Below are 72,089 nucleotides of genomic sequence, written 5' to 3' on the forward strand. Positions count from 1 at the left end.
CTCAAAAACTAAGATTTTTTTGCCAATTCCTATGGAACATCACAAGGGGTGTGACATTGTTTTAAGAATGACTTAACATTTGCAAATATATATGTGGTTGCTGCAAGAGAATTAATGATTTCAAAAGTGCAGGTAGATTAAAAGATATCTATCAAAAACTTATCATCTTGTTACAAATGGCAACCCACAAAAATCATTGACAAGGCCACAGAAAATTATTCCAGATATTATAAGTGAAATACCAAAGTCATCCCAAAATTCCAAAATGAACTTACATACACAGGTAGGTCAGGTGACAATACCATCAACCATACCACGGGGGTCATGCCTTAGATCGTGTTTTTTTTAAATTTAGAGTACCCAATTATTTTTTTCCAATTAAGAGGCAATTTAGTGTGGCCAACCCACTTAATCTACACATCTTTGCGTTGCGGGGGTGAAACTTATGCCGCCCTCCTTAGATTGTGTTGTAACCCCTGCGAGGATGACCCGATTAATCTCCCCAACAGTGTCGTGGAGTACAAGCTCCCCTGCTGAGTATCATAAAAGTTGTAGCAGGTTGGAGCTGAGCTGCAGAGTAGTCCCAACTGGGACTGTTACTTGGAAATACATTCTTCTAGTAAATTAACCTTGTTTTTGACTCTCCTTTCCAGACTCCCCCATGACCACTAAATTGGCGACAAGGATAAAGTAGAACTACAGTTGGCGCTGCTGACCATTTGGAACACGACCACCTTGCTTCACGATGAAATAAGGTTTGCACCATTTTGAAAATGCTGCTCTTTGGTCGACTTAATGCATTCGATGTGGGTGTAGAGGACTGGACTCAGTCAGTGGAGCGTATGTGCTATTTTTTTAAGGCGACTCTATCGTTGGGGATGATCGCCAGGCGGTGATTCTTCTGACCACCTGTGGGATCCCACTTTCAGCGTCAGAAAGAGCCTAACATACCCCGTGGCCCCAGACTCCCAAAACATTTGAAGAGCACTTGTGGCAAACCGATATGACCCAACCCGTCAGTTATCCTAGAGGTATGCGTGGCAAACCACTATGACCCAAGCTGTCAGTTATCCTACAGTGGTACTTCTGGGGCCACCCGGTCCTCTTATGCACTGCTGGAGAAAGTCAAGAACAAAATCAACCGATTGGAAGGCCTCGGTATCATCCGACTGGTGGGGTTTGCTGATCGGGCAGTACCGGTGGTCCTGGTACTAAAAACTGACAAAACCATACACCGTAACTGTGCGGGATTATAAATTGACCGTAAACAATGCCTCACCTCTGGACAGGTATCCAATGCCATGGATAGAAGACCCATAAGCGAAGTTACCTGGCTGTCATTCCTTTTCCAAGCTTGACATGAGCCACGCCTATCTCCAGCTGAAGCTGGACGCCGATTCCAGGTGTTACATAACCATTAATACCCACAGAAGCCTCTATGAGTACACAAGATTGCCGTTTGGAGTATTGCTGTCTTGTTCAATATTTAAGCACATAATGGAAAACATCCTGAAAGGGCTGCCGCAAGTAGCGGTCTACCTGGATGAATTCCTGGTCACTGGAGCCACGGAAGGGGAACACCTGAGCAACATGGAGGAAATCCTCCTATGGTTTTCCGAGACGAATGTCCACCTCAAGAGGTGAAAGTGCGTTTTCTACAAAGTTACATACTTGGGCTATCGCATGATTCGGAGGGACTACATCTGGCCGAGGAGATGGTGTGGGTGATAAAACAAGCCCCCACATCGGAAAACGTGACAGAGTTACGGTTGCTCTTAGGTCTCGTAAACTAATACCCAGCGACCATCCTTCCACATTGCTAAAGAAGCACCAAGGTTGTGTGTGAAGAGCCCATCTGGAGGAGGCCTTTGCCAGGATGAAGCAGCAACTAACGTCATTGGAGTTATTGACACATTACAACCCTTCCAGGCCGGTGTTGGTGACATGCGATGCCTCGCTTTATGGAATCAAAGCGGTGTTGTCCCACCGACGGTAGGGTAAGGTCAATAGCATATGCATCAAGGGGTTTGGCACTGCAGAGCGCAATTATGCTCGCACTGAAAAAGCAGGATTGGTCGTCAAATTTGCGGTGATGAAATTTCATTAGTACATGTACGCCCGTTGATTCACCATTGTGATGGACCATAAACATTGCTAGGGCTTTTTAAAGAAGACTCGGCAATCCCTTCAATAGAGCCCGCCCAGTTTCAGCGACGAGCCCTGTTGCTAGCAGCTTACGAGTACGCCTTTAAGCATCGCCCAGGTTCGCACATTGCAAACGCGGATGAGCTGCGATGGCTCCTGCTGCTGACATGCCCTCCATCACCACCGAGGGCCAACAGTTATTCGACGCAACATCATGGACACATTGCCAGTTATCACCGCCCAGATTTTCGACTGGATGCAAAAAGACTCTGTGTTGGCAAAAGTACGCCACATCATCTTACATGGGAGCCAACAGGGAAGCTGCCCGAGGACTTACGGGTCTTTGGTGCCAACATGCAGGAGCTCAGTATGGAAGCTGGCATCCTCTTGTGGGGAGCTCGTGTTATGGTCCCAAGCCAGGACAGACAATGGGCACCCAGGGGTGTCGAAAATGAAACTGACCAGAAGGTATGTGTGGTGGCCAGGCCTGGATGGCATGATCAAATGACTGTCCCAACAATGCACCACATGCCAAGAGCAGCAGTAGCTCCGACCAGCCACTCCGCTCCATCCATGAGAATGCCCAGGCGCCTGCATGTCAATTTTGCTTGACCTTTCCAAGGGTAAATGCTTCTACTCAAGATAGATGCCCACTCCAAGTGGCTGGAAGTGCAATGGGTGTTGTCCACCACATCAAAGGCCATGGCTGAGAAGCTACGGTTTCTTTCAGCACCCATGGCATGCCAGAGGTGCTAGTCACAGACAATAGCAGCGGTGTTCATCAGTGGCAGGTTTGAATGCTTTATGAAGGCAAATGGGGTGCGGCACATTGCACAGCTCCATATCACCTTCCTCAAATGGGCAGGCCAAGGAGGCGGTGCAGACTGATGCATCAATTCACTCAAAACAAGAGTAAAGGGAAACCGTGGCTTTAATCATCTTAGAACAGTGCCTGCCTGCGACTGACACACTAATGTGTGCCGCCTACAGGTCGACTGCTCTTTATATCCCACCCTCAAGGGGAGGAGCCATGGGCGGAGCCCATACATGTCCCAACATGTTCTTCTATGGATGATGCCATACAATGGCCCATAGGTGGAGCCCACAAGGGCAACAACATAGCATAGAAGCAAATACAAAGGCAAAGCATGGTACTGTTACAGTGGTGGATTATTGGTATAATACATTCATCACACAGACCTTCAAGAGAGGCATGAAGAAACTGACCACGAGGTCTGTGGAGACGTGATTGACATGATTTTTGCTTAGTTACGGGACCACACTGTATGCTGCAACTGCATAGTGCCATCGGAACTGTTGATGGGCCAAAGATTCAGGACGTACCTCAGCTTCACGTTTCCCAATATCGGCGGGAAAGTACAGTATGGTCAGGACCAGCAGAGGCAAAGCCAAGGCAGGCAGCCGCAGACCAGGAGTTTAAAAATGGGTTTCTAAACTTCCGGTTTCGTACCTTGTGGAGACACAAAAGTTGATGCTGCGGAAGCACCTTGACCAGCTCAGGAACAGGGGGCCGATGTTAGGCCATGTCTCATCTGAAGAACCCTCTTCCAGCCACATTGTCTTGGCACCTGGAGGTCTAGGGGCATCTGCGAGAGGTAGTGGACTCAGACTGTGAGATGCAGACCCAGGCCTCCGAAGACAATCTTGCCAGGGATCAAGTACCGGCGGTACAGCACAGAAGGTCATCTCATAAATGACGTTCCCCGACATGGTATACATCCCTCGACCAGCCCTCAGCCACTGGAATGCAGCCGCAGAGCTCCTGCTCTCCCTTCTTCAGAAGGATTTACGGATTTCGGGATCCATGGGGACGACCCAATCAATCTCCCCGGGAGCCTCATGGAGTCTAAACTACCCCACTGAGAAGCGGAGGCCCATCAGTGAGCTAGTTAACTCAGTACCCTAAAAGCCAGCCTAGGTAGGAGCCGAGCTGCAGAGTAGTCCCGACTGAGACTGTTATTTGTAAATACTTTCTTCTTGTTTTTGAATCTACTTTCCGGACTCCTCCATGAAAGGTATTTAAATGAAATAATTCCCATTTTTAAAACTGGTTTTGTCAACTCGGCAAGCAATTGCACATGGGAAACACAGGCCTTTTATTTTTAAGTGCCTCTATACCCTGGGGAACAATGAATGATGGGGATCTGTGCACGGCCCTTGTGGGACCATTGCTAAGGCTGAAAACATGGAAATTCTGTGGCATGGTGATATCATTTCTCAATGATATTTTCATTGCTTTCATTTTTGGGATGGCATATTACACTTCTGGAATCAATTAATGGGAAATGCTGACTGGTGAAAAATGTGCTTGTCATGGTGTAGTGTAATGGAGATTCACATCAATATCTGATCCTGCATGGCCAAAATATGCCATTTTAAATTCAAAATCTTATTGGAATTTTAGCCACCTCCTCCTTTGCTGAGTACACTATTAAGTGTTGGGAGTAATTGTCATATTGTTTGTTTGCAATTGTAAATACTTGTCATTGTAAAGTTCACTTCTAAACATGCAATAATATTATAGTCTTCCGCACCTACAGCAACTGTGTTTTTCATTGCATGTTGTCTATCAAGCACATCATTTAAGTAATTGTTCCCAGTTTTCAGTATTTGTTTTATGATGGAGGTGATTGTGAACATGAATTAATATAATGCAATTATACAATAACATAAACCAGGGAATACACGAGAGTGAAACAAAGAGGGAGAGGTTATGTATTATGAGTAGTGGGGCCACAGGTGGAGCTGAGCTGAGGAGAGAGTGATGTGCAATCTGAGTTATGTATACAGGTTTCTGTTGCCAGGCTTATTAACACTTCCCTGCCCACCGTTAGAAGTCCTACCTTAGGAACTCTTGTGAAATGATTGAGTTATAGGCACGGTCTCTGTTCCCATTTGCCACTGTCACCCATCTCTCTGGTGATTCTTAGTCACCCTCCCAACAACCCCCACCTCCCCCTCTATTAATTTGGAAACTGGCCTGGAGCAATTTCTATTCCAGCATGTTTGCCTGAGTTCTTTTTTGGAATATAGCTTTGGTGTTTTGGCTTTTAAATGATATATTAAATTTGATATTTTTCAATAATTGACTATTGACTCCCTTCAAACACACATAGACTGTGTCATCTTCATCAACCTTACACCACAAGTTCTACTGCCTTGCCACTGATTCCATCCAGTTTTCTGGTCACAATCAGTGTGATGTGATGACAATCTAAGCATTTGGTTTTCGTCCTAATATCCTGTGTAGCACAAAGAGCACCAATTACCACTTCAGCCCATCTACTCTTAAACTCTTTGTTATCCAGACTTAATTATTCCAGTATTGTCCTGCCCCTCACCCACTCTGTAACTTTCAGGTCATGCAAAGTTCTGCTGTTCGTATCTGAATACAGCAGATCATCATCGGAATCTTGTTTTGAAATTTCTGCCTTGCAATCACTTCCACCTACCAATTGACAATGTGATATTCTTTAGTTTGCTGCTTGCATTCAACAAGCTATTCAAGCTTCCGGGTAGAGTGTGTGCTTACCTTAATTTAACCTAATTATTAATTTGGCTAACAAAGCTTGTCCCAAGGTGCAGTTCGCTTTTTCTTGACAATGGAGTATGTCTAAGCAACAAAAGCAATTCATTTTCAGTTTGTTTCTTAGCAGCTCCTGTGTTAAAGGTTGGCTTAATAGCACAATATGATCTCCATTGAACTGACAGCAAAATCCAATCACCTATGTAAACCCATTAGTGCATTTCCCAGCCAAATGATTCACTCATATGTAGTATAATGAAAAACCTAATTTTCATTTTATACAGGTGGGTGAAGAGGATTAACTGGTCCTCAATACTCCTAAATTCATTCTACACATTGCTCTAGGCAAGAAGATATCCATTAACACTTTGTTGTTTGTTTTACAATGAAAGGATATTTTTAAAAATTCTGCCAGAGGAAATTTTATTCAATCTTACTATTTGTGATTTTATATACATTTTACAATTCATATTCAGAACAAGTGATCTTGCTTTAACTGATTAATTACCAATGAAATTCTTTCCATTTTTAGTAGATTTCATAGAATATCCAGAATCTTGAAGTATACAAAGTATTGACATTTCTGATTCCTCAAAGTAATTAACCCTGACTATGAAACTTTATTAGCAAACAGCACCAATCAGCTCCACTCAATTAATAGTAACCTTCTGCTTGCAGACACTCAACAATCTATCGATTTTTAAAAAAGTGTTTTTATTGGTATTTTCCAGTTTTTACAGAGTAACGGCTCAAGTGTGTCTGATATTTACACTTGAAGTTGTTTCTTATTTACACGTTTTACATGTGGTTTCCCCTGTCTGCTTCCCCTCCTTTCTTCCTTTCTTGGTGACTTAGTGTCTATCTTAGTGATGCCTTCTGCCTTTGGCGCCACACACTGCATTCTGTTTCTTTCTATCGGGGTCTTTAATTTTTTGTTGTTGGGCACCACCCCCTTGTCTCCTTTTACCCCTGTGTTCCACTCTGGCCTCCTTGGTTCCCTTCTCCCCTTCCCCTCCTCCACCTCTTTTTCTCTTGTGTGTGTCTTCGCTTGTCTTCCTCCCTCTTCCCCCTCCCCCTCTCTTTCCCTAGTCGCTGTTGGCCTCGAACAGGTCTTGGAACATGCTGATGAACGGCCCCCACGGTTTGTGGAGCCCCCGTCCGACCCTTAGACGATGTACTTGATCTTCTCTAGGTGGAGAATTTCTGCGAGGTCTGCCAGCCAGTCTGCAGCCATGGGTGGTGCTGCCGATCACCATCCGAGCAGGATTCTCCGGTGTGCGATTAGGAAAGCAAAAGCTAGGGCGTCCACCTTCCTCCCCATATGTAGTTCTGGCTGGTCCGACACCCCGAAAACTGCCACTCTCGGGCACAGTTCCACCCTCACTCCCACAACTTGGACATCACCTTGAAGAAGGTTGTCCAGAACCCAACAAGTCTGGGGCAGGCCCAGAACATGTGGGAGTGGTTGGCCGGACCTCCCTGACACCATTCACATTTGTCCTCCACCTCCAGGAAGAACCTGCTTATTCGGGTTCTGGTTAGATGAGCTCTGTGCACCACTTTAAACTACATGAGGCATAGCCTGGCGCAGAAGGAGTTGGATTGGCCCTACTCAGTGCTTGGCTCTAGAGTCCCCAACCCAACAATCTATGTATTTAATGCAATACCTGGTCCATATGATCCCACTTTTATCAAGCCATTTACACAATAGTATATTGAATTATTTTTCCCATCTCCAATCGGAGAGCTTTTCAATGCTTGGAACTCCCCTGTATTATTCAAATAAGGCATAGCCTTTAAATTAAGCAGGATTAGATTAAACAGGGCAGCACGGTAGCCTTGTGGATAGCACAATTGCTTCACAGCTCCAGGGTCCCAGGTTCGATTCTGGCTTGGGTCACTGTCTGTGCGGAGTTTGCACATCCTCCCCGTGTGTGCGTGGGTTTCCTCCGGGTGCTCCGGTTTCCTCCCACAGTCCAAAGATGTGCGGGTTAGGTGGATTGGCCATGATAAATTGCCCTTAGTGTCCAAATTGCCCGTGGGGTTACTGGGTTATGGGGATAGGGTGGCGGTGTTGATCTTGGGTAGGGTGCTCTTTCCAAGAACCGGTGCAGACTCGATGGGCTGAATGGCCTCCTTCTGCTCTGTAAATTCTATGATAATGATCTATGAAATACCCTTCGGACAATAGTGTCACCCTGCCACAATTTCAATTGCAACTTTCACTCCAGGAAAATTCAGTCCTCAGTTTCTTAAAGCTATGATTGACAGAATTTGAGTTACTGTTAGTTTGTAATATGGGGCTGATTCTTCTGAATATTTTAAAAAACTTTTGTGTTTTGCTTTATAAATTTAAAGTACCCAATTTCTTTCCAATTAAAGGGCAATTTAGCGTGGCCAATCCACCTACCCTGCACATCTTTGGGTTGTGGGGGGTGAGAACCACTCAGACACAGGGAAAATGTACAAACTCCCCATGACAGTGACCAGGGGCCGGGATCGAACATTGCGCCATGAGGCAGCAATGCTAACCACTGTACCACCGTGCCATCCTAATTCTTCTGAATAGTGTCAATAACTATTGGACTGCTGTTCGTTCCTATTTTCTTGTCTTGCGCCAGAACACCACATTTCTCACCTGGACTTCAGAACTTGGCCTCTTCAGAAATGCCTGGGCGTCCTCCCTAGTAGTGCAGGATCATCATGGGAAGCCAATCTACACCTCTTTTAACAGCACTGGTTAGCATATTCCATTAAGTAGACAGATTAAAGATCCCAAAGCTGCTGAGATCTTATGGAGAGAGTAAATGTGTATGGTAAGTGGATGAGGGTGTGGGTGGCAGGTGAATGGATGAGAGGTAGGGTGTAGCTGGGTGGGTGAGAGGATAGAATGGCGGGTGAGAGATGGGGTAGGGTGGGGCGGGATGGCAGGTGAGAGATGGGGTAGGGTGGGGCGGGAGGAGGTTGGGCTGTAGTTGGATGGTTGGGGCATAGTTGAGTCGGGGAGGGTAGTCAGGCCAAGGAGGTATTTGTGTAGTCGGGGCTAATTGGCTCAAGGGGCCAGTGGTGGGTCAGGGAGTAGATGGATAAGGTGTTTGTCGGGGCGCTCCTCATGAGGCTTGTTGGGTGGTCTGTAGTAGTTGGATCATGGGGTTACTGTGAGTTAGGGGTGTGGTCAGGGAGGTAGTTGGGTTGGGGGCAGTGTTCAGGTGGTTGGGAATGTCAGGTTTCGGGGCAGCTGTTTAAGATAGGACGATGTTTAGGAGAGGTAGTCAGGTCAGGGGATTGTGGGGGGGGGTAGTCAGTTTGGAAAGTATTCAACAGTTGGGAAATGCTTCCTGGCACAGCCCCCTGGCAGTATCAACTTGGCAGTGCCACCTGGTGACACTGCCAGGGGGCTGTGCTGGGGACATGCCCTCTGGGGAGTCCCCTACTCTTCTGTGTGGGGTAGGGGTGTTGCCCTGTTACTAGTGAGGGTGTCACCCTGATATCTGTGCAAGAGGATTGGGGTCCCGATGATTGTGTGTGGGGGAGGGGGGGGGGGGGGGTGGGGAGGTCGCCTCGATGCATGTGTGGGGTGGGTCACCCCGATGCTTGTGAAAGTGTCCCCTATGTCCATAGTAATGTTGCACATGATGGCGCCTCAATCTTTGCGGAGCCACGTTGCCAACTCTATCAGGCTCCATCCTAGTAGAATGATGATAGAAGCCACACCCCCACAGTGCCAGAGAACCTGAAGAGTAAACTCAGTTGGAGAGCTATGCACCAGATTTCTCGCTGAAACCAACATCCTGCCATTATATTGGAAGATCCTCCCACTCTGTTTCCTGTCAGTTAGCCAGCCCTCTACCCATGCATATTACCTCCAACACCATAAACTCTTATCTTCTGCAGTAACCTTTTTATGTGGCAGTTTATCCTTTTGGAAATCCAAATACACTTCAACGATTAGTTCCCTTTTTTCCACCCTGCTTATTACATCCTCAAAGAGCTCTAATAAATTAGTCAAACCCAAATTATGCATATGGAAGAATGGGTCCAGTGCCAGAAAAAGTTAAATGACTGCATTGATCTGGAGAAATGAGTGCAAGTCTGATCAAAAGCTTCTTGATATTCAAACCCCAGCAGACACTCTGTCATGTGAGAGTACCTTTAAGAAATGGGTGTTTAAGAAATGGATGTTTATCAGTGATGTCAGAGTGTGGGTGGAGCTGGGCTGTCTGTTAGCTTTTTACTTTCGTTTTTGAGCAGGATGCTATAGAGTGAATTTTTGGTTTCGTTTTCAGTATTGGAGCTGAAGCCAGACAGGGCAGGTGTACTGTTGATCTCTCTGCCATGAAAAGACTATCTCTTGATCATTTGCTGAGTTCAGAATTATAAATGTTCTCAGTAGTGAATGTAAACCTAATGTGCTTCTGTTAAATGGTGTTTCTTTTGTCTTCTGGATGTTGTTTGGGAAGTTATTAAGGATGACCTAGTGTTGTATTCTTTGGGGGTTGTATTTGAATTGATGGTTGCTAAGACGTTCACTGTATGTTTTAAAAAGGTTAACTTGAGTTCATAGAATAAACATTGTTTTGCTTTAAAAAATACTTTTCCATTTCTGCTGTACCACACCTGTAGAGTGGGCCGTGTGCTCCCCATACCATAATCTATTAAAAGTTGTGGGTCAGGTGACCTCTGTGATACACCTTGGGGTTCTCTAAACCCTGGCCCATAACAACTCCAATTGAGGAGCCTGATGGCACATGCTCTTGAACATCGGAGTCGTGTGTGGCCCTGGTACTTACTGTTACCACTGATAGAAATAAATATGCATGACCGATTGCCATTGCAAAAACATGGTTGCAAGCTGAGCAAGGTTGGAACCTGAATATTGAAGCATATTTGACATTTCAAAAATGACAGGAAGCTAGGGAAAGGTGGTGGGATAGCTCTGTTAATATAAGGATGTCATTGGTAAGTAGTGAGAAATGACCTTGGCTTGAAAGAGAAAGGCATGGAATCAGTTTGGGTAGACACAAGGAATAGGAAAGGTCACTTGTGGGTGTAGTTTATAGGTCTTTAATATAGTTACAATATAAACAGAAATATAGGACAAAATAAATGGGGCATATCAGAAAGGTTCTGTGATAATCATGTATGACTTTAATCTTATGTAGTTTGGGAGAATCAGATTGGCAAGAGTAGCTTGGAAAATGAGTTCATCAAGTGTATTCAGAGAAATTTCTTAGAGCAGTATATTCTGGAACCAACAAGGGAACAGGCTCTTCTAGAGCTGGTAATGTCCAAAAGGTGGGATCAATCAACAACTTCATGGTAAAGGCTGTCGCCACCGACGTAAAATGGAGAACAGCAAAGGCTGCAGGGAAATTCAACCAGCACAGGCAGAAACTAGCAGGATAAGTTACTGTGTATTAAACTCTGCAAAAGCCCAGACAGCATCGATACAAGCAGCCATCTGCATAATAATGTAGCAGCCATATACATACTAATGAGTGATTCCCGGGAACAATCGAAACATTTGGGATAAATGAAGCCAAGTCAGACTCCCCGGCGCCAGCAGGAGCCAACACAAAAGAGGTTAACGGACACCTCAAGACCGCCCATCGATCAGGGAACCGCTCTAGTATTGGAGAAATCGAACCAAGCGATTGGAACAAAGTCCAATCACTTGGAACCAGGTACAGGGTCCGCCCCGAAAGGCGGGAAGCCCCTGGGGACTATAAAGTTAAGCCCCCAAGTTCAAATCGTTCTTCTTGACCAGGTCACTCAGCAACGCGAATCAACCCTTGACAGTGAACGGTGCAGCTGCCGCCGATATCCAGTGAGTCTTAAGTCAACACTTGCTACGAGATAGGCGCTCCTAGCTACCAATCCGTACCAACTTCGAATCCCGCAGACTCAGAACCCGAATGAAAGGCCATTTGTTCCCCTGACCTGGTGGGCCAGTCCGAAGCTAAGTATAGGCCTGTTAGTTGTAGAAGTAGCTTAGAAGTAGAATTTGTGCATGAGTAGCAATTACTGTGTACAATAAATGTGCTTTGATTTGAATCTTACTAATCGGTGTATTGAGTTATTGATCATTACTTGAACTTGAACCTCGTGGCGGTATCATAAAGATACCTGGTGACTCGAGAGCAAAGGTTATAAAACAGAGCCAATTGAACCAACCAAAAGTTAGCAACAAGGCTAGGTGACAATAATTATATCATGATAGATTGTTGAGTTTGAAGGGGAGATGTGTTGGTCCAAGATTAGTGCTTTAAACCGAAATAGACTTGCCAGCTGAAGTGAATTGGGAAACTAGATTGAAAGGTAGGACAGTGGTGATACAGTGGTAGACTTTTAAGGATATATTTTGTAACTCCTGAGCAAAGATTTATCCCAGAGAAGAAAGAATGACTTTTTAGAAAGGATCCATCATCTATGGCTAAATAAGAAAATAGGATAGCAACAAATTGAAAGAAACACTGTACAAATCTGCAAAGATTAGCAATAGATCAGAAGATCAATCAGATTTTAAAAATCGGCAAAGAATGAGTGAAAGATAAATAGAGATAGAAACCAGAGTATGCGAGAAAGCTAGTTAGTAATATAAAAACATACTAAAAGTTTGTATAGCTATTTGTATAGGAAAAGGGTAACTAAAGCAATTGTTGGTCCTCCAGAGAATGAATCTGGGAAATTGAGAATGAAAAACAAAGAAATGCCTGAACAGATATTTGGTGTCTGTCTTCATTGTAAATGACTTAGAAATCTTCCCAAAGATACTTGAAAATCAAGAGGTAAAAGGGAGGGAGGAAGGGCAGCACGGTGGCACAGTGGGTTAGCCCTGCAGCCTCATGGCGCCGAGGTCCCAGGTTCGATCCAGGCTCTGGGTTACTGTTGTGTGGAGTTTACACATTCTCCTCATGTTTGCGTGGGTTTCGCTCCCACAACCCAAAGATGTGCAGAGTAGGTGGATTGGCCACGCTAAATTGCCCCTTAATTGGAAAAAATGAATTAGGTATTCTAAATTTATTTTTAAAAAAGGGAGGGAGGAAAAAATGCTGGGAAAATTATAATGCATGTTAGGATACAGAGCGAGAAAACCCAACAATTTGCAATGTGTAGAAAGGATACTTCACCCAAGGAGTGATGAATCTGCCCAATAGGCGTCTTTTATGTTAAAACAAACTTTATTTTTAACTCCGTATTAACCCCATTAACATCCAAGAAATAGCGTTACAATTATCAATGAAACAGTTCTGAAGTAAAAGGGAAAACTTTAACTTATGCCCTACATCTTCGCTATGAGCATTCCAACAAAGCGACCCCAATATAGATCAAATGCCACTTATAAGTAAAGTTAACAAAACAGGTTTACTTGCTTATCTGTGCAGACCTTTGGAGAGAGACCCTTTCAGGAACAACCTGAAAATCCTTCTGCTCAAAATAACAGCATGTGACAAAACTGCAAACTGCTGACAGACCTGGCTCCTCCCATTAATTACATCAACTGTATCCCAATAAGGTGTCCCATGACCTGCCTAGCTGAGACTAAACATAATCCCTCAAATTATATCTCAGGGAACGATCCAAAATATAAACGTGTGCCCTTTATCTGTAATCAAGCAAGTGGTTGGAACGAATGATTACCTCATTCTTAAGGCACCTTAATTACAGCTTTAGCAGGCACACAGTATGGGTATCTTAACCTAGGTGCTTTAATAATACTTCTGCAACAAATATATACCTTAACCCAAACTTTTAATGATATTACTGCAACATAAAATAGAACATAGAACATAGAAAATACAGCACAGAACAGTCCCACGATGTTGTGCCGAACCTTTGTCCTCGATTAAGAACAAATTAATCTACACCCCATCATTCTACCGTAATCCATGTACCTATCCAATAGCCGCTTGAAGGTCCCTAATGTTTCGACTCAACTCCTTCCACAGGCAGTGCATTCCATGCCCCCACTACTCTCTGGGTAAAGAACCTACCTCTGACATCCCCCCTATATCTTCCACCATTCACCTTTAATTTATGTCCCCTTGTAATGGTTTGTTCTACCCGGGGAAAATGTCTGTGACTGTCTACTCTATCAATTCCCCTGATCATCTTATAAACCTCTAACGAGTCTCCCCTCATCCTTCTCCGTTCTAATGAGGAAAAAGCCTAGCACCCTCAACCTTTCCTCGTAAGACCTACTCTCCATTCCAGGCAACATCCTGGTAAATCTCCTTTGCACCTTTTCCAAAGCTTCCACATCCTTCCTAAAATGAGGCAACCAGAACTGCACACAGTACTCCAAATGTGGCCTTACCAAGGTTTTGTACAGCTGCATCATCACCTCATGGCTCTTAAATTCAATCCCTCTGTTAATGAACTCTAGCACACCACAGGCCTTCTTTACAGCCCTATCCACTTGAGTGGCAACTTTCAAAGATGTATGAACATAGACCCCAAGATCTCTCTGCTCCTCCACATTGCCAAGAACCCTACCGTTAACCCTGTATTCCGCATTCATATTTGTCCTTCCAAAATGGACAACCTCACACTTTTCAAGGTTAAACTCCATCTGCCACTTCTCAGCCCAGCTCTGCATCCTATCTATGTCTCTTTGCAGCCGACAACAGCCCTCCTCACTATCCACAACTCCACCAATCTTCGTATCATCTGCAAATTTACTGATCCAGCCTTCAACTCCCTCATCCAAGTCATTAATGAAATTCACAAACAGCAGAAAACCCAGAACTGATCCCTGCAGTACGCCACTGGTAACTGGGCTCCAGGCTGAATATTTGCCATCCACCACCACTCTCTGACTTCTATCGGTTAGCAAGTTTGTTATCCAACTGGCCAAATTTCCCACTATCCCATGCCTCCTTACTTTCTGCATAAGCCTACCATGGGAACCGTATACAATGCCTTACAAAAATCCATGTACATTACATCCACTGCTTTACCTTCATCCACGTGCTTGGTCACCCCCTCAAAGAATTCAATAAGACTTGTGAGGCAAGACCTACCCTTCACAAATCCGTGTCTTTCCAGATGCTCAGAAATCCTATCCCTCAGTACCCTTGCCATTATTTTGCCTACCATCGAAGTAAGACTAACTGGCCTGTAATTCCCAGGGTTATCCCTATTCCCTTTTTTGAACAGGGGCATGACATTCGCCACTCTCCAATCCCCTGGTACCACCCCTGTTGACAGTGCGGATGAAAAGATCATTGCCAACGGCTCTGCAATTTCATCTCTTTCTTCTCATAGAATCCTTGGGTATATCCCGTCAGGCCTGGGGGACTTGTCTATCCTCAAGTTTTTCAAAATGCCCAACACATCTTCCTTCCTAACAAGTATCTCCTCGAGCTTACCAGTCTGTTTCACACTGTCCTCTCCAACAATATGGCCCCTCTCATTCGTAAATACAGAAGAAAAGTACTCGTTCAAGACCTCTCCTATCTCTTCAGACTCAATACACAATCTCCCGCTACTGTCCTTGATCGGTCCTACCCTCGCTCTAGTCATTCTCCTATTTCTCACATATGTGTAAAAGGCCTTGGGATTTTTCTTGATCCACCCCGCCAAAGAGTTTTCATGCCCTCTCTTAGCTCTCCTAATCCCTTTCTTCAGTTTCCTCCTGGCTATCTTGCATCCCTCCAACGCCCTGTCTGAACCTTGTTTCCTCAGCCTTACATAAGTCTCCTTCTTTCTCTTGACAAGACATTCAACCTCTCTTTGTCAACCATGGTTCCCTCACTCAACCATCTCTTCCCTGCCTGACAGGGACATACATATCACGGTCACGTAGTATCTGTTCCTTGAATAAGTTTCACATTTCAATTGTGTCCTTCCCTGACAGCTTATGTTCCCAACTTATGCACTTCAGTTCTTGTCTGACAGTATCGTATTTACCCTTCCCCCAATTGTAAACCTTGCCCTGCTGCACGCACCTATCCCTCTCCATTACTAAAGCGACCGTCACAGAATTGTGGTCACTATCTCCAAAATGCTCCTCCACTAACAAATCTATCACTTGTCCTGGTTCATTACCAAGTACCAAATCCAATATGGCCTCCCCTCTGGTCGGACAATCTACATGCTGTCAAAGCATCCTGGACACACTGCACAAACACCACCCCATGCAAACTATTTGATCTAAACAGTTTCCACTAAATATTTGGGAAGTTGAAGTCACCCATGACTCCTACCCTGTGACTTCTGCACCCTTCCAAAATCTGTTTCCCAATCTGTTCCTCCACATCTCTGCTGCTATTGGGGGGGTCGATAGAAAACTCCCAACAAGGTGTTTGCTCCTTTCCGATTTCTGACTTCATAAGAACATAAGAACTAGGAGCAGGAGTAGACCATCTGGCCCCTCGAGCCTGCTCCACCATTCAATGAGATCATGGCTGATCTTTTGTAGACTCAGCTCCACTTTCCGGCCCGAACACCATAACCCTTAATCCCTTTATTCTTCAAAAAACTATCTATCTTTATCTTAAAATGATTTAATGAAGGAGCCTCTACTGCTTCACTGGGCAAGGAATTCCATAGATTCACAACCCTTTGGGTGAAGAAGTTCCTCCTAAACTCAGTCCTAAATCTACTTCCCCTTATTTTGAGGCTATGCCCCTAGTTCTGCTTTCACCCACCAGTGGAAACAACCTGCCCGCATCTATTCTATCTATTCTCTTCATAATCTTATATATTTCTATAAGATCCCCCCCTCATCCTTCTAAATTCCAACGAGTACAGTCCCAGTCTACTCAACCTCTCCTCGTAATCCAACCCCTTCAGCTCTGGGATTAACCTAGTGAATCTCCTCTGCACATCCTCCAGTGCCAGTACGTCCTTTCTCAAGTAAGGAGACCAAAACTGAACACAATACTCCAGGTGTGGCCTCACTAACACCTTTTACAATTGCAGCATAACCTCCCTAGTCTTAAACCCCATCCCTCTAGCAATGAAGGACAAAATTCCATTTGCCTTCTTAATCACTTGTTGCACCTGTAAACCAACTTTTTGCGACTCGTGCACTAGCACACCCAGGTCTCTCTGCACAGCAGCATGTTTTAATATTTTATCATTTAAATAATAATCCCTTTTGCTGTTATTCCTACCAAAATGGATAATCTCACATTTGCACACATGACTGCCGCACACATGAGTGCGGCCTCAACCGGGACCTGGGATTCATGTCGCATTACATTCATCCCCCACCATCTGGTCTGCGAAATCCTACCAACTGTCCTGGCTTGATACAGTTCACACCTCTTTAACCTGGGGTTACCCCATCTCTGGATCTGTAAAGATTTAATCACCTGCTAATGGTCGCATTCCAAGCATTGTTTGGCATCTTTGAATTTGTCTATATATGTGTTTCTGGAACATACCTCTTCATTCACCTGAGGAAGGAGCAGCGCTCCGAAAGCTAGTGACATCGAAACAAACTTGTTGGACTTTAACCTGGTGTTGTAAGACTTCGTACTGTGCTCACATTTGTCAACATTGTATTCCATCTGCCAGACCCTAGCCCATTCACTTAGCCTATCCAAATCCCTCTGCAGACTTCCAGTATCCTCTGCACTTTTTGCTTTACCACTTATCTTAGTGTCGTCTGCAAACTTGGACACGTTGCCCTTGGTCCCAACTCCAAATCATCTATGTAAATTGTGAACAGTTGTGGGCCCAACACTGATCCCTGAGGGACACCACTAGCTACTGATTGCCAACCAGAGAAACACCCATTAATCCCCACTCTTTGCTTTCTATTAATTAACCAGTCCTCTATCCATGCTACTACTTTTCCCTTAATGCCATGCATCTTTATCTTATGCAGTAACCTTTTGTGTGGCACCTTGTCAAAGGCTTTCTGGAAATCCAGATATACCACATCCATTGGCTCCCCGTTATCTACCGCACTGTTAATGTCCTCAAAAAATTCCACTAAATTAGTGAGGCACGACCTGCCCTTTATGAACCCATGCTGCATCTGCCCAATGGGACAATTTCCATCCAGATGCCTCGCTATTTCTTCCTTGATGATAGATTCCAGCATCTTCCCTAATACCGAAGTTAAGCTCACTGGCCTATAATTACCCGCTTTCTGCCTACCTCCTTTTTTAAACAGTGGTGTCACGTTTGCTAATTTTCAATCCGCCGGGACCACCCCAGAGTCTAGTGAATTTTGGTAAATTATCACTAGTGCATTTGCAATTTCCCTAGCCATCTCTTTTAGAACTCTGGGATGCATTCCATCAGGTCCAGGAGACTTGTCTACCTTTAGCCCCATTAGCTTGCCCATCACTACCTCCTTGGTGATAACAATCCTCTCAAGGTCCTCACCTGTCATAGCCTCATTTCCATCAGTCACTGGCATGTTATTTGTGTCTTCCACTGTGAAGACCGACCCAAAAAACCTGTTCAGTTCCTCAGCCATTTCCTCATCTCCCATTATTAAATCTCCCTTCTCATCCTCTAAAGGACCAATATTTACCTTAGCCACTCTTTTTTGTTTTATATATTTGTAGAAACTTTTACTATCTGTTTTTATATTCTGAGCAAGTTTACTCTCATAATCTATCTTACTCTTCTTTATAGCTTTTTTAGTAGCTTTCTGTTGCCCCCTAAAGATTTCCCAGTCCTCTAGTCTCCCACTGATCTTTGCTACTTTGTATGTTTTTTCCTTCAATTTGATACTCTCCCTTATTTCCTTAGATATCCACGGTCGATTTTCCCTCTTTTTACCGTCCTTCCTTTTTGTTGGTATAAACCTTTGCTGAGCACTGTGAAAAATCACTTGGAAGGTTCTCCACTGGTCCTCAACTGTTTCACCATAAAGTCTTTGCTCCCAGTCTACCGTAGCTAGTTCTTCTCTCATCCCATTGTAATCTACTTTGTTTAAGCACAAAACACTAGTGCTTGATTTTACCTTCTCACCCTCCATCTGTGTTTTAAATTCCACCTATTGTGATCGCTCCTTCTGAGAGGATCCCTAACTATGAGATCCTGAATCAATCCTGTCTCATTACACAGGACCAGATCTAGGACCGCTTGTTCCCTCGTAGGTTCCATTACATACTGTTCTAGGAAACTACCGCGGATACATTCTATAAACTCCTCCTCAAGGCTGCCTTGACCGACCTGGTTAAACCAATCAACATGTAGATTAAAATCCCCCATGATAACTGCTGTACCATTTCTACATGCATCAGTTATTTCTTTGTTTATTGCCTGCCCCACCATAATGTTACTATTTGGTGGCCTATAGACTACTCCTATCAGTGACTTTTTCGCCTTACTATTCCTTATTTCCACCCAAATGGATTCAACCTTATCCTCCATAGCACCGATGTCATCCCTTACTGTTGCCCGGATGTCATCCTTAAATAACAGAGCTACTAGCCCCAGACCGAGGACTTTGACTTTCAATGAGTTTATCATTGCCCTTTGGAGTGGATACTACACTGTCCCCCTTCTTGCCCATCCCACTTCATAAGTCTCGGTGTCACCCCGTCCTCTTTTGCGACACGATCACACACCTTCTCCTGTCCTATTCTAAAGTCTGTGTGCATCCACTCCCATTCATACATGAATCCCATCCAGCCCCTTGTTTGTCAGCATTTCAGTTTCCCTTGCTGGGCTCCAGCTTCCCACCCCTTGATCTCTCCTCTACCTGCCATGGTTCCCCTTCCTGCCCCTCTGCTGTCCAGACATGAAGGAGGCACACCAGAGGCTAGCAATGGAACTGGGGCACTATCGCAAAACATGTATTGTCACATCTTATTAGCACACCCTAGCCGGCACATCTTTGGGTGCTGCGGGGGAGACCCACACAGATACGGGGAGAATGTGCAAACTCCACACGGAAAGTGACCCGGGGCAGGGATCAAACCCAGGGAGAATGTGCACATGGAAAGTGACCCGGGGCAGGGATCGAACACAGGTCCTCAGTGCCGTGAAGCAGCAGTGCTAACCACTGCGCCACCGTGCCGCCCATAAGAAGCAATTTTAAACTAATCGCGAAGCCATTTTAAAAACTAAACCTGTTATTGCATAATTAGAATACAGCCAGATTAATTAGCCAGCCCTAATTGTGAGACAAAGAACAAGCAATTATCCATAAATCATAGAATTTACAGTGCAAAAGGAGGCCATTTGGTCCATCGAGTCCGCACCGGCCCTTGGAACGAGCACCCCACTCAAGCCCATGCCTTCACCCTATCCCCGTAACTCAGCAACCCCACCCAACCTTTTGGACACTAAGGGGCAATTTAGCATGGCCAGTCCACCTAACCTGCACATCTTTAGACTGTGGGCGGAAACCGGAGTACCCGGAGGAAACCCACTCAGACACGGGGAGAAAGTGCAAACTTCACACACAGTCACCCAAGGCTAGAATTGAACCCGGATCCCTACAGCTGTGAGGCAGCAGTGCAAACCACTGTGCCACCGTAAGACTAGCAAGATAATTTGCAACACAAACTTGTCATGGGAGTGTCCCTTTAAGAAATGTTTGTGTCTTATCACATGGCTTCAGTGATGTCATTGTGTGGGTGGAGCTGGGCTGTGGCTCTGGGAGTTGGTTTTACTTTTGCTTTGAGTTTGAACCGGTTTTTGTTCTGCACAGGTTGAAAGAAGGTTTTTTTCTCTATCTGCATTTTAAAAGCTGTTTCCAGACTGCTTGATAACTTGAAAAGAAATAACTGTTTTCTGGAAGAAATTCAAACCTGCTGTTTTGAAAAGGAAACAGGAGCATTCATACCAGGTCTTGAGTGCTACGTGCTGGCCCACAACCCTGAAAAGGGTTTTCTGGTTTACGGGATCTTGTTATTAAATTGGAACAGCTAAAGGGGGAATTTATTAAGGGTTATACATGGAGGACTGTAGCCGTGTGGGGTATTTATGTTGGTAGTTGATAAAAATGCTTACTGTGTGTTTTATACAAATGTTAACTAAATTCGTAGAATAAGACGGTGCTCCTTCTCCCGGCATACAAGCATAAAGTTAAGCGGGAGAATCCAGCTAAGATCGTGCAGTGCTGATCTGAGGAAACAGAAGAGCTCTACGTGATTGCCTGGAGACAGTGGACTGGTCCATATTTAAGAACTCAGCGACCAACTTAAATGAATATGCCACCACCGTCACAGACTTCATCAGCAAATGTGTGGACGACTGCGTGCCAAAGAAAGCAGTATGTATGATCCCCAACCGGAAACAATGGCTCAATCGCGAGATTGACACCCTACTGAAGGACAGGTCTGAAGCGTTCAAGTCAGACGACTCTGACCTATACAAGAAATCCAGGTACGACCTCCGCAAAGCCATCCGAGATGCCAAGAGACGCAAAGCCATCCGAGTGCCAAGAGAGAATATCAGACCAAGCTAGAGTCACAGACGAGCGTTACAGACTCTCGGCGGTTGTGGCAAGGCCTGAACAACGTATCGGGCTACAAAGCGAAGCCGAGCAGTATCTCTGGCAGCAGTGCATCCCTCCCCAATGAACTCGATGCATTCTATGCTCGGTTCGAGCAGGAAACCAACGATCCGATGTTGAGTGCCCAGCAGCCCATAACACACCCATACCCACCATCACAGCTTCCGAAGTCAGATCGGTTTTCCTGAAAGTGAACCCTCGGAAGGCAACGGGTCCGGATGGAATCCCTGGTCGTGCACTAAAAGCCTGCGCGGATCAGCTGGCAGATGTGTTCGCGGACATCTTTAACCTGTCCCTACTCCGCTTTGAGGACCCACCTGCTTCAAGAAGACCACACGGTGCCAAAGAAAAACCAGGCAATGTGCCTCAATGACTACCGTCTGGTGGCCCTGACTTCAGTCGTAATGAAGTGCTTTGAGAGGTTGGTAATGAAGCGTATCACCTCCATACTTCCAGAAAGCCTTGATCCACTGCAATTCGCATAGCGCCGCAACCGGTCCACGGCAGATGCCATCTCCCTGGCCCTACACTCATCCCTAGAGCATCTTGACAAGGACTCCTACATCAGACTCCTATTTATTAACTACAGCTCCGCCTTCAACACCATAATCCCAGCCAAGCTCATATCAAAGCTCCAAAACCTGGGACTTGGCTCCTCACTCTGCAACTGGATCATCGACTTTCTAACCCACAGACCACAATCAGTAAGAATAAACAACACCTCCTCCACAATGGTACTCAATACCGGAACCCCGCAAGGTAGCGTACTTAGCCCCCTACTATACTCCCTGTACACACACGACTGTGTGGCAGTATTTGGTTCCAACTCCATCTACAAGTTTGCTAACGATACGATCATAGTGGGCCAGATCTCGAGTCAGAATACAGGAGGGAGATTGAGAACCTAGTGGAGTGATGCAGCGACAACAATCTGTCCCTCAATGCCAGCAAAACTAAAGAGCTGGTCATTGACTTCAGAAAGCAAACTACTGTACACACCCCTGTCAGCATCAACGGAGCCGAGGTGGAGATGGTTAGCAGTTTCAAATTCCTAGGGGTACACATCTCCAAAAATCTGTCCTGGTCCACCCACGTCGACGCTACCGCCAAGAAAGCACAACAGCGCCTATACTTCCTCAGGAAACTGAGGAAATTCGGCATGTCCACATGAACTCTCACCAACTTTTACAGATGCACTATAGAAAGCATCCTATCTGGCCGCATCACAGCCTGGTATGGCAACTGCTCGGCCCAGGACCGCAATAAACGTCAGAGTCGTGAACACAGCCCAGTCCATCACACAAACCTGCCTCCCATCCATTGACTCCATCTACACCTCCCACTGCCTGGGGAAAGCGGGCAGCATAATCAAAGACCCCTCCCACCCGGCCTATTCACTCTTCCAACTTCTCCCATCGGGCAGGAGATACAAAAGTCTGAGAACACACACAAACAGACTCAAAAACAGCTTCTTCCCCACTGTCACCAGACTCCTAAATGACCCACTTATGGACTGCCTTCATTAACACTACACCATGTATGCTTCATCCGATGCCAGTGCTTATGTAGTTACATTGTATATGTTGTGTTGCCCTATTATGTATTTTCTTTTATTCTCTTTTCTTCTCATGTACTTAATGATCTGTTGAGCTGCTCGCAGAAAAATACTTTTCACTGTACCTCGGTACACGTGACAATAAACAAATCCAATCCAATCCAAATGCCTTGGCAACTACTACACATAACTTTGCTGGTCCAAATAAGGAGCACATGTTCACTGGCCTGAGGTGGTCCTGATGAAATTAACAATCACAGAACAAACCATTGAGAAACTTCATGAGATTTTTGTCAGATTTAGGAAACCAGCGAAAATCGTGAGTGACAACAGTCCACAGTTCACGGCTCAGGAGTTTGAAGACTACTTAGATGAGTGGTATTCAACATATAAAATTAGCAGGCGGCACGGTTGCACAGTGATTAGCACTGCTGCCAACAGCGCTGAGGACCCGGGTTTGATCCCACGCCCAAGTCACTGTGTGTGTGGAGTTTGCACATTCTCCCCGTGCCTGCGAGGGTTTCACCCCCACAACCCAAAGATGTGCAGTGTAGGTGGATTGGCCCGTTAATTGGGGAAAAAAATGAATTGGGTACTCTAAATCTATTTTATTAAAAAACAATATAAAATCAGCACCCTACCACCCATCCATGAATGCGTTAGCTGAAAGGTTTGTTCAGTCTTTGAAGCATGCACTGAAAGCTTCTAAGGACCAAGGTTCACTACATCGCAGCTTGAGCAATTTCTTGGCGATGTATCACAATACCACACTTGGATGACACCCAGTTCCCCATGGACTTCAACATTCCCCAATCGCTCACTATTTAAGAAATATTCTGCACCTCTGTTCCTCCCACCAAAACAGATAACCTCAAACTTATCCATAGTATATTCCATCTACCATGACCTTACCCATACTGAGACTACCCAAATCCTCTTGGAAGTCTTTGCATCCTCCTCCCAACTCACATTCACAGCTAGTTTTGTCTCATCCACAAATGTGGAAGTATTGTATTTGGTCACCACATCCAACTGATGTAAACTGTGAGCAGCTAAGGTCCAAGTGCTGGTCCTTGCAGTATCCCGGTACTGTTGGCCTGCAAAACTGAGAATGGACTATTTAATCCGACTTGTTTTCTGACTATTAACCAATCCTCAATCCACAGCAGTACATTACCCCTATCCCCCCCCCACCCTCTCCCTACACCGCCCCCCCCCCCGCCCCCCACCACCCTCTCCCTCCCCCCCCCCCCCCCCCCCCGATCCTACATTCTAATTTGCATTCACTCTTCTGACTGGGAAAATATCGGCATCCCTTAGCCATCACTGAAATGAAATGAAAGTCGCTTATTGTCACAAGTAGGCTTCAGATGAGGTTGCTGTGAAAGGCCCCTAGTCTCCACATTCCGGCGCCTGTTCGGGGAGGCTGGTACGGGAATTGAGCCATGCTGCTGGCCTGCCTTGGTCTGCTTTGAAAGCCAGCTCTTTAGCCCTGTGCTAAACCAGCCCCTCCAGTAAAGGAAGGTCACCTCCTTTACATTGCTTCGGTACCTACATCAAACAGACTGCAGTGGTTCAAGAAACTGACTCACCATCATCTGAAGGGCAATTAAGGATGAGCAATAAATGTTGATAGTGGCCCCATATCCCATAAGCAAGTAAAACTGTTTGTATCCTTAGTGTAAAAAAAATACCACACATGCGACTACTCAGTTCCTCAGCTTTATTATTATTAATGGAGAGGAAGCTTAGAAATACCTTTGATGTACTCTTATCACAGGAGATGTCGGAGATGGCAGAAAGCAATCAGCAGACACAGGTCATGACAAGAGAAGGTAATTCGAAAAATGCTTGTTTAAACAAGAGGGCAAGTGTTTATATGCAGGAAAACTACTAATAAGAAGTGGCTTCCTGCAACTGTATTGGCTCAAACTGGTCCAATTTCTTATACTATATAAACGGGAGATGAGTTAGTGTGGAGATGACACACAGAAGAGCTGTTATCTACACGTATGGATGTGCCAGTGCCATGTACTCAGAATTACATCAAGTGAAAACATCATCCACACAGCCAGATCATGTGATCACAGTAACTTCTGGTCAATCCACTGAAGCAGAGATTGCTGAACAATCCCTTGCTGCTACTAGTCTTCCTTCTGAAAAAGAGACTAATGTCTCCCAGGTGGGGAAATCCACAGACCAACCTCAGGATACTTCTAAGGTCAGGAACAATCAAGTCCCTGAAGTACACAGGCAACCAGTGCGGAATAGACGTCCACTAGATTGTCTTTCTTATTGACTGTATTACCTCTGTGTAATAATGGAAAGCTTGCCCTTGTATATATCTGTAAATGACTATGTAAAAATACTATAGTTATTTGTTGTGTTAGAACTTAGAAGTAAAAGGGGAGGGATGTTATATATTTATATATGTGGGTTGATATTGTTGTGCTGTTTAAGAGTTGAGTCATGTGGTAGTCCGTGACATCATCGGCTACTTTGTGGGCTTAGAGTCAGCTTAGACGTAGCCTTTTGTACAGTTAATAACCAGCTAATAAACCTTTGTTGATTATTCCATTCAACTCCTATGCTTCAGCAATTCCTTTCTTTTATTCTGCAAGTACAATACTCAACACCTCTCTCCCTGCAACCTCCATACATCAGATGGCACCTGTGTGCCAATGGCAAGTGACTCTCCCAGCCCACGTAATAGCATGGTGCACCCTGGGCTGGCAGTGGTGCTGTTTCCATGCACTGTACAAAATGTGTGCCTGTACCAAAATCCCAAACCTCCCCTTAACGAACTGACAATGAACTTGTTATTTACATTAATTGGCCTCATTCCTAATGGCTAGTTTTTCTGGTCCTAAATTTAGCGGAAACTGCAGCGGCAGGACTGACGATGGGGAAACTGGCATGCTGGCCATTGGTGCTATTTTTACCGTCCCCCCCCCCCCCCGCAACCCTGCACCTCTGTTTCTGCCCCATTAGGGATGTAAAATTCCTTCCTCTTGTACTAATGAAAAGGTATTCCCTGGGAATTCCACTTTCCATCAGTATGTTAGAAAATGACATTAAGTTTCAAACAATAGGATGGCAAAGATGGCAATATCAGAAGCAGCCTGATATCGCTCGGACATATCCAGGGAAACATCCATAGTTCTATAGAATCCCTACAGTGCAGGAGACTGTTATAACCTGCCTGCTTACCATTGGCTGGGGACTAATGACAATCCCACAATCCTGTGGGAGTATGAGCTTCCCCAATGAGGGGGGGCGGAGAAACCATCAGTAAACTCCATGTATAAATAAAGCTGGCCAGTTTGGAACTAGCAGGAAGGAGTGTGCAGCAAGGGAAGTTGCTGCTGCTGTTATATATATATGTTATTGTAAATAAATGTTATTACTTTGTATCCTTAAAACTCGTGCTGGATTCTTCGTGGCCCTTACAAAAGAAACCATTTGGGCAAAAGGTTTGCACCAACCCTCCGAAACACCATCCTATCTAGGCCCACTCACCCACCTTATCTACGTAAGCCCATTACCCCACCTAATCCGCACATCTTTCGACATTAAGGGGCAATTTAGCATGGCTGCTTCATCTACTTGCACATCTTTGGACTGTGGGACGAAACCGGAGCTTCCAGAGGAATCCCACTCAGACATGGGGAGAATGTGCAAGCTCAACACAGTCACCCAAGGCCGGAATCAAACCTGGGTCCCTGCTGCGAAGTGGCAGCAGTGCTAACTACTGTGCCACAGTCCCGCCCACCACAGTTACTTGATTCTGAGGAATTGATTTGTCCTGCTAAGTTCATAAGATATAGGAGCAGATTTAGGCTATTTGGCCCATCGAGTCTGCTCCACCATTCGATCATGGTCGATCTCATCCTGGCCTTAAATCCTCCGTCCTGCCCATTCCCCATAACCCTTCAACCCATTACCAATTAAAAATCTGTCTAACTCCGCCTTAAATTTACTCACTGTCCCTGCATCCACTGCACTCTGGAGTAGCGAATTCCACAGATCCACAACCCTTTGGGAGAAGTAGTTTCTCCTCAAATCTGTTTTAAATTTGCTACCTCTTATTCTAAGATTATGACCTCTAGTTTTAGAATGACCCACAAGAGGAAGCATCTGCACCACATCTACCTTATCCATACCTTTTAGCATCTTGTATACCTTGATTTAATCTCCCCTCATTCTTCTAAACTCTAGAGAGTGTAGGCCTAAACTGTTCAATCAACTCCTCATACGACAAACCCCTCATCTCTGGAATCAACCGAGTGAACCTCCTCTGAACTGCCTGCAATGCCACTACATCTTTCCTCAAATAAGGGGACCAAAACTGTGCCCAATACTCCTGATGTGATCTCACCAATGCCTTGTATAGTTGCAACAACACTTCCTTACCTTTTATACTGTATTATTTTAGCTATAAATGCCAATATTCCCTTTTCTTTCTTTATTATCTGCTGTACCTGCAAGCTAGTTTTCTGTGACTCATGAACGAGGACCCCCAGATCCCTCTGCATCGGAGCAGGACCCCCAGATCTCTCTGCATCGGAGCATTTAGATAAATGAGTTGCCTTTCCATTTTTTTGACCAAAATGCATGACCTCACACGTATCCACATTAAACTCCATCAGATGCTACAAATGTTCTTTCCATGTCTGCTTAAAAATCACCAGATTGTCGATGCATACCGCACAATTTGGTAATCCTGAAATGACTTTGTTAGTTAACCGTTGAAATGTGGCTGGGGCGTTTTTACTGACCCACCCTTTAGGCCCCTCCTCCAAGTCATTGATGAAAATCACAAATAGCAGAGGACCCAGCACTGATCCCTGTGTTACACCGCTGGTAACTGGTCTCCAGCCTGAAAAGTTTCCATCCACCACCACTCTTTGTCTTCTATGTGATCGGCAGTTACTTATCCAATTGGCCAAATTTCCCTCTATCCCACACCTCCTTACTTTCTTCATGAGCCGACCATGGGGAACCTTATCAAAAGCCTTACTAAAATCCATGTATACGACATCAACTGCTCTACCTTCATCTACACACCTAGTAACCTCCTCAAAGAATTCAATCAAATTTGTGAGGCAAGACTCCCTTCACAAATCCGTGTTGACTATCCCGGATTAAGCTACATCTTTCCAAATGGTCATAAATCCTATCCTTCAGGACCTTTTCCATTAACTTACCGACCACTGAAGCAAGACTAACCGGCCTATAATTACCAGGGTCATACCTATTCACTTTCTTGAACAGAGGAACAACATTTGCCGCTCTCCAGTCCTCTGGCACTATCCCCATGGACAATGAGGACCCAAAGATCAAAGCTAAAGGCTCTGCAATCTCATCCCTTGCCTCTCAAAGAATCCTAGGATATATCCCATCTGGCCCAGGGGACTTGTTGATCCTAAGGTTTTTCAAAATTGCTAATCCATCCGTCCTCAGAACATCTACCTCCTCCAGCCTACCCGCCTGTATGACACTCTCATCCTCAAAAACATGGCCCCTCTGCTTGGTGAACACTGAAGAAAAGTATTCATTCAACGCCTCTCCTATCTCTTCTGACTCCATGCACAAGTTCCCACTACTGTCCTTGACCGGCCTTAACCTCACCCTGGTCATTCTTTTATTTCTCACATAAGAGTAAAAAGCCTTGGGGTTTTCCTTGATCCGACCCGCCAAGGACTTCTCATGCCCCCTCCCAGCTCTCTAAGTCCTTTTTTTAGCTCATTCCTTGTTACCTTGTAACCCTCAAGCGACCCAACTGAACCTTGTTTTCTCACTCTTACATACGCTTCCTTTTTCCTCTTGACAAGACATTCAACCTCTTTTGTGAACCATGGTTCCCTCACGGTCATTTCCTCCCTGCCTGACAGGGGCATACCTATCAAGGACACGCAGTATTTGTTCCTTGAACAAGCTCCATTTTTCATTTGTGCCTTTCCCTGACAGTTTCTGTTCCCATCTTATGCTCCCTAATTCTTGCCTAATCGCATCATAATTACCCCTCCCCTAATTATAAACCTTGCCCTGCCGTATGGCCCTATCCCTCTCCATTGCAATAGTGAAAGACACCGAATTGTGGTCACTATCTCCAAAGTGCTCTCCCACAAACAAATCTAACACTTTCAGGTCAGTTTGTTTTCCCTCTAGAAAGTAACTCAATAATTTATCCAAATTTTTAGGAACATCCTCATCATCCAATTAAATTTGAGGAATTTCAAATTCAGAGTGATCTGGATTTGGTTCTTCACTTTTGAGTCATAATCAAAAATGACAATAAAAATGAAATGAAATGAAAACCATTAAAACCTCCTCCATTTGCTCTCCTTCCCTTTTAAAATACCTTTTAAGCATATTCACATGACACACGATGTTAAGTTTTCCTTCTATCTGACGTTTTTACCAAATAATTCACCTTACTCAATTTCCTTTCAATCTGATGAGATCTACAAAACCCTGTTTTTAAAGGTTCACCTACCACTGCAAAACGACAAACTTTTGCTTTCTTGTCCGCTTCCTGATTCATCATATGCTGTGCAACTTTTAAATGTTGTCTAGCCAATTCACCTGCTCTATTTAACCCTAAAATTTGACACGTAATCCAATAATACAGCTTCAGAAAGCTCACTCACCAATTTCTCCTCAGTCAATTTAAGTGGTCCTCTTACCTCATGACCATAAATCAGTTCAAAGGGACTGAATTGGTTGACTCATTATGTGCATCCCTAATTGCAAACAGTACAAATGGAATTCCTTTATCCCAATCCTCTGGATAATCTTGACAATAAACCCTCAACATTGTCTTTAACCAAAGTCCGGTGGGGGCTAGCCCTCCCAAACCTACAATTCTACCACTGGGCGGCGACAGCTGAAGCGACAGCCAAGCGAATAAGGGAATTGATCAAGGAGCCAGAAGCCGAGTGGATGCGCGCGGAGGAGGCCTCCTGCAAGGGGACCTCCCTCCGGGCCCTCGCCACGGCGGCACTCCCATCCCCACCCAAAAAACACGCCAGCAGCCCAGTGATGATAGCCATCCTCCAGTCCTGGAACCAACTACGGCAGCAATTTGGCCTGACCAAAATGTCGGACGAAGCTCGCATCTGCAACAACCATAGATTCACACCAGCGCTGACTGACGCCACCTTCAAAAAGTGGGGACAGGACGGAAGGACACTGACAGTCAGGGACCTATATACAGACGGCAGGATTGCAGCACTGGATGAACTGACGGAGAAATTCCAGCTAGCCAGGGGGAACGAGCAAGGTACCTGCAACTTAAAAACTTCCTACGAAAGGAGACAAGGCCGTACCCACAACCGCCACGACAGACATTACTGGAAGAATTACTGTATGCAAGCATCCTAGAAAAAGGGAACTGTAGCGACATGTATGAGCGTCTGGTAGAAAGGGCCAACACCGTACTGGATGCAATAAGAAAGAAATGGGAGGAAGACCTGGGGATTGAAATAGGGTGGAGACTCTGGAGTGAAGCACTGCATAGGGTCAACTCCACCTCCACGTGCGCAAGGCTCAACCTGACGCAACTAAAGGTGGTACATAGAGCCCACTTAACAAGAAGCCGAATAAGTAGGTTCTTCCCGGAGGTGGAGGATAGATGTGAATGATGCCAAGGAGGCCCGGTCAATCACGCCCACATGTTTTGGTCTTGCCCCAGACTTGCGGAGTACTGGACAGCCTTCTTTGAGGCAATGTCCAAAGTGGTGGGGATGAGGGTGGAGCCATGCCCGAAAGTGGTGCTCTTCGGGGCATCAGACCAACAAGATCTATTCCTGGAAATGATGGCGGACGCCCTTGCCTTTGCCTCCCTGATCGCCCGCTGCAAAATCCTGTTCAGTTGGCGGGAAGCAGCACCACTCAAGGCTGCAGGCTGGCTGTCCGATCTCTCAGAATCTCTCCAAGTGGAGAAAATCAAATTCGCCATCCAAGGGTTGGATGACGTCTTCCACAGAACGTGGGAGCCATTCACTCAACTGTTCCGGGGCCTGTTTGTGGCCAACAAACTAACAGAAGAATAGCCAGGTAGCCAAGAATCCGGGGAAAATAGGCAAGGTGTGAGAGGGAGGGATGGACCGGGAGTGGGGGAGGGGACAGCTAAAACTAAGAGAAAAGAAAGGCGAACCACAGGAGAAGGGGAGGGAGGAAGGGGGGAGGGGGGAAGAGGGAAGAGGGAGGAGACAGGGAACAATAGAGGGGAACCAGAGAGGGGGGTGGGGGGCAGGCAAGGGAATGATAGCCGGAAGGATAGCACAAGATAACAAACTTGGCAAACACAGGAACCGAGACCAAGGGAAACACGGGCGAAAGAAGGGAAGACCGGCCGAAGCGGAGGTGAACGCGAGATGACAACGGCAGCGAAAACTGTCCGGGAGAAGCAAGTAACAACACCAACACCAGATCCATGCTCATAGTGCCCTTTCTGTATTGGGCATTACTAATGTAATTGCTCTCTGGTAGCCAAATGTATACGCACCTCCCAGTTCCACCTCCCCCCCCCATAAACAGGTGCCTACATATGTGTTAAAAATATTTCTAACTGTACAGAGTTGCTGTTGTTGAACTAGTGCACAATATCCTACCAGTTTTTTTTATTAGTTCAGTTTTCTTTTCTTCTATTGTGTATATATATTTTATTCTGTGTACATAACTGTAAATATACTTTGTTCAAAAACCCAATTAAAATACATTTATAAACAAACATTATCTTTAACGTTTGATGCTCCCGTTCTAACGCTCCCTGCGATTCTGGATAGTACGCAGTTGATTCAAATTGTTTTACTCCTAAACTATCCATAACCTCCTTGAATAACTTCAAGGTAAAATTTGATCCTTGATCCGATTGCCGATTGTATTTCTGTGGGTAGTCCATATCTAGTAAAAAATTTAAGTAACTCCTCCACAATTTTTTTAGCTGTAATATTGCATAATGGAATGGCCTCTGAAAATCGAGTAGACACATCCATTATAGTCAAAAGATATTGATTCCCACTTTTTATTTTAGGAAGCGGTCCTACACAATCAATTAGGACCCTTGTAAAAGGTTCCCCTACACAATCAATTAGGACCCTTGTAAAAGGTTCCTCAAATGCTGGAATGGGTATTAAGAGCGCTGGATTTATCACCTTATGAGGTTTCCCTTTCACTTGACATGTGTGACATGATCGACAAAATTTAACTACATCTTTATGTCGTCCAGGCCAATAAAAATGTTTTTGTATTTTAGCTTGAGTTTTCCTTACTCCCAAATGACCTCCTACTAGTACCTCCTGTGCTACTCGCAACACCTCTTTTCTATAACCTACCGGCATATAATTTTTAAGGTAATAACATTCTGGTATACACTCGGATTCCTCTTCCCTGATTGCTTTCTGATACATCATTTTATTTCTATATTTTTCTGTTGTAACTCTGCCAACTTTCCTGAACTAAAAATATCCACCTCATCCTCCACCTGTTCTTGTTCTATTCCAACCATCTGATCAAAAATCATTTCTGATAATTGAACTTTAACTTTATCTTCACTCTTTGATTTCTCCTCTTGTCTTAACCTGTGACTTTGCGACCTTGTACTACACAATTAGGAAAAATCCCAGGATATTTGTCCATCAACAATTCCGTTGTTTGATATTCTACTAGTTTATCAACCACAGTAGGCATCACTCCCACCTGCGATCCAGCTATATCATTACCCAAGATAAACTGTATTCCTGGACAAGATAATTTCTCTATTACTCCGACTACCACTTCACCACTCTTCACTGGACTCTCCAACTTCACCTTATATAACGGAACACTACTCTTCTCACCCTGAATTCCACATGTTACCACCTTTTCTGGAAATATTACTCGCAAACTACATAACTCCTCATCTGTTACCATCAAAGATGGACTTGCTCCCGTATCGCTTAAAATTTTGACTTCTTTACCGACTCCTCCTGGTACACATGAGTAAACTTTACTCACACAAGTAAATTCTTCAAAGAGATCTGACACCTGCTGATCAATCATCTCTTGATCAGGCTGTACATTCTTTTGCACCTCCTTCGCTTCAATTGGGCTTTCCAGTACCACATTAACAAACCCCATTGGCTTATCCTGTTTTACCACATCAGCCTTCCCAGTGCTTTTCTTAAACTCCCAACACTGTGACTTTACATGGCGTAGTTTATTACAGTAAAAACATCTGAAAATTTTCATTTCACTTCCACCCTGCTGGATTTCTTTTTAAATCTGAGGTATACTATCCTTATTATCTCCCAGTAGATTTCATTTACCTTTACCACCTGAGTATTTCCCTTTTCCCCAGGCTGAAACTGATATCGGAGATCAAACTTTGATTTATGAACTAATTCATAATCATCTGCCATTTCTGCTGCTTTTTTTCACCTCCCAATACTTTCCAAATACCTTCTCTGATAGTGATGCAAACACTTCACTAGCTCTACCTACCAACTTTGTTTGAATCCGTAATACCCACATGTCCTGTGGCAATTTCATTTGTTTAGCCACCTTCTCAAATGAAACGAAAAAGTCTTCTACATCCTTCTCATCAAACCTTAGCAATGCTAGGACATATTTAAATAGATCCCATCAAGCCTTCAACTACAAAGTTCTTGCTCTTTGTCACTATCCTAAGACTGTACTTTTCTCTTTACCTCCGACATTCATTTTTCATGGCCAGCTTCCGAAGTTCAAGGTCTCTCTCTTTTTTTCCTTTCCAATCTCTGCTTTTCATTTTCCCTTTCCTCTCTCTTTTTGTTCTGCTTGGGCTATTCTTTCTTTTTCCTTCATTTCGAATTCAAGCTGCTTTAATTCTTTTTCATGTTCAAGCTGTTTCATTGGTAATTGAATTCTTGCCATTTCCAATGAGTTTGACTGTATCTCAGGCAATTTTAAATGTTCAGCTACCACCGCAATTACTTCTCCTTTCCGCACTCTTGTCAGGCAAAGTTAACTGTAATATTTTTGCCAAGTCTAAATGCTTTGGATTAGTCACCATTTGTAAGGTAATTTCCGTGACCTTCTCCACCCCCAAAAACTTTTGAGCCTCTGAAAGAGTCATTGTCCACAACACACTCCCTATTTAAACTTGAATACAACACCTGAAAAGCAAACAAATATGCTCACCCCTCACTGGCTTTGAATTCACTAATCCAATACAATCACAAAATATAGTGTTATGGGCCAGGGTTTAGAGAACCCCAAAGTGTATCATGGAGTTCACCTAACCCACAACTTTTAATAGATTGTGGTATGGGGAGCACACGGCCCACTCTACAGGTGTGGTGCAGCAGAAATGGAAAAGTATTTTTTAAAAGCAAAACAATGTTTATTCTATGAGCTCAAGTTAACCTTTTTAATACATACAGTGAACATCTTAGCAACCGTTAATTCAAATACAAGCCCCAAAGACTACAACACTAAGTAATCCATTAAGCTTTCCTTTTAACATCCATAAGACTTAAAAAACAAAACCTTTAACAGAAGCACCTCAGGTTTAACCTCACTACTGAGAACAGTTACCATGTTGAAATCAGCAAATGGACATTCATAAGCTTGCAGAGATTCACACACATCCTGCTGTGATTGCAGCTTCTCCAAAACTAAAATGAAACCAAACCCACCCTGCAGCAAAAAACCTACAGCAAAAGTAAAAAGCTGACAGACAGCCCAGCTCCACCCACTCTCTGACATCACTGAAGTAATAAACACCCATTTCTTAAAGGTACTCTCACTACAGATATTTATATACACACCCATTTATAAACACCCATTTCTTAAAGGTACTCTCACGTGACAATAGACTGTTATCCGATGAGCCCCCAATCTCTTATGGGCCAGGGCTCAGAAACCCCAAAGTGTATTATGAAGCTCACCTGACCTATAACTTTTATGTTGAATTTTGTTAGGATGAGCACAAGAGCCTTCACTTCAGGTGTGATTCATCAGACTTCCTAGGCGCTTTTATCAAAACAAAGTTTATTATAAGAATGTAGTTAACATATATAAAACACTTAGCAAGACTTTGTTATCAATTACAAACATTCCACTATCTGCCCATTCTGCCAATATGTCTATGTCTTTTTAAAGTTCTACACTGTCCTCTTCACAGTCCACAATGCTTCCAAGTTTTGTATCATCGACAAATTTTGAAATTGTGTCCCTGTACACCAAGGTCTCGGTCATTAACATATATATCAGGAAGAGCAGGGATCCTAACACTGACCCCTGGGGAACTCCAATACAAATCTTCCTCCAGTCTGAAAAACATACATTAACCATTGCTTTCAGTTTCCTGTCCCTCAGCTAATTTTATATGAATGTTGCTTACTGTTGCTTTCATTCCATGAGGTTCACCCATAAGTTTGTTTTGTGGTACTTTATCAAATTCCATCAACCTGAAAAATCCGGTTTTCATCCTCACCGAAAGAAACAATCACCACTCACTACAACAAGTCACCACCACATCAATTGGACCAACCAGGTGTGGTACAGCATTCATCAATGGAAGAAGTGCATGAAACCATGCTTACATCGAAATACAACCTCAAAACCACCATCAAGATCAAGAACCTCTAGAGCCTACCACTCTCACAACTGGACAGCAAACAGACCACTCTCCCAACTGGACAGCAAACGGACCACTCTCCCAACTGGACAGCAAACAAGACATGGCAGCAATGCAAGACCTCCAGACTGCCCAAATCTCCAATTGCAAAGGCTTAAAGGTGGAAAGATGGTGTAGTAAGAACATTGTTAATGCATGCTGTTAATGTTGTAATGTTAATCATGAATTAGTTTAAAATTAGAATATTTCATAATTGCAACAGTAAGCAAGTTAAGTTCACAAGACTTATAATGATATACAACTTGACACAAACTGTAAGTAAACTAATTTCAGTCTACATCTATAAGACCATAAGACATAGGAGCGGAAGTAAGGCCATTCGGCCCATCGAGTCCACTCCGCCATTCAATCATGGCTGATTTCAACTCCATTGACCCGATCTCTCTCCATAGCCCTTAATTCCTCGAGAAATCAAGAATTTATCAACTTCTGTCTTAAAGACACTCAACGTCCCGGCCTCCACCGCCCTCTGTGGCAATGAATTCCACAGACCCACCACTCTCTGGCTGAAGAAATTTCTCCTCATCTCTGTTCTAAAGTGACTCCCTTTTATTCTAAGGCTGTGCCCCCGTGTCCTAGTCTCCCCTGCTAATGGAAACAACTTCCCGACATCCACCCTATCTAAGCCATTCATTATCTTGTAAGTTTCTATTAGATCTCCCCTCAACCTCCTAAACTCCAATGAATATAATCCCAGGATCCGCAGACGTTCATCGTATTTTAGGCCTACCATTCCTGGGATCATCCGTGTGAATCTCCGCTGGACCCTCTCCAGTGCCAGTATGTCCTTCCTGAGGTGTGGGGCCCAAAATTGCTCACAGTATTCTAAATGGGGCCGAACTAATGCTTTATAAAGCTTCAGAAGTACATCCCTGCTTTTATATTCCAAGCCTCTTGAGATGAATGACAACATTGCATTTGCTTTCTTAATTACGGACTCAACCTGCAAGTTTACCTTTAGAGAATCCTGGACTAGGACTCCCAAGTCCCTTTGCACTTCAGCATTATGAATTTTGTCACCGTTTAGAAAATAGTCCATGCCTCTATTCTTTTTTCCAAAGTGCAAGACCTCGCACTTGCCCACGTTGAATTTCATCAGCCATTTCTTGGACCATTCTCCTAAACTGTCTAAATCTTTCTGCAGCCTCCCCACCTCCTCCATACTACCTGCCCCTCCACCTATCTTTGTATCATCGGCAAACTTAGCCAGAATGCCCCCAGTCCCGTCATCTAGATCGTTAATATATAAAGAGAACAGCTGTGGCCCCAACACTGAACCCTGCGGGACACCACTCATCACCGGTTGCCATTCCGAAAAAGAACCTTTTATCCCAACTCTCTGCCTTCTGCCTGACAGCCAATCGTCAATCCATGTTAGTACCTTGCCTCGAATACCATGGGCCCTTATTTTACTCAGCAGTCTCCCGTGAGGCACCTTATCAAAGGCCTTTTGGAAGTCAAGATAGATAACATCCATTGGCTCTCCTTGGTCTAACCTATTTGTTATCTCTTCAAAGAACTCTAACAGGTTTGTCAGGCACGACCTCCCCTTACTAAATCCATGCTGACTTGTCCTAATCTGACCCTGCACTTCCAAGAATTTAGAAATCTCATCCTTAACAATGGATTCTAGAATCTTGCCAACAACCGAGGTTAGGCTAATTGGCCTATAATTTTCCATCTTTTTCCTTGTTCCCTTCTTGAACAGGGGGGGTTACAACAGCGATTTTCCAATCCTCTGGGACTTTCCCGGACTCCAGTGACTTTTGAAAGATCATAACTAACGCCTCCACTATTTCTTCAGCTATCTCCTTTAGAACTCTAGGATGTAGTCCATCTGGGCCCGGAGATTTATCAATTTTTAGACCTCTTAGTTTCTCTAGCACTTTCTCCTTTGTGATGGCTACCATATTCAACTCTGCCCCATGACTCTCCGGAATTGTTGGGATATTACTCATGTCTTCTACTGTGAAGGCTGACGCAAAGTACTTATTTAGTTCCTCAGCTATTTCCTTGTCTCCCATCACAAAATTACCAGCGTCATTTTGGAGCGGCCCAATGTCATCTTTTGCCTCCCGTTTGTTTTTAATGTATTTAAAGAAACTTTTACTATCATTCCTAATGTTACTGGCTAGCCTACCTTCATATTTGCTCCTCTCTTTCCTTATTTCTCTCTTTGTTATCCTCTGTTTGTTTTTGTAGCCTTCCCAATCTTCTGACTTCCCACTACTCTTTGCCACATTATAGGCTTTCTCTTTTGCTTTGATGCATTCCCTAACTTCCTTTGTCAGCCATGGCTGCCTAATCCCCCCTCTGATAACCTTTCTTTTCTTTGGGATGAACCTCTGCACTGTGTCCTCAATTACTCCCAGGAACTCCTGCCATTGCTGTTCTACTGTCTTTCCCACTAGGCTCTGCTCCCAGTCGATTTTTGTCAGTTCCTCCCTCATGCCCCTGTAGTTACCTTTATTTAACTGTAACACCTTTACATCTGATTCTACCTTCTTTCTTTCAAATTGGAGATTGAATTCTACCATATTATGATCACTGCCTCCTAAGTGCTCCCTTACTTTAAGATCTTTAATCAAGTCTGGCTCATTACATAACACTAAGTCCAGAATGGCCTGTTCCCTCGTGGGCTCCATCACAAGCTGTTCCAAAAAGCCCTCCTGTAAACATTCAATGAATTCCCTTTCCTTGGGTCCACTGGCAGCATTATTTACCCAGTCCACCTGCATATTGAAGTCCCCCATGATCACTGTGACCTTGCCTTTCTGACATGCACTTTCTATTTCGTGGTGCATTTTGTGCCCCCGGTCCTGACCACTGTTAGGAGGCCTGTACATAACTCCCATTATGTTTTTTTTGCCTTTGTGGTTCCTCAACTCTACCCACACAGACTCCACATCATCTGACCCTATGTCATTTAGTGCTATTGATTTAATTTCATTCCTAATTAACAAGGCAACCCCGCCCCCTCTGCCCACCTCCCTGTCTTTTCGATAGGTTGTTAATCCCTGGATGTTTAAATGCCAGTCCTGAACCCCCTGCAACCATGTCTCTGTGATGCCTACCACATCATACCTGCCAGTCACAATCTGGGCCACAGGCTCATCTACCTTGTTCCGTACACTGCGCGCATTTAAATATAGCACCTTTAATTCACTATTGACCGTCCCTTTTTGTTTTCTTAGTGTGGTGGACCTTGGTTTACTGAGCCTTTCCATACACTGTGTCATATTTTGTGGGATGGGGACTATCGTAACCTCTCCTGAGTTTTGTCTTTTCGTGCTTTTTTGTATTCCTAAGCAGCTACGCTTCCCACTGATTACTTCACCTCTTGGTTCCCTGACTTTCCCTTCCCCCCCAATCTTTAGTTTAAAGTCCTATTGACCACCCTATTTATTCTTTTTGCCAGAACACTGGTCCCAGCTCGGTTCAGGTGGAGACCATCCCAACGGTATAGGTCCCCCCTGTCCCAAAACTGATGCCAGTGTCCCATGAAAAGGAACCCCTCTTTCCCACACCACTCTTTCAGCCACGTGTTAACTTCCCTTATTCTTGCCTCCCTATGCCAATTTGCACGTGGCTCGGGCAGTAATCCGGAGATTATGACCCTTGAGGACCTGTTTTTTAACTTGAATCCTAGCTCTTTATAATCTCTAAACAGGTCCTCTTTCCTAGACTTGCCTCTGTTGTTGGTACCGACATGGACCCCAACAACTGGATCCTCCCCCTCCCTCTCCAGTATCCTTTAAAGCCGGTCAGAGATGTCCCGCACCCTAGCACCGGGCAGGAAACATACCATGCGGGACTCTTTATCCTGCTCACAAAGGATACTATCTATCCCCCTGATAATAGAATCCCCTACAACTACAACTTGCCTATTTACTCCCTCCCCTTGAATGGCCTGCTGAACCATGGTGCCTTGGTCAGCTGACTCATCCTTCCTGCAGCCCTGTTCGCCATCCACACAGGGAGCAAGTGCCTCATACCTGTTGGACAGAGTCAAGGGCTGAGGCTCCTGAGTTCCTGACTGCTGGTTCCCTTTACCTGCCTGACTTGCAGTCACACCCTGCTGTCCCTGGCCACTGGCAGGATTTAAACTACTTACTCTGACAGGTGTGACTGCCTCCTGAAACAGTGTCCAGGTAAGTCTCCCCCTCCCGGATGTGCCTCAGTGTTTGAAGCTCACACTCCAGCTCATCAACTCTGAGCCGGAGCTCTTCGAGCAGCCAACACTTACTGCAGATGTGGTCGCTGCAGCTCGCAATGGGATCTGCCAGCTCCCACATCAAGCAGCTCAAGCACATCACCTGACCAGCCATCACTAATTAATTAATTAGTTTAATTTAAGTTTATGAATTTAGCATTGTTTTTTTTTTAAATTTGCGGCAGATTTGCTATCAACCACTCAGATCACAGCTTCCCTCTGACGTCACTTTTGGGAAAAAAACTGGAAAACAGGAAGTTTCCGTTAGGTTTTTATACTCACAGAGACTGCTCCTCCTTCTCCGAACGGCTCCCGAAATTAGGCCCGAAGAAAGAGAGAGAACCAAACAGTAGGGAAAAAGCACCTTCTCCCACTCTTCACCGAATTACCTCACTGCACCAAATTACCAAATTCTCACTCGGTCTGTATCTCTCTCACTCAGGCTGTGTCTCCTTGACCTGCGCAATGCTTACTAATGTGCGCTTTCTGTCTGTCTTTTATACAGACTTTAAGATGACTCACACTAAAACTTCAAAGAGAAGAAAACAATGTGTACCTTGGTGCCCCTTAACAGGCCTCAGGTGACTGCCAGATAACTGCCTCTCAGCAATTAGGGTGGGGGCAGCTTCAGCCAATCAGACACTAATCTACACTGCACTTTTAACTGAAAAACAGCAAAATTAGATGAACCACTTACCTTTCCTGGTTACCTCACTGCACCAAATTACCAAATTCTCACTCGGTCTGTATCTCTCTCACTCAGGCTGTGTCTCCTTGACCTGCGCAATGCTTACTAATGTGCACTTTCTGTCTGTCTTTTATACAGCCTTTAGGATGACTCACATCTAGGGTATAAAAATTTTGGGGGAGGTGTAGCAAAAAGGATTTGGTACCTAAAGCGATAACAAAGGACGGAGTACATACCACCTCCATGTAAGAACGCACAGACCTAGACCTAAGGTTAGCCTAAAGATAGATAGCAACATGTAAGTACCTAGCATGAGATTCCCCCCATATGCTTACCCTCTACTGTAAATATATAAATAGTTCAGTAATCTTAATAAAGATTGCTTCATGGTGTCCATGCACCCGTCCTGCGTGGTGTCCGGGGGGCAAGATGGCCGCCCGTGGGACACACGTGACCCTAGGAGGGGGGTGGCGGTGAGCGCTGGCCGGTCGGGGCCTGAAGGGGGGGTTACTGCGGCGGTCCGGAGTCGCTGGAGACCGCGGCCACGGCGCTGGCCTGGCAGACCCCCATGTGGTGGTATGTATTAGGGGTCATGTGGGACCTGTGAAGCCGAGATGCTATTGGCTGACAGATCCCGGGTCCTGGTTGGATCTGCCGACTTCTGGCTCCGCCCTGAAGGCGGAGTATAAGAGCCCGAGCTTCTCCCCGCAGCTTCATTCTGTTGCTGAGCTGCTGGGGACAAGCATCGCTTAATAAAGCCTGGGTTGACTTCATCACTTCTCGCCTCTCGTAAGTCATTGTGCGCTACAATTTATTAAGCGAGCTTAAAAGACGAGGGAGCTCCGGATCGCACCGGAATGCCTGCGGATCAGCCCCCACGCAGCGAACTCGGCAGCAGTATTCAAACACTGGCAAGCATGCTTTGAAGGCTACCTCCGAACAGCCCCCGGCCGGATCACAGAAGACCAGAAAGTGCAGGTCCTGCATTCGAGGGTAAGCCCGGAAATTTACCCTCTCATAGAAGACGCAGAGGATTTCCCGACGGCGCTCGCATTGCTGAAGGGCATCTATGTTCAGCCCGTTAACCAGGTCTACGCGCGCCACCAGCTCGCGACGAGACGGCAAAGTCCCGGAGAATCGGTAGAGGAATTCTACGCCGCGCTGCTAATTTTGGGACGAGGCTGCAGCTGCCCGCCGGTGAACGCGATCGAACACACGGACCTGCTAATTCGTGATGCATTTGTGGCAGGTATGAATGCTCCCCAAATCCGCCAAAGACTTTTGGAAAGAGAGTCGCTAGGACTCTCAGAGGCACGGGTCCTTGCAGCCTCCCTTGATGTGGCCTCGCAAAACACCCGCGCCTACGGCCCCGACCGCGCGGCAGCTCCTTGGGCTCCGTGGACCCCCGTCACGACAAACCCCCCCCCCTCGCAAGCTTGCGCGGTTAAAGCGCCAGACCATCCCGGGGGGGCCCGCTGCTATTTCTGCGGGCAAGCGAAACACCCCCGGCAGCGCTGCCCAGCCCACGCAGCTATTTGTAAAAGCTGCGGCAAAAAGGGCCATTACGCGGCAGTATGCCGGTCCCGGGGGGTCGCCGCAATCCCCGGAGAAGAACGAGCCCAGCACATGCCAAACACCCCCCAACCCCCCAAGCACCCCATGTGCGACCCGCGGGCGCCGTCATTTTGGGTCCCGGGCACCACGAGGGGAGGATGGGCGCCGCCATCTTGTGACCCCCCAGCCACGTGCGATTCATGGGGGTGGCCATTTTGTCCACCCCCGAACACGTGCGATCCATGGGGGCGGCCATTTTGTCCACCCCCGGCCGCGTGCGATTCATGGACACCACCGTCTTGGTTGACAACAAAGGACCCCAGCATCGACGGCTCCACGGGGTCCGAAGAAGACGCCGCGACACTACTACCACGACTGGCTTCGGTGACACTGGATCAATCGCGGCCCCGGACGCTCCAGACGATGACAACAACGGTGCTGGTCAACGGATACGAGGCGCCATGCCTGATCGACTCTGGGAGCACTGAAAGTTTTATTCATCCAGACACGGTAAGACGCTGTTTTCTGACCATCCATCCACGCATGCAAAAGATTTCCCTAGCTGCAGGATCCCATTCCGTAGAGATCAAAGGGTTCTGCATCGCAAACCTAACGGTGCAAGGGAGGGAGTTTAAGAACTATAGGCTCTACATCCTTCCCCAACTCTGCGCGCCCACATTACTGGGATTAGATTTCCAGTGTAAACTGCAGAGCCTAACATTCCAATTCGGCGGCCCAATACCCCCACTCACTATCTGCGGCCTCGCAACTCTCAAGGTTGAACCGCCGTCCTTGTTTGCAAACCTCACCCCGGATTGCAAACCCGTCGCCACTAGGAGCAGACGGTACAGCGCCCAGGACCGGATATTTATTCGGTCTGAAGTCCAGCGGTTGCTGAAGGAAGGCATAATCCAGGTCAGCAATAGTCCCTGGAGGGCCCAGGTGGTAGTAGTAAAGACCGGGGAGAAGCAAAGGATGGTCGTAGACTATCGTCAGACCATCAACAGGTACACGCAGCTAGATGTGTACCCTCTCCCCCGCATATCCGACATGGTCAATCGGATTGCCCAGTATAAGGTCTTTTCCACCGTGGACCTCAAGTCCGCCTCCCACCAGCTCCCCATCCACCCAGGTGACCGCAAGTACACCGCCTTCGAGGCAGACGGACGTCTATACCACTTCCTAAGGGTCCCATTTGGCTTCACGAACGGGGTCTCGGTCTTCCAACGGGAGATGGACCGAATGGTTGACCAGCACGGGTTGCAGGCCACGTTCCCGTATCTCGACAACGTAACCATCTGCGGCCACGATCAGCAGGACCATGACGCCAACCTCCAAAAGTTCCTCCAGACCGCTAACGCCCTGAACCTCACATATAACGAGGAAAAATGCGTTTTTAGCACAAACCGTTTGGCCATCCTGGGATACGTAGTGCGCAATGGAGTAATAGGCCCCAACCCCGAACACATGCGCCCCCTTATGGAATTCCACCTCCCCCACTGCTCCAAAGCCCTGAAACGTTGCCTGGGTTTCTTTTCATAATACGCCCAGTGGGTCCCCCAGTACGCAGACAAGGCCCACCCGCTAATACAGTCCACTACCTTCCCCCTGTCGTCAGAGGCTCAAAGTGGATATCGCAAAGGCCACGATGCGCGCCATCGACGAGTCCCTCCCCTTCCAGGTCGAGAGCGACGCATCCGACGTAGCTCTGGCGGCCACCCTTAACCAAGCGGGCAGACCCGTGGCCTTTTTCTCCCGGACCCTCCACGCCTCAGAAATCCGCCACTCCTCAGTGGAAAAGGAAGCCCAAGCCATAGTGGCAGCTGTGCAACATTGGAGGCATTACCTGGCCGGCAGGAGATTCACTCTCCTCACCGACCAACGGTCGGTAGCCTTCATGTTCGATAATGCACAGCGGGGCAAAATTAAGAATGACAAGATCCTAAGGTGGAGGATCGAGCTCTCCACCTTCAACTATGAGATCTTGTATCGTCCCGGAAAGCTGAATGAGCCGTCCAATGCCCTATCCCGTGGCATATGTGCCAACGCACAAATAGACCGCCTCCAAGCCCTCCACGAGGACCTCTGCCACCCGGGGGTCACTCGATTCTACCATTTCGTAAAGTCTCGCAACCTCCCCTACTCTGTGGAGGAGGTCCGTACAGTCCCCAGGAACTGCCACATCTGCGCAGAGTGCAAACCGCACTTTTTCAGGCCGGATAGAGCGCACCTGATCAAGGCTTCCCGCCCCTTTGAACGCCTCAGTTTGGATTTCAAAGGGCCCCTCCCCTCCACCGACCGCAATGCATACTTCCTGAACGTGGTGGACGAGTACTCTCGTTTCTCCTTCGCCATCCCCTGCCCCGACATGACAGCGGCCAGTCATTAAAGCCCTTGGCACCATATTCACACTGTTCAGTTGCCCCGCGTATATCCATAGCGACAGGGGGTCCTCCTTCATGAGTGACGAGCTGCGCCAGTTCCTGCTCAGCAAGGGCATAGCCTTGAGCAGGACGACCAGCTACAACACCCAGGGGAACGGGCAAGTAGAGAGGGAGAACGGCATGGTCTGGAAAACCGTCCTACTGGCCCTACGGTCCAGGGATCTCCCAGTTTCCCGGTGGCAGGAGGTCCTCCCGGACGCTCTCCACTCCATCTGGTCGCTGCTGTGTACCACCACTAACCAAACGCCTCATGAGCGCCTCCTTGTCTTCCCCAGGAAGTCCTCCTCCGGAACGTCGCTGCCGACCTGCCTGGCGGCCCCAGGACCCATCTTGCTCTGGAAACATGTGCGGGTGCACAAATCGGACCCGTTGGTCGAGAGGGTTCACCTTCTCCACGCGAACCCGCAGTACGCCTACGTGGCGTGCCCCGACGGCCGACAGGACACGGTCTCCCTGCGGGAACTGGCGCCCGCCGGAAACACACACACACCCCCGACACCGATCATCTCCTCCCTGCCACCGGCGCACCTCGCGACCGCCCCTTCCCGGGGGGATCGGTCCTCCTCCCGTGCCCGCCCAGGAGTAAAACAGGAACAAACAGGGAAACGCTCCCGGAGACGTCAACGCCCGAGCAAGCACCTGCACCACCACCGGGGCGGAGGCGATCGACGAGGAAGATCAGATCGCCCGCTCGACTCGGGGAATCCGCGTGACACCAAGAATGTTGTTGTAACAAAAAAATGTTTTTTTGCTCATAATGTAAATAGTTCTCACAAACTTGTATAGCCCAGTGTAGGGCTAAAGCTGTAGTAACACTGTCCGAAATTTGTTCCAGGGCCAGCCTTGTAAACCCCTCCCACCATGCGAACCACCACCCCGCCGGGTTCCTTTTTAACAAGGGGTGAATGTGGTGGTATGTATTAGGGGTCATGTGGGACCTGTGAAGCCAAGATGCTATTGGCTGACAGATCCCGGGTCCTGGTTGGATCTGCCGACTTCTGGCTCCGCCCTGAAGGTGGAGTATAAGAACCTGAGCTTCTCCCCGCGGCTTCATTCTGTTGCTGAGCTGCTGGGGACAAGCATCGCTTAATAAAGCCTGGATCGACTTCATCACTTCTCGTCTCTCGTAAGTCATTGTGCGCTACACCCCACAAAGTGGCCCTTCTTGCCGCACACTTTGCAGGCGGCGGTGCGAGCCAGGCAGCGCGGGCGGGGATGATTCGCTTGCCCGCAGAAGAAACAGCGGGGCCCGGCGGCGTTAGCGGGCCGTCTCATAGCGCAGGCCTGCGGGGTCAGGGGGAAGGTCTGTGGGGCTGCCACTGCAGGGTGCCACGCAGCACAGGGGGCCGCCGCGCGGTCGGGCGCATAGGACTGCCCGTTTTGGTAGGCTACGTACCTGGACCCTTCCAGGGCCCGTGCCTCTCTGAGTCCCAGGGTGTCCTTTTCTAGGAGTCTTCAGCAGATATCTGAGGAGCTCATACCTGCTACGAAAGCATCCCTGATGAAAAGTTCCCTGTGCTCGCTCCCCGAAACTTGCGGGCAGCCACAGTTTCGGCCCAGCACCAGTAGCGCCCGGTAGAAATCCTCCAACGATTCCCCGGGGCTTTGTCGTCTAGTTGCAAGCAGGTGACGTGCGTAGACCTGATTTACAGGGCGGATATAATGTCTTTTTAGCAGTTCGATCGCGGCATTATAGTCCTCCGCCTTTTGGAGGTGCATTTTCTGTCCTTCTGAGGGGATGCCTCCGGCCGTCTCGAGGTAGCCTTTAAAGCACGCCAGCCAGTGTTTAAATATTGCAGCCGAGTTCTCCGCGTGGGGGCTGAGTTGATGGTACTCCGGTTTGATTCGGAGATCCATCCTTCCAACTTAAGTCTAGTCGATTAAATTGATGACGATCAATTACACTCAAGACGAAGTGATTTCATAACTGAAGGCTTTAATCTACTGGAACTTGTTCCCCAGCAGCATCGGTACAGAAAGTGAAGGCTGCTGGGATGGCACCATTTCTTATACTCCGCCTGTCAGGGTGGAGCTACGTAACAACAGCCAATGGTAAACTCCTGAGTTTAACCAATGGTCATCAGCCTCTTAGGTACCACAATACCTGGTACTACCACAAGGCCGAGAAGCGATTAGTGAGGTGCTCACTTAACACAATTCCCAATTAGTAATAGCCCTCAGCTGCACAGCCAGAGGCCTCTGCAGTCAGTGGGAGTTATGGGTCATTGGTGGGACAGACAGACAGGGAATGGGTGTACACAATTCAGGGTCTGGCACGGAACCACGGGCGCTCAGAGTTAGACACCCCCAGCCAAGGCTATGTGCGCCATCTCCCCTGCTCTGCAACTCCCAACCCCCATGGCGGCCCTCCCCTACCAAGGCTGGCCCTCCAGTTGCTCCCCCACTCCTTTTCAGTACCCGGGCATCAAACCCAGTGCCTCCGGGCTCTTTGCCTGTGAGCGAGTATGGCTACTCACTTCCTCAAGTTCCTGCAGCAGCCCATCCGCCAGTTTCACGTTTTTAAAATGAGTACAATGGGCAGCACGGTGGCACAGTGGTTAGCATTGCTGCCTCACGGCACTGAGGTGCCAGGTTCGATCCTGGCTCTGGGTCACTGACCGTGTGGAGTTTTCACATTCTCCCCGTGTTTGCGTGGGTTTCGCCCCCATAATCCAAAGATGTGCAGGGTAGGTGGATTGGCCATGCTAAATTGCCCCTTAATTGGAAGAAATTAATTGGGTACAAATCGGCACCCACAGGACCACTCACTGGGAAGGCCGTTAGATCACAGGAGGCCGTTAGATAGGGGGTCGCTCCTGTTAACTGTATGGAGATTGGCCTTAAGTGTTGATTACTGATTTCTCACCATGCTAAGGCAAGATCCGGATTTTGCCAAGGGGAGCGGGCCGGTTAGATCACAAACGGATCGGTGCTGGACACGTGTCTCGTTTTTGGCCTCTCCCACTATTTAACGGTCTCAGCGCGCTCTTGCTTACGTGCAACGCGGCCATTAAATTGTGCCCAGTATTTCTGATATGGCCATTTGCACCTCAATGTCTCAAGGCGCCTGCTAATCTTTTTGCTGGGCAAATCTCATCTCATTATTCATCTAGACACCTGCTAGTCTTGTTACTGTGGTGAATGTATAATTACTGATAATTCACCAGTGCACTGTGTTATGTTATTAACTCTGTGGGCTCTACCTATGGGCCATTGTGTGGCTTCACCCACAGAGGATATGTTGGGGCATGTACGGGCTCTGCCCATGGCTCCACCCCCTTTATAGGAAGTATAAGAGCTGCTGACCTGCGGGGCCGCCTTCAGTGTTGTACCGGTCACAGGCAGGCTCAGTTCTAAGCTGATTAAAACCACGGTTTACTTCTCCACGTGTCTTCGAGTGAATTGATGGTCGCATCAGTTACATGTATGTTATTTTGTTTTCATCTCAAGTTCATGTTCGCCTCATTAATTTCCTAAATTCATAACACCCCACTTGGAAATCCACTTTCTCCAGCACTGGTGTTATCCATAATCAATACAAACACTTTTCCACCTTTTCTGTCTTTCCACATCAGTCAATTTAAAAAAAATTTGTATCTTTGTTCAATTACCTTGCTGGGTTCTAGCCCAACCTATACCGGGCACAGAGCTGGAAGTGCATTTGACTCATTCATTTTGTTCTGTTTACTGATGATGATGGACAGAAAATGCAAATCAGTGACAGATTACGGGAGTGATTCTCCATTTCTGAGACTAAGGGCGGGATTCTCCGTTGCCCAACAGCAATATCGTAATCGGCTATCAGGCGGAGAATCGGCATCCGACGCCCAAATAGGGGCCGGCGCCGGTTTGACGGCGATCAGCCATGTTCACCCCTCCAAAATGACATTGTCGTGTCATGCGCTGTTACAACGGCGTTGCCGCGTCATCGGCAGGCCCTCTCCCGATGCTCCACATCTGATGGGCCGAGTTCCCGACCGCGTGGGACACGTGTGATCTCAGCGGTCGGGAACTCGGACTGGCGGCTGAGAATTGCATCCAGCACCACCACACTCGGCCAGGTAGGTGCTGCTGGTAGGGGTCTTCCACGAGGGCTGGGAGGGACTGTTGAGGGGTCGGCCGGGGGGTGGCCTGTGGGGTCGCGGATGGCAGGTCGGGTCCGCACACGGCTGGCGTCATGTTGTACAGTACTACTGCTACAGGTCATCACCATGTGCAAGCGTGTCCAGGGTACCGGCCATTTATGGTGCGGGAGCCTGGGGTTTCACCCAGTGTCGCTGCTAGCCCCTCACCAGTCCCAGAATCGGTGAGGGGTCGGTGCCGATGTTTTCGGCGTAAAACGCCGATGAATTCTCCGCTCGAGCCGGCACTTAACCGCTGAAACGGAGAATCCAGCCCTAACTGTTGATGACAACTCAGAATTTGTGGACTTTCACGACAGCAAAACTGGCACTGCACCTGGACCAATTCTGCTACTGTTAAAGGGCTAGCAAGCGCCACGTGGAACACAATCGATTCCAATGAGAAATGGTGATGGATTTGCCGGTTTCGCGATTGACACTCAGGAGGCTGACAAGCTGCAGCCGTATATACACACCTCACTCCATACACACCATCCCAGCCAACAAGATGGCAGTGAAGGGAGCGGCATCAAGGTTCGCGTACGCTGAGCTGGAGACCCTCTTGGATGCCATTGAGGAGGAGGAGGATGACCCTATACCCCGGCCCAGGAAGGCGGTTGCCAGCTGCTGCCATTTGCCGTGCTTGAGCGCAGGTGGCAGAGGCAGTCAGCGCCATGGGCGACATGGCCGGACCGGCCAGCAGTGCTGCAAAAAACTGCACGGGCTCCTCAGGGCGGCCAGGGTGAGTAGGCAGCACTGTGCCCATTGCACTACACCCCGTCCCACACAACGGTAACTATACCAACCCCCCCCCACCCAGAGGGCGGGCGAACCCCCACCCTGTAACATATGTCGGTACCCATACCAGCCGCCATGGCCAGGTGCCCTGGCCACTGAGGCCACCAGCTTCCAACCGCCCTGGGCTGCATGCGTCAGACTGGCTCATGCTGTCGCATTCTGTCGCCCCCTCTCCCCCCAGGAGAAGGCCGTGCACAACCAGTGGGAGAAGACATGAGGGGGACTGCTGGACTTGCGGCTCCACACTGTGGCTGAGCAGAGGGTCCTAGGCGCGCTTGGCAGCTTAGAGGAAAGAGAGGTCGCCGAGGTGGAGCTCGGCCACAGGCAAGTAAGTGAGACCCCGCTTAGTTGCCGTTCCCCGTGACATGTGTCAAACCCCCCACCCCCAACACCACCCCACCATCCTCACCCCCCACCACCCTTACCCCCACACCACCCTTTACCCCCCACCGCCCTCACCTCCACACAACCCCGACACAACCCTCACCCCATCCCACCCTCACCCTACACCCCCCCACCCCACCCCCCTCCCAATCCACATGATCACCATCCCACCCTGCCCCCCGGCCCAAGGTCTAATCATCAATCTGCCGTGTGTTCTACAGGACCTGCTGGAGATGGGGCAGGATCCATCTGGCGTCCCCCACCCCCAGCCAGTGCCACCGTCATCAAGGCCCTCAACACAATCTTCGCTCTGTTCGGCTTCCCCGCCTACATCCACAGTGACAGGGGATCCTCATTCATGAGTGATGAGCTGCGTCAGTTCCTGCTCAGCAGGGGTATCGCGTCCAGCAGGATGACCAGCTATAACCCCCGGGGAAACGGGCAGGTAGAGAGGGAAAACGGGACGGTTTGGAGGGCCGTCCAACTGGCCCTACGGTCCAGGAACCTCCCAGCCTCTCGCTGGCAGGAGGTCCTCCCTGATGCACTACACTCCATGCGATCACTACTGTGCACCGCTACGAATAACACACCCCATGAACGTCTTTTTGCCTTCCCCAGGAAGTCCACTTCCAGGGTGTCGCTCCCGACTTGGCTCGCTGCTCCAGGACCGGTCCTGCTCTGTAGGCACGTCTGACTCCACAAGCGGACCCGTTGGTGGATAGGGTGCACTTGCTCCATGCGAACCCCCAGTATGCCTACGTGGCGTACCCCGTTGGTCGCCAGGATACTGTCTCCCTCAGGGACCTGGCACCAGCAGGTTCCACTCATACACACTTCCCTGGCCTGGCACCACCCTCCCCTCCTCCGGCGCTCCCAACATTAACCCCACCAGGACCAAGCCCTCCTTCCCCTGCCCACGCAAGAGGATGACGAGAATTTCGGCACGCTCCCGGGGTCACCCGACGTCGCCAGCATCAACATTGCCGCCACCATTACGTCGCTCCCAACGGAACGTCAAGGCACCAGACCGGTTGAATCTCTAACTGGCACCAGACTTTCAAAAGACATTTTTTTTTCTCTCCAAATAAAACACTACATAAATTCACTACTGTACATAGTTCTCCACCACCCCCGCCGGATTCATTTTTAACAGGGGGTGAATGTGGTAAACCACTGTTACACCTGTATTAGGTGATGTAAGGTAAGACCTCTACTACAGGTTCGCCGGTAGCCCCTGCCTGCTGGCTCCGCCCAGTAGGAGGAGTATTAATATGCGTGTCCTCTATTCAGCAGCCATTTCGCCAGCTGCTGTGGGAGGCCACACATCTTACTGCAATAAAGCCACAGTTGTATCCAACCTGAGTCTTTGTACAATTGATTGTGCATCACCCGACAACCTACAGTTGCGCCTCTGTGTCCTACCTCCTCTCTCTCCCTCATCAGCCATGACGCTGGTTTCAAGATTTCTAATAGCACAAGTGAACCGCGTGTTGGGAACTCAGCCCATAGGAAGCAGAGAATCGCAGAGGCCCCAAAGAATACCGGGTCAGGACCGCTAATTATATGCAAACGGTGTTTACTGTACATGCATTCCGGTACGCATTGACGCCGTTGTCGAGGTAACGGAGAATTGCGATTTGGCATCAAATCGGTGCCCGCCACGATTTTACCTCGGTACCTATTCTCCGCCCAATCACGTTTCCCGATTTTGGCATCGGCCAACAGAGAATCCCGCCTGACATGTTGAAATACAGGGGGATTTTTATTTTCATTTATTTGAACTGAGCCACCTTATTGAGCTGTTGTAGCCTGTTGTGGGGACATCTGCCATATTGATAGAGAGGGAGTTTCAGGATTTTGAAGCAGTGACAGTGGAGGAATGGTGATATATAAATGGCTCCGAAGTAGAGATGGTCGATAGCTTTAAGTTGCTGGGGGTTACCATCACCAAAAGTCTGTCCTGGTCCACTCACATTGATACAACAGTCAAGAAAGCCCAACAACGTCTCTACTTCCTACGGGAGCTAAAGAAATTCGGCATGTCTGCATCAACTCTTACAAACATCTACAGATGTGCCATAGAGAGCATCCTATCCAGCTGCATTACAGCTTGTTTTTGGCAACTGCTCGGCCCAGGATCGCAAGAAACTACAGGGTGTGGTGAACTCAGCCCAACGCATCACACAAGCTTGCCATCCTCCCATTGATTCTGTATACACCTCCCGCTGCTTCAGAAACGCAGACAGCATTGTCTGAGACCCCTCACACCCAGATTTTTCCCTCTTTCAGACCCTTCCATCAGGCAGAAGATACAGAAGTCTGAAGCCCGCACATCTAGACATAGGAACAGCTTTTTCCCCACAGTTACTGGACTCAACAACTCTCCTTTGGATTGATCTGTTCTCTGTAAGAACACTATTAATGAAGCCCTATGCTGCTCTTGTTTGGCCTTGTTCCGCACTGCCAATCACTATTTGTCAATGCACCACTCTCAATATACTCTGTCAATTATTCTTTTTTGTCTACTATGTATGTACTGTGTATGTTCCCTTGGCCGCAGAAAAATACTTCTCATTGTACTTCGGTACATGTGACGATAAATATCAATCAATATTTCCAAGTCATGATAGTGTGTGACTTGGAGGAGAATTTGGAGACAGTGGTGCTCCCATGAACCTGCTATTGTTGCTCTCCTAGGTGGTAGAGGTCATGGATTTGGAAAGTACTGTCGCGGAGCCTTGGTGACTTGCAGCAGTGTATTTTGGAGGTGATACAGACTGCATCAGAGTGCACCAGTGATGGAAGGTGTGAATATTTAAGGTGGTGTATGGGGTGTCAGTCAAATGGGCTACTTTGTCTTGGATTATACCTAAACTTCAGTGTTATTGGAGCTGCATTCATGTCGGTCAATGGGGAGTATTCCACCGCACACTCGACATGTCTTGTAGTTGGTGGACTAGCTTTAGGGAAACAGGAGATGCATTATTTGCTGTAGAATTCGGAGCCTATGCCCTGCTCTTGTAGCTGCTCTATTATATGTGACTAGTCCAGTTAAGTGTCTGGTCATTGGTGACCCCAGGATGTTGACAGTGGGTGATTCGGCAATGGTACTGTTGTGTAACACCAAGGGGAGGTGATCATTGTCTTGCACTTGTCTTGCGAATGTAACTTGTCACTTATCAGCTTGAGCCTGAATGTTGTTCAGGTAATGCTGCATATGGGCACGGACTGCTTCAGTATCTGAACAGTTGAAAATTAAACTGAACAGTGTAATCATCCGTTAACATCTCACTCTGACCTTAAGGTGGAGGGAAGATCATTGATGAAGCAGGTGGAAATGGTTAGGCTAATGGTACGGTCTGAACAACTCCTGTACGGATGTCCTGGGGCTGAGTTGATTGGCCTCCGACAACTATCTTAACTCTGTGTTAGGTATATAGAATCATAGAATTTACAGTGCAGAAGGAGGCCATTCGGCCCATCGAGTCTGCACCGGCTCTTGGAAAGAGCACCCTACCCAAGGTCTACACCTCCACCCTATCCCCATAACCCAGTAACCCCACCCAACACTAAGGGCAATTTTGGACACTATGGGCAATTTAGCATGGCCAATCCACCTAACCCGCACATCTTTGGACTGTGGGAGGAAACCAGAGCACCCGGAGGAAACCCACGCACACACGGGGAGGATGTGCAGACTCCGCACAGACAGTGACCCAAGCCGGAATCGAACCTGAGACCCTGGAGCTGTGAAGCATTTGTGCTATCCACAATGCTACCGTGCTGCCCCAGCCGGTGGAAACTATAACACCAGCCGGTGGAAACTTTTCTCTGATTCCAATGACATATATTTTGCCATGACTCCTTTATGTTGCACTTGGCTAAATGCTGCCTTAATATCAAAAGCAGACACTCCTCACCTCTTCAATTCATTTTTCATCCATGTTTAGACCAAGGATGTAACAAAGCCTTGGGCGGAGTGGCCTTGGTGGAATGCACACAATTTTGGGCCCAAACTCAACAAAAATAAACTAATAGTAGAAAATCGTGGGGTGAGTTTTCAGGCTACATAGTTTTGCTCAGTTGATTGAATGCAAGTAAAGATTGCACACTAGAGCACTGGATAACAAAAGGCACAGAAGCTCCAAACAGATGAAACCACAGCCAATAATGCTTTGGAAGCAGTTATTCACATGCTCATCAGAAAAATAAGGGCTGGGATTCTCCCTTCTGGGAACTAATTCCCCCCTCTGGCGGGAGAACCGGTGCCAACCACTCCAGCGTCAACAGCCCCTGAAAATTCTCCACACTTTCGGGGGCTTGGTGGACGCCGGAGGGGTTGGCGCTGCTCCAGCCGGCGCCGAAGGGACGGCGCGAGTTCGCGCATGCACCAAAGGGCCAGTGATCTCGAACATGCGGGGAACCTCTGGCGCGGTTCCACACATGCGCAGACTGGCCGGCGTATTTTGCCGCATGTGCGGGGGATTCTCTTCTCTGCGCCGGCCATGGCGGAGCCCTACATGGGCCGGCACGGAAGAAAGGAGTGCCCCCACGGAATAAGCCTGCCCGCATATCGGTGGGCCCCGATCATGGGCCAGGCCACTGTGGGCCCCCCCCCGGGGTCGGATCACCCCGTGCCCCCCCGAGGACCGCTCCCGCCGACTTACGTGCCAGGTCCCGCCGGTGCCTGAGTTGAGTGATTCACGCCAGCGGGACTGGCCAAAAACAGACGGCCGCTCAGCCCATTGAGGCCCGGAGAATCGCCGGGAGGTGGGGGCGCTGTCAATGGCCCCTGACTGGCGTGGGGTGAATCCCGCCCCCGCCTGAAAAACGGTGCCGGAGAATATGGCAGCTGGCGTCAGGGCGGGATTCACGCCGCCCCCTGGCGTTTCTCCGACCCGACGGGGGGTCGGTGAATCCCGCCCAAGATGTCACTGTGCATGAAATCATCTGTGCCCTGTCTTCATTGAGCCAGGCAATAAACCTTGCCAATGCCCTGTCTTGTGCAATAGACATTTCAGAAATGGCTACCGTGAAGTAGTTCATTCCTGAGTTATTGTCTTAAGCATGTGAACGGAGTGAGAAGCATATTTTGTAATATTTGGAACTACTGCAATCCCCATGGTATGGTTTTATTCATGTGTAGCTGTTGTAGCTATTAGTAATGCAGTAAGTGATTTAATTCACCTTTTAGATAAACTGATGGTTGACGGCAAACAATCCCAGCATTTAAAACACTCTTTGATGCTTAAGAATGAAAACATAGTCTGTGGACGATATTTGAATTTATAATAAAGAGCAAGATTCTCCGCCCTCCCAGCCACGTGTTTCTCGGTAGCGTGCCGTTCACTTGAGGTGGGATTATCTGCTCCAGCCGCTGCCAATGAGAATTCCCATTGAAGCCACCCCACACCACTTAGAAACCTGGGGGAGGGTGTGCACTGTCAGTGGGACCAGAGGATCCGCCGCCAGCGAACAGCTGGAGAATTCCGGCCAATGTTATATTATTCTCCAAGTCTGAATAAAGATTGTAGACTTCCAGTTAACACAAATACTTTATTCAGTTGGTTTGTTCTGTTTCCAGAGCTTAACTCGATGTAGTACAGTCAAGAGGTATGACCAGTGAAGCTAAGGTAAGCTGCCAATGCTGAGCTGTCTCTGTCTGCTGCTGCTGCTCCCTATCCCTGTGCTTCTGAAAGAGGCGGATCCTACCTTGGGCTGGACCCTTTATACCCATCTCTGATGCCCTCTCGTGATGCTGTGGCTGTTACATCTGTCTGCAGTCCCTGGTGTATGTGCAGATGTATGTACAGATGTACAGATCACTACAAATGTTTCTTGGACCATTGTGTGAAACACAAGAATTTCTGAGGAAAAATTAGATTTCTCAATATTGTTTCAAAGTCACTGTCATATACTGTGAAACAGACTTGTGTGTGAATAGGATGTGACAGGTTTAATTAAACTGAAGACAGTTAGACTGCAAGGGTCAAAATATTAATATGGGGCAGGTATGAGTGTGGTGAATGTATTATACCAATAATCCACCATTGTATCAGTACCATGCTTTGCTTTTGTATTTGCATCTATGGTGTGTTGTTGCCCTTGTGGGCTCCACCTATGGGCCATTGTATGACATCATCCATAGGGGAACATGTTGGGACACGTATGGGCTCCGTCCATGGCTCCTCCCCTTGAGGGGGGTATAAAGAGCAGTCGACCTGTAGGCGGCGCACAGTATTGTATCAGTCGCAGGCAGGCACTGTTCTAAGTTGATTAAAGCCACGGTTTACTTTTACTCCTGTCTTGAGTGAATTGATGGTCGCATCAATTTAATCAACTTAAACGCAACTATGGAATCAGCCCTCAAACCTGACCGACTGGAACTCGATCCGCAGGCCGCTGAGGCGAAATAAATTTTTTCGCACTGGCTTCGATGCTTCAAGGCTCATCTCGCAGCAGCCTCCACGCCTTCCGTCACTGACGAACAGAAGCTGAGCCTCCTCCACGCACGGGTGAGCCATCGAATCTCTGTTCAACTCGACGAGGTCTCCTCCTACGCAGATGTCCTCACGATGCTCGAACGCCTCTATGTACTGCCCGTGAACGAGGTCTATGCGCGACACATCCTCACCACTTGCCGCCAGCATCCCGGGGAGTCACGAGATGACTACCTACGCGACCTCAAAGCCCTCGCACGCAACTGCAATTACCAGGCCGTTAGGCCGCTCAGCACATGGAACTCGCCATCCAAGACGTAAACGTGGCGGGAGTCCGGTCTAATTACGTGAGACAGCGCCTACTCGAAAAGGGGGCCCTGGACCTGGATTAGACGGTAAAGTTAGCCTCCTCTCTGGAAGTAGCGTTCCAGAGCCTTACCGCATTCCCGGCTGACCACGCGACCCCCTCGTGGACCCCCGACCACAAACTACCCCAGGCCTGTGCCGCGCGGCCGCCCGCCTATCATGGGGGGCTACCCTGCTATTTCTGCGGCCAGTCCCAACACCCCCGGCAGCACTGCCTGGCCCGCAACGTGAACTGCAGCAGCTGCGGGAGAAAAGGACATTTCGCCAAAGTCTGCCTGGCCAGGTCTAAGAACTCTAACTCACAGGCCCGATCCTCAGGCTCACAGGCCCCCAAACTTTAAATTATGTGCTCACAGACCTTTGCGCTCCTCCCCTATTAGGATTCGATTTCCAATGCAACCTCAGGAGCCTAACCCTGAAGTTCGGGGGGCCCTTGCCCCCACTCACCATATGCAGCCTCGAGACCTTAAAAGTCGACCCTCCCTCACTCTTTGCTAACCTCACCGCCGACTGCAAACCAGTCGCCACCAGAAGCAGGCGGTATAGCATACAGGACAGGACTTTTATTAGGTCCGATGTCCAGCGTCTCTTGCGGGAGGGAGTCATTGAGGCCAGCAATAGCCCCTGGAGAGCTCAGGTGGAAAAGTTCTGGATGGTTGTTGATTACAGCCAAACCATAAACCGGTACACGCAACTCGATGCGTACCCTCTTCCCTGGATTGCAGACATGGTAAACCAGATCGCACACTACCGCGTGTTCTCCACGGTGGATCTGAAGTCTGCATATCACCAGCTCCCAATCCGCCCGGAAGACCGCCACTACATGGCTTTTGAGGCATACGGCCGCCTTTTCCACTTCCTCCGGGTCCCCTTTGGCGTCACGAACGGGGTTTCGGTGTTCCAAAGAACAATGGATCGAATGGTGGACCAGTACGGGCTGCGGGCCCCATTTCCGTACTTGGGCAATGTCACCATCTGCGTCCATGATCAGCAGGACCACGACGCCAACCTCCACCGATTTCTCCAAACCGCCCAAACTCTCAATCTCACCTACAACAAGGAGAAATGCGTTATCCGCACGACCAGACTAGTCATCCTCGGCTACGTTGTGGAGAACGGGGTCCTAGGGCCCGACCCTGACCGTATGCGCCCCCTCCTGCCACTCCCTCTCCCTCACTGAAGAGGTGCCTCGGGTTCTTTTTGTATTATGCCCAGTGGGTCCCCAACTATGCAGACAAAGCCCCCCCACTAATCAAGGCCACCATCTTTCCACTGGCAACTGAGGCCCGCCAGGCCTTCAGCTGTATCAAGGCGGACATTGCCAAAGCCGCGATGCGCGCGGTGGACGAGTCCGTCCCCTTCCAGGTGGAGAGCGACGCATCAGAGGTTGCTCTCGCCGCTACCCTCAATCAAGCAGGCAGACCGGTGGCGTTTTTTCCGCGCCCACTCACCACCTCTGAAATTCAACACTCTTCGGTCGAAAAAGAAGCCCAAGCCATCATGGAAGCCGTATGGCACTGGAGGCACTACTTCGCTGGTAGGAGGTTTACCATCATCACCGACCAATGATCGGTAGCCTTCATGTTTGACAATACGCAGCGGGGCAAAATCAAGAACGATAAGATCTTGAGGTGGAGGATAAAACTCTCCACCTATAACTACGATATAGTATATCGTCCTGGGAAGCTCAACGAGCCCCCAGACGCCCTGTCCCGCGGCACATGCGCCAGCGCGCAAGATGACTGACTACGGGCTATCCACGATAACCTCTGCCACCCGGGGGTCACCCGGCTTATCCACTATATCAAGGTCCACAACCTGCCCTACTCCACTGAGGAGGTCAGAGCCATGACCAGGGACTGCCAGATCTGTGCGGAGTGTAAACCGCACTTCTATCCACCAGATAAGGCCCACCTGGTAAAGGCATCACGGCCCTTTGAGCGCCTCAGTATCGATTTCAAAGGGCCCCTTCCCTCCAATAAGCGCAATACATATTTCCTCAATATTATTGATGCGTTCTCCCGCTTCCCCTTTGCAATTCCTTGCCCCGATATGACCACGTCCACCGTCATTAAAGCCCTACATAGAGTCTTCACCCTGTTTGGTTTCCCCAATTATGTCCACAGTGACCGGGGCTCGTCGTTCATGAGCGACGAACTGCGTCAGTACCTGCTCAGTAAGGGCATTTGCCTCGAGCAGGACTACCAGTTATAACCCCAGGGGAAACGGGCAGGTGGAGAGGGAGAACGCGGCGGTCTGGAAGACCGTCCTACTGACCCTGCGGTCTAGGAATCTCCCAGTTTCTCACTGGCAGGACGTACTCCCTGATGTGCTCCACTCTATTAGGTCCCTACTTTGCACGGCCACAAACGAGACCCCTCATGATCGCCTATTGGTTTTGCCTAGGAGATCCACCTCAGGGGCCTGAAGACACCAGGGCCAGTCCTACTCAGAAAACACGTCAGGAGCCATAAGGCCGATCCTGTGGTAGAGAGGGTCCAGCTCCTACACTCAAACCCCCAGTACGCTTATATCGAACACCCCGATGGCCGACAAGATACATTCTCCCTCCTGGACCTGGCGCCTGCCAGTTCCACCACCACTACCACCACCACCGCCCCTCCACTATATCCTGCCCAACCTACCATGATCAGCGCCCCCGCCCCTTTATGGCCCCCGCCCGCCTTCCCCCTTCACCGGTCCACAGGAATGAAGCTCCAGAAGAGACGCTCCAGGAGTCTATGTCTGTACCCGCACCGGTGCCCCCACTACTGATGCCAGCACGGATGAGCTCGACACCCGGGCCAGCACCGACGCCAGAGCTTCGGCGATCACAACGCACAATCCCTGCGCCGGACCGGCTGAACTTATGAACCCGTCAGCCCCGCTGGACTTCATTTTTTTTAACAGGGGGTGAATGTGGTGAATGTATTATACCAATAATCCACCATTCTATCAGTACCATGCTTTGCCTTTGTATTTGCATCTTTGCTAAGCTGTTGCCCTTGTGGGCTCCACCTATGGGCCATTGTATGGCATCATCCATAGGGGAACATGTTGGGACACGTATGGGCTCCGCCCATGGTTCCTCCCCTTGAGGGGGGGTATTAAGAGCAGTCGACCTGTAGGCGGCGCACAGTATTGAATCAGGCGCAGGCAGGCACTGTTCTAAGTTGATTAAAGCCACGGTTAACTTTTACTCTTGTCTCGAGTGAATTGATGGTCGCATCAATGAGGCAAGTGGTTGAAGTGGAAATGAACAAAGTTAAGATGGAGTGCAGGGGAGAAGCATGAGTAGGAATTTACATGAGGCAGATAAGGGAAGTGATTTAAAAGTTAATTGTTATATTTCAAAAAGAACATATTGTGGTAGGCTATATTAGGGGTATTGCGGTACCTAGGTGGGATGTACCTTATACTAGCATGAGTGGTGGAACCTGCCTGCTGTTCCGCCCAGCAGGCGGAGCATAAGAGTCTGTGTTTCACCCACAGCAGTCATTCTGTACCGGAGCTGCTGGGGTAACTACTTGTTCATTAAAGCCTTCAATTGGACTACAATCTCGCTTCAGTAGTGATTGATCGTGCATCAATTTAATGAACAAAATTGAAGAATGGCTGCTCTCCGCATCAAGCCAGAGTGTCTACAAATCAACCTTTAAACATTGGCTGGCATGTTTCAATGGGTACACCAGGCCGGCCCCGACTACCCCACGGAGGAACAGAAAATGCAAGTCCTCCACTCAAGGGTGAGCCCAGAAATCTACACGCCTATTGAAGATGCGGACGGTTTCGAGGACGCAATGACTTTGTTAAAAGAGCACTACGCCGCACTGTGAATCAGGTATACGCTCAGCATCTATAAATGGCTGGAGAATTGCCGGATCTGTGGCCATACAACATGGCGCCAGCCGCACGCAGACCAGTCCTGCCAGAGTGCCCCGCTGGACACCACCTCGCCACTTCCTCATCACCCCGCAGCACTGAAGCCCCACCGGCTAGCAGCACGGCTCCCCCCAAACTATGACGGCGCTGGTTCACGAAAACTGAGAGCACAAATGTCCCGTACCGTCGGGAACGTGGCCTATCAGGTGCGGAGCATTGGGGGAGGGCTTTCAGGTAATGTCCTGAGGTCGTCCCAATGGTGTACGGCGTACTCCTCGATGATGCCATTTTGGAGGGTGCGGAGCATCTGAAAACAGGCACTGCCCCCCGATTCGGTCGTCGATTACGATATCGGCATCGGGCAACGGAGAATCCCGCCCCACAAGTGGGTGAGGCAAAGTAGTAAGTTTACTTTTATAAAAATAGCAGCCTAAAGTAACTTGAACAATTGTTACATTCTGGAAAAAGAAACTCATAAAGGACCGTAGAGTGGAAGATCAAAGGAAAGAAACATATTTAAGGAGAAATTAAAAACTGCTAGGTTATGGCTATCAGATCTTGACAAGGCAGCTTGTTTTGGATAGACCTGTGAACACCAGCTGCTGCCACTCTCTAAAAATGTGTTTTTGTCTGCAATGCTTTTGAGTCAAGCTTGACTTCTCAGAATCGAGTGACATATGAAGAAAAGCATGTGTAAGATATTCCCCATAGCAGCAGTGCATTTTGTAGTAATATTACTGGAATTTTTAATAGATTAATCTTTGAGGACTGTTGCCATCAAAAGGTGCTTTAGCCAAAATCTTTTGGGCAATGTTTGTAGGAGTACTGTTAACTGAGTAAAGATGTTCTTGTGTCTTTAAGTGTTTTTTTGTGCTGAAGGTAAAACATTGGTATATATATTGCATTAGATGTATCTGGTATAGTAATGTTTTTAAATGTCTGGGTTAGGGTGTGTATACATCTGTTGCAGGAATAGTTTTTTAAAATCTGGTTTGAGAGAAAGACATACACTGTGGGCTGGGTTCTCCATTTCAGCGGATAAGTGCCGGCGCCAGCGGAGCATGTGCGATCTTTTATGACCAAAAAATCTGCACAAACCCCTCACTGATTCCGGCACCATATTAGCACAGGAGCCGACTGAAACTCCCGTCTTCCGTGTCAAAAGCGGCTGGAGAATGGCCGGGACCCGGGCCGCGCATGCGCATGGCTGACGACCTGCAGCAGTCGTGCCGTACAACATGGTGCCAGCCGTGCGCGGACCCAATCCGCAACCCCACAGCCCATCCCCTGGCCACTCTCCCCCCCCCCCCCCCCCCCCACCTCCGGCTAGCGGCATGGATCCAGGCCGAGTGTGGCGGCGCTGGACACAGCTGGCACGCCGGGGTCACGATTTGTGGGACCACACGTGTCCCATGCCGTTGAGAACTCGGTCCATTGGGGCGGAGCATCGTGGGTGGGCTGGCCGATGAGGCATCAATGGCATTGCGACTGCACGCCGCGGGCGTCACAATGACGCCATTTTGGAGAGAGCGGAGCATAGCTGACCGGTGTAAAAATGGCGCCAGCCCCAAATTCGGCGTTAGAGCCCATTGTCTGCTCAATCGCCGAACACGATTTTGGTGTCGGGCTACGGAGAATCGCACCCTGTGAATTTCCACTCTACTGCCTGGATTGTTCGTCAGCTTTCAGCCAGGTGTGATGAGGATCTCTGGGGGAGGGTGTTGGAGTGCGTGCTGATGTAGGTTCTGATAGGGGTCTCTGAAGGCAGTCTCTGATGGAGTGGTCAGTTGGGGGTCTGATGAGGGATCTGATGGGGGCTGGGTAGTCGGTGGGGGCGTATCAACATGGAGTAGAATTTGCATTATGGGGGGGGGGGCGAGGAGGCCTTCCGATGGACTTTGGGGGGAGGCACCTCAGTTATGCACTAACCCCCTTGCCCCACCATGTCAGGGCCACATTTGGGAAAACCTTCACCAAATCCCGCCAGAAGGATTTCCCAGGGGGGAGGGGGTGAAGTGGGGGGTGATGGGGGCATGTATGAAGACTCAGAATTCCAGCCCATTAATTAGATGCAAATCACCGATTTACATTACCCTGCTGGTGCGGGGTGTGTGACTCGCTCGGAATATTGGAACAGGATTAGTGCCTGGCGCCGATCTTTTTTTAGGCCGACGCTCCATTCTTCACCGGGTTAGGAGTTCCGCTACTGGCGTTGAGCATGGACAATCCACCCCAAGTTCTCAGCCTTGGATTCGCTTGTGTCAGAAGACAAGGTCCTGGGAATTTCTAAGCCTCCTCTCTTAAACATGAAAAATGTGGGTTTACTCTATACTGACAATACTTGCTTACCTATAATATTTTCAAATCAGTTACATTTTATGTTTGATATTTGCATTATGTATAGTTTCACTTCTGTTTGTTTGTCAATCATGTTGTTTTATAGTATTGTATAGATTTAGTGAATTAAATAAACAAACATAAATTGCTCTAAAACATTGCTGTTTGATGATAAATAAATCTAACTTTCACAACTAAAAAGTACTATATGTAAATTTATTTTCTGTCATTATTAACACATTCAACATTTTAGAATACCAAGTGGCATCAATGTCATATGAAATAACTGCATTATACAATTTTATTATATTTATGTAAAAACTGTGGAAAACAAATTGTGCTTACAGCATTCCTATTTTGTCAGTAAGTATATTGGCACTATTTTCCCAAGAGATATTCTGCCTATAAACTGAAGGTTTTCAGGAATGATCCTCTTATTTGTGACAACAGTATTGTATTTCTGCAGAATAGCATCAAACTGAAAAGGCAAGTAGTTTTCTGTTCAACAGTTGGTAACAAATGTTAAATGTTTATGTTTGTGTAAAGTAACGGAAATAACAATTCATGCCAGTTGGATATACAATAAATGCAACTGGTGAAATAAACAGTATTTTAAACTGAGATAACTTCAAATTTACCAGTTAATTCCTGCTTGGGAGCTACAGTATAGCACATAGGCATTTCTGAGATAAGGTGAGAGACATCTCAGGCGACAAAAAGTGACTGTTGAATTGACCTCTGCATTTGCAATAACCTTTTCTTTGAAAAAATATTAAATTATTTTACATTTATTTCAATTAAATGTCCACCCATTAAATGTTAAAATGCACGATGCAAAGCAGGAAAATAAATAATTTCGATCTTCCATCTATTATTAATCAGATTCAAGGGATGTAGAGGATATCTGGATTTAAAAGAATTTGAAAAGACCCGGCTGAGATGACCTCTGATCCTGTCCAAATGAGAAACCAAAACTGAATTCATCTTTGCTGTTTCCGAAATTATTTGAATTTCTGTCAGATTGGAAAGAAAACGCGAACGGCTGTTCATTTGATGGACTCTCCATCCCTGTAAAAATCAAAATAAAATTTTAAAATGCATGTTCCAAACTATAACCATATTTAGGCATGAGTGAGTTACAAGATAGATACAATTGAAAGACATAAAGGTTGTCCACTCAAAATGGGTGTGAAGAAGCGGAGAGTAATGTTAGGCCGTAGGAGACTACTGGCCAGAACAGAAAAACAGGAAGGGGAATTTGGTAGGATTGCGCTTTCCAGAAAGGGGTGGGCCTGGGGCAGGGGAGGCTTGGACCTTAGTTGTGAAAGCTGAAGCTGAGTGGGGCACGTGTTATTAGTGTGCAAGAGTCAACTCCCCTACAGATTGCAAGGATGGTAGATTTGGATTTTCAGTGGTCAATTACTTACCAATATCTTTCTGTGATGATTGATCTTCGCTTGTTATGTTAGATGAGTAGTCCTTTTCAGGCTGAAAAGAAAAACAGAAAAATGAGAATGACATAGTCTTTGGCACAAAATATGCTGGTTGACTTTACCTGTCCATGTTTGTGCTTATCTTCCAGGCAAACTAGTTTCCTAGTTTCATTTGCATATTCTGTTTCCAAATTCCTTCAGTCGTTTTTCTTCAATCCATTCTTAAATGTTGAAATGGTCTCTATTTCACTAACTCTGGAAGTGCACTCGACACCTCACAATCCTTAGTGTAAAAAAAATTCTGGCTCTCCATTCTTCATTTCTAAAATTCTACATTTACTTTTACAGCCCTTCATTACTAGAAAATGTCTGTTTCTATTTATTGTTTCCCATCCATTCATGATTGTAAATATATATAATAAAGTCTTCTCTATTTTAATAAAAACAGACCTAATTTCCCAAGGCTGCAGAGACTCTCTGATTGGGCTGGCAGCTTGAAGATTCTGTCCACTTTCCTTAATAAGATGGCAAATGCAGAGGCAGCTAATTATGAGGACACTTCTGGGAAGATTGTGATGTTGGGTGTGCTGCTGACAAGTGCTGACTCAGGAACCACGGTTGGTTCCAATGTTGGGGTTCTAAAGCCCATGGAAAATCCAACCCTTGGTCTCAAACTATTCCTCTTTACCTCTAACATTGTGACCTGTGTACACTGCCTCCCAATGATAGCATAATCAAGATCAAGAAGCTTAGCATAAACCATGCAATAACATCGCAGGCTCACCTTTATAATTTAATTGAAAATTTTAGATATATATCTTTTTGCAGTTAAAATAAAATAGGTTGTGTGGGGAAAAATCATTTCTGTGCAGAAAATTCTTATAGGCTATTACTTTTTAATAGATTTTTAAAATTATAATTATATTTGGTTTGTTAAGATAAATCTTTACAATGTTGGAACAGTTGGTTGCTTTGTACATCATATGCAGTTTAGATATTAATCAAACATTTATAATTTAACAAAGGAAATCTGCAGTAAAGGCTAATTAAATAAACAATTGCATGTTGCAAAGGATGGTATGGATGAGTCCAATCTGAAGCTTAAATCAGTGCTTAATTTACTATTCAATATACAGTTTCTTTGTGGCTATAATTTCTTGAAAAACCTGCATCAGTGCAATAGTCCAAGTTTCCAGAGAATTCCAGGCCATTATGAAGAAAACATTAGTTTTGCATGTGAATGACCACCAACACAACATGCAGAGAATTTTAAGAATAGTTATGTAATTGAGAAAGAGAGCAAAAAAAAAAATCATCATAGGTAGGTTCAGTTAGTTTTAGATCTGGGCCCCAGAGATGGAGGAACTGCTCAACCCAGTCTATGAAATATGGCAAGAAGGCAAGAACATTGAATTAAGGAGAAAGTGAGGCGTAATCTTATTGATTGACAGAGCAGGCAAAAAGGTCCATATGGTCTACTACTACTCCTGTAGTTATGTTCTTGTTATCTTTACTTGTGGATCTACTGTTTTCAGTTAAGTTCAACAATTTGAAGGGCAGCATGGTGACGCAGTGGTTAGCACTGCTGCATCATGGCACCGAGGACCTGTATTCGGTCCCAGCCCTGGGTCACTGTCCGTGTGGAGTTTGCACATTCTTCCCATATCTGTGTGGGTCTCACACCTACAACCCAAAAAAATGTGCAGGGTAGGTGAATTAACCACGCTAAATTGCCCCTTAATTGGAAAACAAATTGGGTACTCTAAAAAAAGGTTTTCAAAAATTTGCACCATTGATAGTTATTGTTTCTTCAGTACAATTCATTCTTGACGTTTTTCTCTTAGAGAGTGACAAATGAGGGGCTGGATTCTCCATTTCTGAGACAAAGTGTTGACACCGGCGCAAGATTTGTGGAGTTCCACGACAGCAAAACTGGCGCCGCATCTGGAACGATTCTGCTACTGTTGAGGGGCTAGCACCAGCGCCACGTGGAACAGAATCGATTCCAATGAGAAACGGTGCGGGATTCGCCGGTTTCGCGATTGACACTCAGGAGGCTGACAAGCTGCAGCCGCATATACACACTTCATTCCCCACACATACCATCCCAGCCAACAAGATGACAGCAAGATGCATGGCAGCACGCTTCACCGATGCCGAGCTGGAGACCCTCCTGGACACGGTGGAGGAGAGATGGTTGACCCTGTACCCCTGCCCGGGAAGATGACTGCCAGCCGCCGCCATTCGCCATGCCTGGGCGCAGGTGGCAGAGGCGGTCAGCGCCACCAGTAACAGTAATTTAATTGAATTTTTTGATGAATTCTTTGAGCAGGTGATGAAGTGTGTAGATGAGGGTAGTGTAGTTCATGTAGTTTACATGGATTTCAGCAAAGCATTTAACAGGGTCCCACGTGGGAGATCTATAAAGAAGGCAGATGCACATGGGATACAGGGAAACTTGATAAGGTGGATTCAAAGCTGGCTGAGCAGTAGGAAACAGAGGGTGATGACAGACGGCTGTTTTAGTGACTGGAAGTACCACAGGGATCTGTGTTGGGTCCACTATTATTCGTCATTTATATAAATTACTTAGATGACTATGTGGGGGGGTAGGATCAGTAAGTTTGCGGATGACACAAAGATAGGCCGGGTGGTTAACAGTGAAGCTGAGAGTCAGGAAGATATAGACGGGATGGTCAAATGGGCAGAAAAGTGGCAGATATTATTTAATCCTGAAAAGTGTGAGGGGTTACTCTTTGGAAGGAGCAATTTGACAAAGAAATATTCAATGAATGCAACACACTGGGAAGTCCTGAGGAACAAAGAGACCTTGGTGTGTTTGTAAATAGATCCCTGAAGGCAGAAGGGCAGGTTAGGGTGGTGAAAAAGGCATTTGATCAAACTTGCCTTTATCAATCGCGGCATAGATTACAAAAGCAAGGAAGTTATTTTGGAGTTATACAGAACATTGGTGAAGCCACAGCTGGAGTACTGTGTGCAGTTCTTTTTGCCACATTAGGAAAGATGTGATTGCACTGGAGAGGGGGCTGTCGTGTTGGGTGTTCTGGGGCGGAATTCTCCCCCAACAGCGCGATGTCCGCCGACTGGCGCCCAAAACGGAGCCAATCAGACGGGCATCGCGCCGGCCCAAAGGTGCGGAATGCTCCGCATCTTTGGGGGCCGAGCCCCAACATTGAGGGACTAGGCCGGCGCCGGAGGGATTTCCGCCCCGCCAGCTGGCGGAAATGGCGTTTGTTGCCCCGCCAGCTGGCGGAAATGGCGTTTGTTGCCCCGCCAGCTGGCGCGGAAATGCGGCGCATGCGCGGGAGCGTCAGTGGCCGCCGACAGTTTCCCGCGCATGCGCAGTGGGGAGAGTCTCTTCCGCCTCCGCCATGGTGGAGGCCGTGGCGGAGGAGGAAGGGAAAGAGTGCCCACACGGCACAGGCCCGATCGCGGGTCAGGCCACCGTGGGGGCACCCCCGGGGTCAGATCGCCCCGTGGCCCCCCCCCCCCCAGGACCCCGGAGCACGCCCACGCCGCCTAGTCCCGCCGGTAAATGCCAGCTTTGATTTACGCTGGCGGGACAGGCAATTTCTGGGCGGGACTTCGGCCCATCCGGGCCGGAGAATTGAGCGGGGGTCCCGCCAACCGGCGCGGCCCGATTCCCGCCCCTGCCCAATCTCCGGTACCGGAGACTTCGGCGGGGCGGGATTCACGGCGGCCAACGGCCATTCTCTGACCCGGCGGGGGGTCGGAGAATGATGCCCCTGATGTACAAACGATCCAACACGGCTGGAGATGGTGTAACTCAATTTTATTAACTACTCAACTGTAACAGCACACTGCTAACTTGGGTACGTGCATTACCAGCTAATCTGTGGACCCTGTCCTATCACTATCTGGGTGAGGCACTCAGCACATGGTGAATGTCTGAGTGGCAGGCTCTGAGCTCGGTGCTCTGAGCTGGCTGCTGCTGGAATGAGCGGGAACTGTAGTGTCCCCTGTTTTTATAGTGCGTGTGCTCTCACTGGTGATTGGCTGCGATGTTGTGTGTGTGTTGGTTGGCCCTACTGCATGTCCATCAGTGTGTGTGTGATTGCACCATGATATGCTGATCTAAATATCATGACATCCCCCTTTTCGCAAAGAATATGTGCCTACATGATAATAAATAAAGAAGTGTAGTGAGTGCATCTAATCATGTGAGTGCAATATTTACAACAATATGTACATGTGGCTATACTATATACACAAGAAGGTGCCAGGTGCAGAAACTAACTATGTTACACCAAGAGTGAAACCAATGTTATTAACAAACGATAACAAAATCTTAAACAGTATGGCAAAAAGTCTGAAACAGTATGTCAGAACAAGTCAGTGAGTCCAATATGAAAAGGTTCATAAATTAAGTCTCTCAGGTGGGCGCCGAATTTGGGTTGACCGCCTCAAGGGTGGGTCAGGATCCACCGGCTGAGGAATGGGCCGGGTGTCCGGAAGGTCAACAAAGTCCATTGCAGGGACAACAGGAGGGCGTGGCACCGGTGAAGGATCACATAGCGAGCGCGGAACCAGATGAAGGGCACGCCGATTGCGGCGGCGAATAGAGCCATCAGGCAGACGAACCAGGAACGAGCGGGGAGCTATCTGTCGGAGAACCTCAGCGGTTGTCGACCAGCCGCCCTCCGGAAGGTGTATGCGGACATTATCTCCAGGCGCCAGGGCAGGAAGATCAGTCGCCCGAGCATCATGTGTCGCCTTTTGTTGCTCACGCTGTTGCTGCATCCGCCAAAGTACCAGAGCATGGTCGAGGTCTGGGACGTGAATGGATGGCACAGTGGTCCTGAGGGTGCGACCCATAAGCAGCTGGGCCGGCGATAGGCCCGTGGACAGTGGGGCCGAGCGATAGGCCAGCAAGGTGAGGCAAAAGTCAGATCCTGCATCAGCAGCCTTGCAGAGGAGCCTTTTAATGATGTGGACGCCCTTTTCTGCTTTGCCATTCGACTGAGGATGCAGAGGACTGGACGTCATGTGTGTGAAGTTGTATGAGCTGGCGAAGGAAGACCATTCCTGACTCGCAAAGCAGGGACCATTGTCTGATATCATGGTGAGCGGAATGCCGTGGCGAGCAAAGGTCTCTTTGCAGGCTCGGATGACAGCCGATGACGTGGTGTCGTGCAGGCGTATGACCTCTGGATAGCTGGAAAAGTAGTCGATGATGACGATGTAGTCCCTGCCGATCGCATGGAACAGGTCCACGCCCACCTTCGACCAGGGGGACGTGACCATCTCATGGGGCTGAAGGGTCTCACGGGGTTGTGCCGGCTGAAACCGCTGACAGGTGGGGCAATTGAGCACAGTGTTAGCAATGTCCTCACTTATTCCCGGCCAGTACACAGCCTCTCGGGCCCTCCGCCGGCACGACTCAACGCCGAGATGGCCTTCGTGCAGTTGTTCTAAGACAAGCCGGTGTATGCTGTGTGGGATCACGATGCGGTCCAGCTTCAGGAGGACACCATCAACGACTGCCAAGTCGTCCCGAACGTTGTAAAACTGTGGGCATTGTCCCTTGAGCCACCCGTCCGTCATGTGGTGCAGCACGGTAGCATTGTGGATAGCATAATTGCTTCACAGCTCCAGGGTCCCAGGTTCGATTCCGGCTTGGGTCACTGTCTGTGCGGAGTCTGCACATCCTCCCCGTGTGTGCGTGGGTTTCCTCCGGGTGCTCCGGTTTCCTCCCACAGTCCAAAGATGTGTAGGTTAGGTGGATTGGCCATGATAAATTGCCCTTAGTGTCCAAAATTGCCCTTAGTGTTGGGTGGGGTTGCTGGGTTGTGTGGATAGGGTGGAGGTGTTGACCTTGGGTAGGTTGCTCTTTCCAAGAGCCGGTGCAGACTCGATGGGCTGAATGGCCTCCTTCTGCACTGTAAATTCTATGATAATCACACGTTGCAGAAGGGGGTCGGCTGCAGTCTCACGTCGAATGTGGGCCAGGCGTGCATCAGTGGTCGGCAGAGTGGCAGAAGTGAAGGCTACATGTGCGTCGACTTGGCAAACGAACCCCTCAGGGTTGGACGGCGTGTTGACTGCCCTGGACAGAGCATCTGCTATGATGAGGTCCTTACCCGGGATGTAGACAAGTTGAAAGTCGTACCTCCGGAGTTTGAGCAGAATGCGCTGGAGGCGAGGGGTCATATCATTGAGGTCCTTTTGAATGATGCCAACCAGCGGGCGATGGTCAGTCTCCACAGTGAACTGGGGAAGGCCATACACATAGTCGTGGAACTTGTCAACGCCAGTCAACAGGCCTAGGCACTCCTTCTCAATCTGCGCATAGCGCTGCTCTGTGGGGGGTCATGGCCCGTGACGCATAGGTGACTGGGGCCCATGATGAGGCGTTATCCCGTTGCAGGAGGACCGCCCCAATGCCGGACTGGCTGGCGTCAGTCGAGATTTTCATCTCCCTTGCAGGATCGAAAAACGCCAGTACCGGGGCGGTGGTGAGCTTGACCTTGAGCTCCTCCCATTCACGCTGGTGGGTGGGATGCCACTGGAATTCAGTTGTCTTCCTGACAAGGTGCCGGAGAACTGTAGTGTGGGAAGCAAAGTTAGGGATCAACTTCCCCAGGAAGTTGACCATTCCGAGAAAGCGTAGTCCCGCCTTCTTGTCTGTCAGCTTCTGCATGGCCGTGATGGCTGCCACCTTGTCGGCATCCGGCCACACCCCCAACCGGGAGATGTGGTCCCCCAGGAACTTCAGCTCAGTTTGTCCAAAAGAGCATTTGGCTCGGTTAAGACGCAGGCCCTGGCCCCGTATCCATTTAAAGACGTGTTGGAGGCGACTGTTGTGCTCCTGCGGTGTGGTGGACCAAATAATGATGTCGTCTACATAGACGCGCACCCCTTCGATGCCCTCCATCATCTGTTCCATGATGCGATGGAACACTTCAGAGGCCGATATGATGCCAAATGGCATCCTATTGTAGCAGTATCTGCCAAATGGAGTGTTGAAAGTGCACAGCTTCCTGCTGGACTGATGCAATTGAATCTCCCAGAAGTCCTTTGAGGCATTAAGCTTGGTGAATATTTTTGCCTGAGCCATCTCGCACGTGATCTCCTCACGTTTGGGTATGGGTAATGTTCCCTCATTATGTTGCGATTTAAGTCTTTTGGGTCTTTACAGATCCGGAGCTCGCCGGAATGCTTCTTGACGCACACCATGGAGCTGACCCATGCAGTCGGCTCCGTTATCCGGGAAAGCACTCCTTGGTCCTGAAGGTCCTGCAGCTGCTGCTTGAGGCGGTCCAGGGGCTGGTTTAGCACACTGGGCTAAATCGCTGGCTTTTAAAGCAGACCAAGCAGGCCAGCTGCACGGTTCAATTCCCGTACCAGCCTCCCCGAACAGGCGCCGGAATGTGGCGACTAGGGGCTTTTCACAGTAACTTCATTGAAGCCTGCTTGTGACAATAAGCGATTTTCATTTTTTTCATTTTCCTTGAGGGGTGCTGGGACCCTGCAGGTGCGTGAACTACTGGGGTGGCATCCTGTTTAAGCCGGATTTTGTACGTGTAGGGCAGTGTGCCCATGTCCTCGAAAACATCCTGGTTGTGCGTGAGGATTGAGTTGAGCTGCGCCGTAAAGTCTGCATCTGGGAAATCGGACGTGCCTTCTGGAGAGAGAGAGTGTCCACGCCGAACGAGGTGGAGGATTTTGCATGCCTGTGCACCTAGCAGAGAGTCCTTTGAGGAGCCCACGATTTCGAATGGTAGTATGGCTTTACGTGAGTTGTGTGTCACTTCGAGCTGGCACGACCCCGTGGCGGGGATGACGTTGCCATTATCGTCAACGAGTTGACAGTTGGATGGCAGAATAGGTGGTTTGACCTTTAGGGTCTGGAATGCTGACCATGCAAGGAGATTGGCGGAGGCACAGTGTCCAGGTGGAATCTGATCTGGGATCGGTTGACCATCAGGGTGGCACACCACTTGTCGTCCGGATCAATGCTGTGCACTGACAGCGGCTGGTGCTTTCGACTCGGGGACAGCTTTTTCTTGTTGATGGCAGCAACGCGGAAGGGCTCCC

The sequence above is a fragment of the Scyliorhinus torazame genome, chromosome 2 (assembly GCF_047496885.1).
Source record: "Scyliorhinus torazame isolate Kashiwa2021f chromosome 2, sScyTor2.1, whole genome shotgun sequence".
NCBI lineage: Eukaryota > Metazoa > Chordata > Chondrichthyes > Carcharhiniformes > Scyliorhinidae > Scyliorhinus > Scyliorhinus torazame.